The following is a 72,089-nucleotide window of genomic DNA, read 5'->3' on the forward strand; positions in this document are numbered from 1 at the left end:
AGGCCCTGTTCTCCCTCTCTGATGGCTCTAAGGGAGAATCCTTCCTTGTCTCTTTCTAGCTTCTGGTGATTGCTGGCAATTTTGGTGTTCTTGGCTTGTAGACACATCACTGCAATTCTCCCCATGTGTCTTTATATCATCTTCTCTCTGTGTATATGTCTGTGTTTCTTGCCCACTTTTCTTAAGGACATTAATCATTGGATTGGGTTTACCCTGCTCTAGTATAACCTTACCTTGACTTGATTACATCACAAAAGCCCTATTTCCAAATAAGGTTACATTTACAGGTACCAGGTTAAGATTTCAACATATCTTTTTAGGGGGCACAATTTAACCCTCAACAGTAAGAGTATGTTAATTCTCATTCCTGGTTTAGTGTTCACTTTGGAGATGCAGTACAGCTGATGGCTTTTGACAGGAAGCCAGAGTTAGCTCTGTGTAGCCCCAAGTTCAACTCTTTGGGCCCAAAGTGTTATCTAGCTCCTCTAATGCAAGGTTACAGAGCTTGACCTGATCCAAGTCTTTGCGTAGCTGAGCCAGCTGGCACCCTACCTAGGCTGCAGCATCCTTCACCACCTTCCTTATCAAGGAGTCTCCAGGTCCATTGGTATTTCTAGCAGAACTCTCTCTTAGCTGAATTGCAAAGGCCTCATTTCTGCCCTGTCTACCAATTTATCTGTATTTTTTCCTAGCAACCAGTTTTTTTTCCTCCATATTTTTAATATTAAAATATTGCATTTTTGTGTTCTGTGTTCACTGCCCATATTGTTCCAGAAACATTTCTCTGGACATTATAGAAATATGCAGACCTCAAGGCAGCACTTGAAGGATATTCAGAGTAGGGGACCCAGGGGCTACATGCCATATCTCAAATGACTCCTTGGATCCACACCCCATGAAACTGGCTACTTCAGTATCCTTGCTTTTGACATAACTCAGGTTAGTGCCTTGAAAGAAAAACAAGTTAGCTGCACAGATATGTGAGACTTAGAAATAATTTATTGTTGTTCTTTCTTGGTTTATCAGTCTTTGAGGACTATTTGTGTGGCTTTTCTTAGTTTTGGAAACTTGATGGGATGTACTGAGTAGTATAGCTATTGTTGGATAACACATAGCATTTTCTTCCTACTACAGAAATGCACAGTCTTATCATTACATATTCTAGAAGAGTTATGTAGAAATTGAGGTATAATTATATCAAATACATGGAAACATTCCACTACAAAATGAAAACATATGCCTGATGAAAATAGCAGGAAACATGTCAGTGCATTATAATAGAAAATTGTTTCAAATAACTAAAAATGGGCTTTCGCAAATGTAAACAATGCACAAGTTCTGTTAAAATCAATGGCTTACGTTTTTTCTTTTCATGTTCAGTGACAGTTTAACATCAGTTTAAGCTAGCTTTCTCCTTATAACAAAAAGAAGAGGAGTCATTTTATTCCTAAGTATGTATTTTCAGCTTCTTCTTTTTGGCATGAATCATTAATATTAAAGTTGCTGTTGACAAAATAAAAGGCAGAACTAGGAATGGAACACATTAAAGAATGCTACGTTGCACGCATGATGTGGAATACTTAAGTAGATGAAATAAAGCTGCTCTTTTGCAAAAAGCTATTCTTCATGAATCTTAGTGCCAGGAAAAGATCAATGTCCTCTATTTTTAGCTCTCTCCATTTTGTCCCTATAAGGAACAAAGATGCTACACAAGTCCTAATAGAGTGAGACAGTAAATCCAATGTAGTCATTTTAGTTTTCTTTTGCACCTCTCCCAGGCAATTATATTAAAGTGCCCAAATAAAGATGACTGACTTTCATATATTTGGGAGGGCAGATGACCTTTTTATGTCTATCAGTTGGCTATTCTGAGTATTGGAGACCCCAGATGTGCCATTGACCTTTTCAAGGAAGGACAGAGGAAGACAATAAAGGATGCAGTGTGGCTATTCTGCTTCTTCTCAGTAGAAGAAACGTAGCAAACTAGGTTTTGCAGGCATAATGAAATTCATTATGGATTCACTAGCAATTCTATTCCTTTGGAAAAACTGATGATGATGGAGTTAGTTAGGATTAAAGAAGTTCTTTTGAATTCCTAGCTTGAATTCAGCAGCCCGGGACTCTAGTCTAAGCACTAGAATCTGTGATCAATCATCTTTATTCTTCCTCTTCTGGGACTTAAATATTACCTTAGATTTTGTTAAAAGGGACTTGAAAATAACTTTGGAGTTTTGGGATTTAACTTAACTGGGAAATAAGAGGATCTAAGACTTTAAAATCTAAGTGAAACTAAACTTTTTATGAGGCATGACTACATTTGGGATCTTTTCATCTTGATTTTGCTGAAAATTAAGGCACCAAAATTAGGGTTGTCAAAGTAGAAGAGACTGTAGGTGATCCTTTTATCAAAACTCTGATATTACAGATGAAGACAGAGAGGAAAAGCGGCTTTCTAAAAGCCACAACATTTTTTAGTGGATGAGATAAGACAGCATAGAGTTCCTTTGATTCTCACCCAGTAAGGTCTGTGACATGCCTCTCGGATAGAAATCTTAAATTTTTAAAAATCTTTGTTTCCTAATATCCTTGTGTAGTGGATTAGTGGATGCTGTAGTAGGGCACCCAGATCCCCTCTCTTCAGGGCTAAAGCACTAATTTCCCCAATTGCTGGAATATTGGCAGCTGACAGCACTCTGCTGAATCTCTGGGACTTGGTCTTAGCTGAAGAGAGCTGCCTTGGCCACAGTTATCCCCACTCCCTGGCAGAGTGGGGTAGCCCACATCCAAAGGCTGGCCCATGTAGAAGGATAAAGGGCCTGTTTCTCCCCAACACAGGACAACGCCGAAGGACCATTACTGTAGCTCCAAAGCTACTTGTGGGATTAGCTGAAGCCATTCTCAAGATCACTATGATGCCCAATCCTTCTTTCTTCACTCCCCTGCAAGTATTGATTCCGAGAACACACTTTAATAAACCTCCCCCACACAAATCTCCACTTCAGAGTGTTCTTCCTGGAGACCTGACCTGTGCTATCTTAAATTTGAATACTTTCATGCTACATATGGGAAGAATCAATGTACACTTTTCCCAAGTGGAACTTGAGTTGAGCCTATATTAGGATCATCATCTAAAATAGTGTGAAGTTCCTACTTATTAATTTAATACATTATAGAAAGATACCACCATCAGAAATTATTTTTTTGTAGCTTGATGCCTCGAAGCATGACCTTCTCATCACTTTCATAGCATAGTGCTGAAAGGAAAAAAATTATAAAAAGGCCACTAATTAAAAGAAGAACAAAGTAGAGAAAAAGAGCTAAAATGCCTATTTTGAATATAAGACTTCATTTTACCTTTCAACTAACAACAAAAAAATATTCTAATCTCTATTGCCTTATATTTATACAAATCCTGCTGCTAATAGCCTAGTGGCTGGGAACCTCAACACTCAATAAACACTGATAATTTTCTTTTATCTCCACAAAATCTTGATTCTACACATATCTACAGGGCCAAGACAGAAATGATTTGATGTGATATGTATTCACGTTTGCACAGCCAACCTGGTCTGGTGGGGCTGACTGGATAAATCACACTCCACTATGACTTTCTTTGATATTCAGGATAAAATATCACATGGAAACAATGCCAGGGAAGTGGAAAAGAGAGAGATATCAAAACAAAAATTCTCACTCATTCTTCTCCCTACATAACTATGCAAATAAAATGATTATTATGGATTATTATTATAGATTATTATTATTACTGTTTTCACCAAATTCACACTAGCATTGTACAGTGAAGAATTGAGACAATTATTTGCATAATCAGTACAATAGATTACTTTTATCTTTAAAAGACAAATTATTATATCATGATTATCTGGATACTTGTTCTAATTGTCCTGATTACTTTATTGATGGAGATCAGGTCAAACAAATTTCTTTCTTTTATTCTAATTTGCCCGCAGTCAGATAAACAGAATAATGATAATTCCATGACTGTAATTCCTCACAGCACAAGATCATGTCAGGGAAGAGGAGAAACAATTGTTAAAATCTCTAATGTGAACAGGGAACTGGGCCAGTGCATTCATATATTCAACTTGTTTAATTATTAATAGATGGATTTGCTTTTCTCTCCCAGTACACTTCACATTTTGTTTTCAAGGAGGTCCTCCCCACTGGCTTATATACCTGGTAATGACTTTTGAAAGAAAAAACATCCCTAAAAACAAACCTCTCCAAATTCTACTTCTCTGGCCATTCCTTCTCTGCCTCTTTTTAAGTTCAATATATGTTATCTGTGGTGCTTATTATTATTGTCATTCCCAGGTCTTTAAAAATATATATTTTTTGCTATTATGAGGTAAAACTTTTTTTCATTATCAATTGTAGCTACTTATATAGGAATGCTGTTAATATTTGTATATGTATTTTTTTATTTTCTGCACTCGAATGTTTATGGCAGCATATTTATATATGTATTTTATCTGGCCATTTATTGAACTCTTCTATTAATTTTATGATATTTACATTTGATCCTCTTTTTTCCCAGTTTTATGATAATATCACTTGCAAATAGTGATAATTTAGTTTCTCGTGTTTCAATAATTTTACCTCATTTCTATTTCATGCTTTATTTTGTTGGCTAGTATTTTCAGAACAGTGTTAAATAGTAAAGGAGAAAGCATACTTTCTTATTTCATTCATTATTATAATGGGAATGCATCTAGTATTTCACCAATAAGCATGATGTTGGCCATTTGGTTTGGTAGATATTATTAGAATTATGTTGAGAAATTCTTCTCTTTTATTAATTCATCACATATTCCAAACATCTTATGGTGTTATATGCTATTCTGTTAGTGTTTTCAGTCTTTTCTGTTTTTGTTGGCTCTCCATTCTCATACCATATTTAATTTGTTTTCTTTCTTGAATGGATTTGCCAGGGACATACATAGTTTATTGAAAGATCTTAAGTTTGTGTATTAATGCTGTTTTCTGATTTATTTCTTTTTTTCTTTATTCATTTCTATGTTTATTTTGTGTTATTTTTCTCTGTTTTTCTTATTGGATGTTTTACTTATATGCTTTATTTACTTATTTTTATTCTTTCCTTTTTTATAATCAAAGCAAAACATTTATGGTTATATTTGCTTCTAAGTTTTGTCACATACCTGAGGTTTTGATAAAATAATGTACTCATTTTTGAATTATTTGATATTGGGGTTTGTATTTCTTCTTTACTTCAGTATTTGTATGGAGAAGCTAAATTTTTTCCAAATGGTTTTTATTTAAACCTTTATTATTAATTTCTAGCTTTATTATTTTGTATTCAGAGAATGTGTTCAGTTTCTGCTTTTTGTAATTTATTGAATTTGTCTTTTTGGCATAAAATATATTTTTGTATTTGTTTCACTTTCCAAAGGAAATATATATTCTCTGAGAAGGACTGGAGTTTTGACATTTGTCTACAAATTCAGTCTTCTTTTTTTTTTATTTTAGCATATTATGGGGGTACAAAAGTTTAGGTTACGTATATTGCCCTTGCCCCCTGCACCTGCCACCGCCCCGAATCAGAGCTTCAAGCGTGTCCATCCTCTAAATGGTACGCATCGTGCTCATTATGTATGTATACATCCATCCCCTCCCCCGCCAACATCTGCCTGACACCCGAGTAATGTTATTCCTAAATGTGCTCTTAGTTGGTGATCAGTGAAACCAATCTGATGATGAGTACATTGGTGCTTATTTTTCCATTCTTGTGATACTTCACTTAGTAGAATGGGTTCTAGCTCTATGCAGGAAAATATGAGGTGCTCTATCACCATTGTTTCTTATAGCTGAGTAGTTCTCCTTGGTATACATATACCACATTTTATTAATCCACTCATGCATTGATGGGCACTTGGATTGTTTCCACATCTTTGCAATACAAATTCAGTCTTCTTCACTGTAGTTGAACACATGCTTTTCTCTACTTGATCTGCTAGAGGGTGAGAGAGTTGTGTGATTATCTCAGACAATGGTGTTTATTTTGAGTTCTAGTACTTATAACAGCTCATATCTTTTATATCTTTATTGTATTTGTATCTTTTATCAACAAAACCTTCCTTATTACATTTTATACTTTTTGCCTTGAATTTATATAATTTGAAATTAATAATTATTTGTTATATTTCTTGCTAGTTTTCTCCTGAAGTTTTTTACCAAATTTTAATTAATTAATTAATTAATGTTTTTATTTCAGAATATTACAGGGGTACAAATATTTAGGTTACATATGTTGCCGTTGCCCCGCCTGAGTCAGAACTACAAGCATGTCCACAAATTTTATTTTTTATCATCTTAGATTTGTTGTAGGTGATTTTCTTTTAAAGCAGCTCATGTTACATTATTTCATTTTTAACATTTTTTTAATATAATATTTTAAGATATAATTGACATACGGTACAATTCTTGAAAATATTGTGCTAAGTGAAAGAACCCAGTCACAGAAGACCACATAGTGTATGATTCCATTTATATGAAATGTCTGGAGTAGGCAAATTTTATACTTTCTATGCATAATTATAACTTTTTGTAACATAAATGAAATCTTTTTAATAGAAGATTTTATATCTACTTCTTAATTTGTATGTAATTAATTTATAGGCTGGGAATAAAACATGATGGAATAAATAACTTTTCAATACATATACATACAGGTTCAGAATAACATGTTCTAAGTTGCCTGACAATGCATATGGGGTCTTCTGTGGGCTGGATAATGAGAAAACCTGCCAAATTACACACATTGGGTGAAGCAATTTTCTGGACCCATGTTTGCCTTTTCTAGGTGCCACAAAACATTGCATGGTTTGAGGATTCTGAGATTATGTTTTGGGAATTTTCCTGAGTATGTTTTTTATTTATTTAGAAATGTCTTAAATCTTTTAAGAGTATCATGACTGGGAAACTCAGCTGACTTTGCAAAGCCCCACTGAGGAAAACACATAGGATGCTGGTTGCACTGGAAAAGGCAAACACATCAGTACCACTGGCCCGTGCTGCCAACTTGAATGGAAGGGCTAAGTCTGCAGCATCACTGAGAGGACCAGAATTCCTGTAATAGAGAAGATGGAGAATAAAACAGCTAGTGATTATGGCTAGTACCATTTGTGCTTTTCTGAACATTGTCAATAGATCTTTTACTTACAAACTCTTTATGGCACATTTTAAAATGTCAAAAGGATGTACTTTTTCCAACCTGCTGAAACTTGTCTCTTATCTTTTATTTATTTATTAAGAGAAAATTGTGATTTAAGTCATTTTGATTTTCTCACTACTTTGTATGAATCAAGATGAGGGATGAATTGAGAGGTGGGTGTTTTATTGTTGCTGATTAATGCTGGATCTTCTAATGCTGGGCCTCATAGCAGGTGGCTATGGCAAAAACTTCTGGTGGATTGCTAGTTGCAAAGCCTAATTTTTCCCTTTTCCAACAAACAAAACTGTGTGTTTGTGTATGTGCATGCGTGTGTGTATTTGGCAGCTGGCCAAATTAAGGCTAGCCTTCCTTTATGGCTCAGTGAATATATGTAGTTGAGTTGGGACAATGATAGAATGAGCATTAAGCTTTGAATGGGACTTTCAGAACATCTTTAGGAGTTTTCTCAGCTGAGAGGTGTGTCCTCTTTGTCTTTCTTCTCCTCTTCCTTTCTGGTACCTGGAAGGTGTAAGTGAACTCTATTGTTCTAGCAGTTGCCTTTGTCTATGAGATGACCTTGAGGATGGAAGCCATATGTTCAGATAGTAGAACATAGAGATTAAAGATGCTTGGTTTCCTCTTGACCCTGGTAAAGCCATTAATAATCTTGAATGGGATATTCCTGGACTTCTTTTAGCTAAAAGAGATAAACTTACTTTATTTAATCTTAATTTTTTGTTTTTCTTATTACATGTCCTAATCCCAATGGATATAGTAGGATTTGCCTATGATTGTGAAGCACTAAGCACAGGCAGACCAAATTTTGTATTCTGGGTAAGAAGAAGTTGTAGAATATCCAGAGCATATAAAAAACATAGATTGGGTAAACAATAAAAGGGGAATCTGAAGTGAATAGTCATGATGAGAATAAGCAAGTCAGAACTTACAGATCTATAGGTGGAGACTAGAAAGAGATACAAGAGTGCAAAAAGAGAGGGAATGTTTAATGACTCACTCATCTGTAAATGAGCTGGAGAAGCAAGGGAAAACATAATCTGACCTTTTCCACCATTAAAGCAAAGTTTAGGAAAACTTTAACATACCACAGTGTGTTCAAAATTTACATGTCATTTTCCACTGAATTATTCTGATTGTCCAATACTTAGAGTATACCACAGCTGTGTCAGGAATACAAAACCTCTTATATTAGACCTGACATTTCTCTAGAGTCAAATAGCCAGGTCTGAAGGTGAAGGACAGGCTCCCAGTGGGTTGGAAAGAATAGTACTTAGTTAAAAACGGGATACGTGTGCACGAAGGATAATAGTTGGAAATGATCCACAGGGATGGAATGTGTCATCACCTTGAAGGGGCCTAACTAGTGTTCCTCCAGCTTTCAGCATGGACAGGTAGTATTTAGGAGAGTCAGACATGACTCCTCCTCCTCTCTGAATGTCTTCTAGAATTGAGAGCCCATTGGACAATAGAAAGAAATCAATTGTCTTGAGATTTCAGAGTGTTGTGAGAGGTGCAGTACATTATTAATGAATAAACTGGCTAGGGTTGCTATAAGAAAGTGAGCCATTTGAGTGAGTTGCCCTGCTTGAGTTCCATGATTTCTTATTGGGAACTCTTGAAGATGCTCTAGAATTATATATATTTTTTATTTTAGAAAGGAAAATATTGCATATATCAGAGTATGTGGCAAAAAGCTATAATCTAATTTACTAATATGTAGCAAAATGATGAATATTAGCACTTATAGGATTAAAACAACTATACATTGCCTCATATCAGTTGACTTTGCCACCAAGTGATTTATAAAGAAATCTTTCTGTTTTCAGAGTTTCTTGGATTTTGACATTATGGATAAGGGGCCATGGGCCATTACTACCAGGAGATAATTATGTCCATATAATGCTCTCATACATCTCAGAAGGTCTGAGATGAAGTTGTATTTGGGAATAGAGTCTGTCTACTGGAAAGCTTGTCTTCACCAGTAGTTGCTTTGGAAGGACTAACATTCCCTTATAGATGTGAAGTTAATTAGACTATGCACCAATTCTTTTTACTGCCTGTCTACATTTTTGTGCTTTTAATTTTTATTTACCCCTTTTTGGGCTGGACTGTGTCTTCAAGTAATTTTAGATTCCTGACTGTTAGATTTTATGAGACCTGGCATTTCTGAGACTGTCTTTCTGTTTTCTTCATGCATGAATGACAGCTTGACTGAGTAATATAAAATAGTTTTTCTCTTTTCAAATGCTATAGAAAATTCTCCATTGCATAACAGTGTATATTTATTTATTTTATATATTTTGTATATTTATGTTCAGTTAACTTGTTTCTTTGCCTAAATGCTCTTTGGATCCTTTCTTTATTATATTAATAATTTAAAAATTGCCAGGTTGTGTCTGTTTGTTAACTTTACTTGGAGCCTGATGAGATCTTTAGATATGTATACATTTCAGCTAAATAGTTTTTTCCTTGATTTATTGCATCTGTGCCAATTTTTTTGATTTTCTATTACAATCTATAGTCTTTAGTTTGGCATTTCATTCTCCATCCTCTCTATCTATTGGATTATGAAATGTTCTACTTCCTTAAGTACTAAGTTTGACAGTTGACATCTCTGACATTTCACTTTGACACTTCTTGTTTTATTTTTATTGTGAAAGTACATCCTCATTCTTTCAAATGCACAGTTTGGCTTGTGATTTTATCTTTTAAAATTTTTTTAGAGCAATTTTTGTGAAACCATGGATAAGTCAAAAATTCATGTTATTTTCGAATATGAGTTCTGTTGTGGAACCAGTGCTGTGCAGACAGCTAGAAATATCAACGACGTGTTTGGGAAGGATGTGGCTAATGAACACACAGTATGTAGATAGTTTGAGAAGTTCCATTCTGGTGATTTTAATCTTGAAAATGAGCCACGTGGGTGACCTGAGACCAAGGTGGGTAATGATGAGCTGAAAGCTTGTAGTGGAAATGGATCCATCTCAACCTACACATGAATCAGCAACAAGGTTTGATGTTACTATTCCAGCAATATTGGACCATTTGAAAAAAATTGGCAAGGTAAAGAAACTGGATGGTGGGCATGACATGAATTAAGCAAGCATCAGAAGAGAAATCATCTGGAAGCTTGTCTTTCTTTGCTGGCATAACATAAATTCGAACCATTTCTACACTGTATTGTTGTGTGTGATGAAAAATGGATTCTTTTTGACACTAGCTAGCATTTGGCACAATGGTTGGATAAAGATGAAGTGCCAAAACACAGTCCAAAACCTAATATTCATCCAAAAAAAGTACTGGTGTCTGTTTGGTGGTCCAGCGCTGGTATTATCCACTACAGCTTCACGAAACCTGATCAGTCAGTTACAGCAGATGTCTACTGTAACCAACTGGATGAAGTGATAAGGATGCTTGTGATTAAGCAGGTGAGGTGGGTCAATAGAGACAGGCCAACCCTCTTGCAAGATAAGGCTCGGACTACATGTCATACAAACAATGCTGCTCAAACTACAGAGGCTGGACTTGGAAACTCTCTGCCATCCATTGTATTCACCAGACCTTGCATCAACTGATTACCACTTCTTCCAGCCTTTGGACCTCTTCTTGCAAGGAAAAATATTCAATTCTCAACTGTGGAAAATGCCTTTGGTGATTTCATCACTGCTAGCTCTCCAGGCATCTTCACTGCTGTCATAAACAAGCTACTGTTAAGATGGCAAAACTGTATCAATAGTTTAGGTACATGCTTTGATTAATTGTCCTGCTTCTTGTTTGAGATATAATAAACTAAACTTTTGATTCAAAGTCAGACATTTCGTATTTAATGACCTAATAGTATGTCTACATTGTTTCCAAGTATTTATTTCTGTCCTTTGTATCGTGGAAGAACTTTTCAACTTTGTACTTCAAATCACTAATGCATTTTTCTCCAGTGTAAATTCTATTCTAATGTACATTGAACACTCCTTGCTTCATATGTCTATTTTCGTTTTAGTTTTTTTGTTTCTCATTTTTTTCTTTAATCTCATTTGTTTTTTACTTCATCTCAACATATTCATACCTGTGACTTTCAGGTCTTATATCCTATTGTTGAAAGTTTTCTAAATTATTATTTTGGTTTCTGTAGTATACTTTTTTCAGAAGACTATCCTTCCCTTCCATCTTTAAGATAACATTTTTTTTGAAGTTAAAAAAAAAATCTATGCCATGTTGTTTTTATTTTAGTTTCAATCACTGGATGTGTTCCTTGGATCTAGGTGTTGGTCAAAGCCTTTTGTCATATTTATCGCAGGAAGGTAAGTTGAGGTACATAGCTCAGTTCTCACTGTCTATCAGGTGTTTATCTGGGGAAGCTCTGTTGTATGTAACTGTGTTTACCTCCTGTCTCTATGTGTATTTTATGATACTTTGAGACAACAGGGTATGCAAAGACTGCAGCCTTTCCCTTGCACTTCCTGCTTCATTTCACTTGCAAAAGTTTATTTGGAGAAACATAGTATTTTAGAGCCAATGAGTCATTTTTAGGTCTGGATGTTTTCTAGAAGTTCAAACCCTTGGTATGTAGGAATATAGAGTATGACAGTGGATGGAGGTAGAGTGGGTGTTAAGAGTGTGTGGATGGTTTGGTAACACTTTGATGCCTTAAGTCAAGCACTTTTGTCTAGGGATAAGCTGGCTGTTTTGCTGTTTGGTTTATGTGTGATGGTCTCTGAGTAAGGGGTAGACAATGGGGAGGGACAGTATTTCAACTTTCTTTTCAGTAGAAAGAGAGCGATGTTTTATGAAGTGAAAAATGGTATTTGCTGATTGTTTTATTTTTGTCTCAGTGTTTCTCAAACTTCAGTAATGTATGAGCCCCATCTAATGGCCTGATTTCTTTCATATGTCCCTAGCATTGACTGAGGGGCTTTTATGACAATGTTTCTCCAAATGCTTAAGCCTAAAACTAGAGATAAACTTGTATCTCCAATACTACCATAAAACCAACACAAGTTAGCAGATTAAGTGTGCATTCTCCCCACAAAACCAATAAATTAAAGTTAGTTTAATGTAACTTATGATATTCTTTTGTTGGAACTAAATTTTTGCTCAAAAATGAATATGTATTGTCTTCTAAGGTACAGATTCTATTGAGACCAGTGCATGTGCATTCCTACTTACCATATGATGACAATGGACAATATTTTTGAAAAGTTTTTTTATGGTAATCTATTCTTGGGTGTTGGGTTGAAAAAAAATGTAATGGATTTCAGCCTATGAATGAACATTTTTCTTTACAGGTAGACTTTCCCTCCCTGTTTATGAAAAAAGTATAAGGAAATGAAAGTGAATAATAATATTCACTACCTAACAAATTTAGGTAGTGAATATTCTTTGGCTCAAAATAATGAATCAAATGATAATCCAACAATACCTGTACACACAAATAATCTGATTTATTGAACTTATTTCCTTCAGCTAGATAAAGTAGTTGAGTCAGTAGAAGATAGTAGATGCCCTGTCCTCTGCAGGGGTCTTAAGAGTAGGGAGTCTTGAGGTAGGGGAGATAAGTGAGGAGCTAGTCGTGTTCTGATGGAGCAGGGTGTGTGCGTGCACATGCATGAGTTGCGTGCCCTGTTGGCAGCATAGGGCTACTGTTGTTGGCTTTATGTCTATTTGTTAGATGATATCCTATGTCTTTACCTATTAATAGAAAAGATGGGGACCCAAGTTGCCAAACCATGATCCAGGATGGGAGATGAGTCTGGAGCCAGAAAGGTCTCCTATTCTGAGATGCGGAGTGGAGTTTGTAGGATGGGTCAATTTGTGATATTTCTATTTCTTCTTTTTGTCCATATATCCAATATATGGAATCCCTCCCACTTTTATTTTAATTACCCAGTGTGAGACTCCTTAATTAAGTTAAACCATGTGAATGGGCTATCAATAACAGAAATAGTTGCAGAAATACTGATTTTAGCCCACAGAAGTCACTCAGCAGTATATGGCACCAGGAGTGGAGTGCACTATTATACAATCGTCACAGTCTAGGATGAAATGTCATTAGGGCCTCTCTTGATGGTGTGATTATAATTGTAGCTGACTTCCAGATAATTCAAAATTACAGTTTGAGAAATACTGGAGTAGTTCAATCTGATTTAGTACACATTCATTCTGGATTCCAGCATTAGATTTATGTCATTCAATCAATATTTGTCTAGTCTCAACTATAGCTAGGCTAGGAATGGCTTCCAAATGTTGAGGATATAGCAGGCAACCAAAGTACACCTCCCCAGTGGAGATTATAGTCTACATAATACATAAGGAGAAAATACATATAATTTCAGACAGTGACAAGTGCTATGAGGAAAAATAATAAAGAATAACAGGGGTAGTGGTGATTGTGGGTAAGGGAGGTGTTTTTGAAGAAATTGACTGCCAGTATTAGTTTTTGGGAAAAGTATGAAAGTCTAGTGTTTTCAAGGTTTTCGGTAGTCATATGGAAAGAATGGAAAGGTTGTATCTGGACCTGCTAGGCCTTTAAGATGGGAAATACCTGCATTAATTTCATGGCCTACGTTTCCTTCTTTCTCTGTGTGTGCCCTTAAGTTAATAGGTGAAAAATGAACACTGATGATGACTTGATCACATACTGTGGTAGTAACAGTTACAATATTTATTAATAAAATATCATTGTATTAATTATTGTAATTGTTGTAATGTATTGAACTCTTGAGATTCTGAATTTACTGGTGTCTTCTGTTGAACCACACTTTCTGTTTATCCTCTTCATTTTTCTTGTTTTCATTAAGAACATTAAGGAAGTTTGAGTGATTTCTTTTTCAAGTTAGACTATTTCTTCTTTTCTCTTCTTTGATCTTCTCTCTGGACGGCTGCAGAATGGATGTGGGGTAATAAATGTGCCTATAGTCCTAGCTATTCATTCAGGAAGCTGAGCTGGGAGGATTGCTTTGAGCCCAGGAGTTTGAGGTTACACCTTTCAATCAGCTCACACCTTTCAATGTGCTCCCCTGAAAAGTGCCCAGCTAAAAAGAAAGCTTTTCACAGGGTAGGATAGATGCTTTAGTCCTACAGGTAGGAGATGTTTTACTCCTCTCCTTCCAAAAGGGAACTCAGAGTTACAAAGTTAGTTTCAATTTTCAGAAAAATGTCTGTGTGTGGCTCAAATATCTTATGAGCCTTTAGAATACCACCACATAAAATAAATGCTTCGGCAAAATTGCATTTTATAATGAAATAATTTAAGATATGGGATTTTTGAGATTCATGGTTTTGAATTTTTGTACTGTGAAGCACAAGTACATAGATCCAATAGTAGCAGGCAGTTCTCATTTCTCTTCAGAACTCCCCCTTTAAATCTCAGCACTGTCTTCAATTCTTCTGATTACCAGATATCAATCTCTTCTATTACCTTGTAGTTTGGTCAGGACCAATCTCTCATGGTTATGAATTTTCTATTTTCTGGGATTTCTAGAAAATATTTCCCATAGAATAGGCATAGTCTTTTATATCTTCCTTATGCTCCTTTTCCCCCTTAGAGAGAAGAGGCAGAAATTGGGAAGTATAGTGGAATGAGACAACTTTCCTCTCGTCTTATATTCATTTATTTTCAAAAAAGCTTTAAAGGTGTCTTGATTAAGGGGCAATATGATACTTGGTCACAAAGATAAAATGCAAAGGAAATATTCCTAAAGTCTATTAATGGAAATGATGTACCTTGGTATCAGATCCTTTCACAGTGTCATAGCGGGGCCTGGGGTAGAGCAGGTGAGGAGGATAAAACAGTGAGAGCTGGAAATCTGAGTCCAACTTTAGCATATAAATATTTTGTTCAAAATTGAGTCTTAGGTTTCTGCTTCTGGTATTGATGGAGCAGCTTGTATCAGATTAATTCTGCAGTTAACAATTATAAACTGTGAACAAAATGTGAAAAACAACTATTTGAAGACATGGAGGAGCAACCGAATACAGACAGAATCACAGGCAAAATCATAGCCGAGGATTTTAACAACATTCTTTTGGTAACTGATAGACCAACTAGACAAAAAATAAGCAAGCACAAAGAAGATCTGAAAAACACTATTAGCCAACACGATCTAATTGGCATAGGACATTGTACCCAGCAAGGGTGGAATATACATTCTTTTCAAATGTACATGGAACATTCACTAAAATAAACCAGATGTCGGGTCATAAAATAAGTGTCAATAAATTTCAAAAGACTGAAATTTTACAGAGTATATTCTCTGACCACATTGGATTAAATTTGAAACCAGTAACAAGATATCTGAGAAATCCTCCGTTATTTAGAAATCAAATAACACTTCTCTGAGTAACCCATAGATCAAAGAAGACATCATAGGGAGAATTGAAAAATATTTTAAAATTAATTATTAAACTAAATTAAAATTTGTGAGATGAAGCTAAAAAAGTGTTGAGGGGGAAATTTATAGCTTTAAATGCTTATAATAGAAAAAGAAGAAAAGTTTGAAATCCATAAATAAGGTCTATCCAAATCCAAATAAGGTCTATCTTTTCTTTTTTTTTAAAAAAATCATATTGCTGACACTTCTTGCTTAGAATAAAAGGAAAGATCGAATCTCTTTCCTATAATAAATCAGTTGCTGGTAAAATATAAAATAAAGAGCTGAAAGTTCTTCCAGATAGCATATAAATGTCTTTGCAGGAAAGGACCTTCCTATTAAATCAATGTATGCATTTAGGCCAGGTAATTTGCCTTTCTAAGTTGATTTTGTGGCTGAACTTTAATTATATGTTGAAGGTGGTAGATAAGTAAGATAAATGAAGGACAAGTCTGGATAAGGATACTATTTGGCAGCATGTTCAGTTTATGCAATTAGATTTTTTTTCTATTTTGAAGTCTCATTCTTATTTATTCTAACATTCATTTCCTGTCTTAAAATTCTTTATTACAGAACCATTTTTGAAATAGATGTTTTTCTCATACAAGGGCCTTGTGTTTTGGCAGTTTTTCTAACTGTGGTCAGATGTAGATTGTAAATAATTTTTCACAGTAATAATGATGTTTGGTGTCCCAGTTTATCTTTTTATATAACTATAATGGATATATTTGATGCTCATTTTTCCCTTGTTTCCCTCATCCTATGGTATCTTAAACTACTCACTTCTCAGTGAAGCATGAAAGGAATTATCTTCTGAATCACCTGTGTCTCTCAACAGGTCGGTTATGATTTGCTCTAGTAGGGACTGTCCATAGAGCTAACCTGAATATTTTGAGCCAGTAATTCCACTTTGTTCTAAACAGCAACGAGGGACTTATTCTTGACTGAAGTGTGAAGGGAAAGCTCTGAGCCACGGGGAACACAATTGCTGATAGAATGGCGTGATAAAGGCCTGAGTGCACACATCCTGTAGAGTGGGGAGGCGGAGCTCTTTTCAAGTACAGATTTGTAGTCTGACTCAGTTCACATCCAGTCTCTGTCACTTGCCAGTTATATGACTTTGAACAAGTCCCTGCTGAACCTCAATTTCTTTATCTTTAAAATAGACCTTAATGTACCTGCTTTATAGTAACACTATGTTTTTAAATAAGGGTATATGTAAAACACTGAAGTATAAAACATGTGATTAATAATTAAAGACAAAAATAGATATATGGCCTAATATATTCTCATTTCCATACTTTCATTTGATAATGATGAAAATATTAATACTTCAAGGACATTAGGTAAATACTTGAAACTGAGGCCAATTGAGTGATACAGCCTAATAAAAAAAAAAAAGACTGGAAGTGGGGAGAGTAGTATTATACAAGCAGTCAGGGACAACTCTTTCTTACAGTGGATTAATTAATTTAAATATTTTTGATATTCCTTCATAAGCCAGTCATCCATAACTATCATTAGTACTAATTATATATAAGGCATTTATATATCATTAGTACTTAAAAGTTACATTATTAAAGGGAAAATTCAAATTGGAATATTCCAGAGGAAAAAAGTTATTTATGGGTTGATATAAAAGTCATAAAATCTTGTAGTGCATCCGGTTCAATAGTTCTCTTTTTCATAAATCACGGAAAGGGCTTTTCTTCTGATTTGATGGACCATTTCTCTTTCTCCTTCCCCATCTAGTCTGATGTAGCACTTGGTGGTGTTCCATGAATATTCATGAGGACTGATTTCTTCCCAGCAGCAGCACTACATGCAGACTGAGAGGTTCTCACTGATCTTATGATCTATAGATTGGAATTAAAAAGCAGCCTGTTTAATTCACAAACTGAAAAATAATCTGTTTACATAAAACATTGTAATTGGAGTGCCCAGATCTACAAATCATTATTTTTCTTCTTTCAAATATAGCGATCACATTTTAGAAAACGAATTTTCTAAACCGTTAAAGTAGCTCACCGACTTTCCTTAAATGTTGTTTTGGAAGTCAACCTCGTAACTAAAAGGGTTATGCATTTATTCTTTCCTGATTTATGAGTCAGTAAGAATTTTTACATAAATTTTCTTTTAGAACTGTTCACAAATTCAGAAATGTACTTTATATTAAAACTTGGTAGAATCATTGCAGAAGGATTTAGAAGAACTCCATGATGCCAACACCATTAACACAATAGTTAAATCAGCAGCTGATCATATAATCCATCTACTTTTTTGATGTGAGATATCTTTTAAAGTGCAGCTAATGAAAAATTTTCATTTTCCACAATTTAACCAATTACATCTGAATTTATAAACATTGCCTTGGATTCAGAGTGTTTTAGTTGGGGAGAGATGCTTCTCTATTGTGGTATGACTCAGGCCCAGGCACACTGAACTTGAAGGTAAGTAAAAGGAGGGGAAGGTGAAGGGATGGAAGTGGAGAGACTATTTGAGCAGCAAATAGTGAAAAGTGGTGAAAGCTACCAAAATCAGTGTGCACTGGTGAGGTGAAGTGCAAATGTCTAAAGAGTTTCAGGTTACTCAGTGAACGATGCTGTTGCAATATAAAGCAAAGATGTGTGAAGTCTGTTGGTACTAACATGCATGAACATTTATAGTTATTTTAAAAGCTTTCAAAATGCCGTAGTACCTACTGTGGTTTTAAAAATTTTATTATTTATTTATTTTTATTGTACGTGTGTGTGTGTGGGCTGGGGCTGGGTGGAAAGTGGGGAGCCTTTGTCAAATAAATTCCTAGTTCTCTAATTATAAACAGAACCATGCCAGAGGAACATGTTTTAATTAGAACCTGGGGCCATGGAGGATTACCTCAGGAATACATTTATTTTCAGCTCTGTGGAGCTCATAGGAAGAACTTATTGTGGAAAACAGTGAAAGAAAGAAAGGTTGTGACAGAAGTAGATATTTTAAGTAAGAAGGTTTGGAGAAACTTCTCCAAATTGACACTTGATTATTGTTTGCAAAATATATCTTTAAGACAAATCTTGTTAATATTGGGTTTGGATATTTCATAACATTTCTCAGATAATAGGCTGAAAGAAAATATATTACCAGACTCTGATTGACATAGCATAGCTGGTAATTATTTTTATTTCTTACCAGTAACTTGCTCTTACAAGTTACAAGAGGAAAGAGAACCTACTGATTTAGGTCTGATTTTGTGTCAATAAAATTATGAAATATTTTAAACAATACAGAGAATAATATAACACCCATGTTTTTGCACATAAATTTAACACCATGACTGATTTGCTTTCAGGTAGTTTTAATCATATTTAAAGAAGTGAATACTCTTAGCCCTCCTTTGTGTCCTTCACTACTATGGTCTGAAGGTGTCCCCCAAAATTCATGTATTAGAAACTTATTGCCCAATGCAATAGTCCTGGGAAGTGGGTCCTTTTGGGACGTGTTTTGGTCATGGGGATTCCATGCTCATGAATGTATTAATTCCATTATAAACAGGCTTATGGGGGGAATTTGTCCCTTTTTTGATCTTTTGCCTTCTGCCACATGAGGACAGAGTTTCTCCTTTCAGAGAATGCAGCATTCCAGGTGCCATCTTGGGAGCAGAGTGCTACCCTCATCACATGCTGGCACCTTAATCTTGTACTCCCCAGCCTCCAGAGTTATGAGGAATGAATTTCTGCTTTTTATAAATTAATCAGTCTGTGTTATTCTGTTACAGCAACACAAATGGACTAAAACATTCACCAACCTGAAGTTGCTTTGTATCATTTATCTATCCATGCTTTTATATGTACCTATTATGAGCAGATACTATTTTGTGTGTGTATGTGTTATAAAGTTTTATATTAGTGGTATCATATTATATGGAACATTCTTGCTATTATATGGAACAACTTGCTATTTTCACTCTTCTCTATGTTTTCAGGCTTTATGTATGTTGGTGCATGTGGCTTCAATTTGTTTTAAGTGCTGTATAATATCCCATTTATGGATATACCAAATTTATTTGTGCATTCCTTTGTTGATAGTTGTTTTCCATGTTTTTGCTATTACAAACAATGCTATAATATTGTAGCATACATCTCCTCTTCTATTACTTATGCTAAAGTTCTTTAGAGTATATTCCTAGAAGTGTAATAGTTGTGTTCTAGGGCAGGTACATTTCCATCTTTAGTAGATATTGTCCACTTACATTTGAAAGAAGTAATGCCGATTTACACTCCCACCAGTAGCATTTGGTAGGTTCTTTAATAGATATATGTACACTCATGTTCATAGCAGCATTTTTCACAGTAGCCAAAAGGTGGAAGCAACTTAAGCATCATATGATGGATGAAACAAAATGTAGTATACAAATACAATGAAATATTATTTAGCCTTGAAGATGTAGGAAATTATGACACATGCTATAACATGAATAAACCCTGAGGACATTTATGCTTAGCAAAAACATCAAACACTAAAGGACAAATACCATATGATTCCACTCATATGAGGTATTTAGAGTAGTCAAATTCATAGAGACAGAAAATAGAATGGGATTGCCAGGGGCTAGGGGGAGGGAGGAATAGGAGGACACTGTTCAATGGATACAGAGTTTTGGCATTGCAAGATGAAAACGATTCCATGGATGGATAGTGATAATGGTTGTCCAACAATGTGAATGTACTTATGCCACTGAACTTTATACTCAAAAATAGTTAAAATGATAAACTTTATGTTGCTTATATTTTATCATAATTAAAAATAAGGGTTTTTATAAAGTACAAGGTTGCTTTGAAAATAGTATGCATTATTATCTTTTATCTCTCTTTGATTTTCTTTTTCCTTTATACTAACTCATCACCCACATTTTCTTAAACCACTGGACATTCAGTACTATTGCATATGAGGAAGGAGTAACTCCTAGAAAATTCCAGGTTTCTCTCCAAAATTTTATTTTATATAAAGTCAAAATAAAATTGAAAGTCCTTTAGAAAACCTGAATGGAAATCTTTATATTTTTTTAGCATCTATACTAAAATTACCCTCTACTTGACACCAGCAACTCATGGACTTTCAAAAGAAATAAATTTTGCAGGTTTAAAAAGTTAAAAGTATCAATGCTCTAACAACAATTTTTTTTTCTATTTTAAATATTTTTAGGCCATAATTTTGATAGCTTGAAGTAATTTACTGATTTTTTTCCCCATAAGAAGTGTGGCTTTGTTTTCTAGTTTATATGTTCTTTGGTAACATAAATTCCATATTTTCTTTTTCCAGAAAAATCAACTTCAGGTCCTAAGTTTTCCTGGAAATTTCCTTTATCTCATGTAGCCTTTGATTTCATTCTTGGTTCTTAATCTAGTTGGTCAATTATATACTCAGGCAACTTTGAGATTTGGATTCCTCTTATAAAATGTCCTGAAAAGGCCAGATATTTGGTATGCAGCTCAGGGAAGTTCTAAAAAGTTTTTAAAGTAACATGAAAAGGTTGTATAGTTACAAGGATTCTCTGTTTTAAGCAAATTTCTGTCCAATCTCCAACTTGAGTAAGCACAAATTATCATCTCTCATGCTCCTTTAAAATATACTCACTGGAAGTGAGTATAATTCACCTGGATGAAACCTGGGCAGACCTCAGGACTTTTCTGGTCATTTTTAGGTAATAGAAAGTCCCAGGGTCACTTTAAGCTACAGGTAGTCTCAACTCAGAAAATGCAATGTCTGATATTCAACAATGATCAAAACTCTCAATGTTACTTAATGTTAAATATTTTCTCTTTCCTGGGGAAGGACCTAAGGCTGCTGAGGATTGGGGGCTTTTGTTTCTCCTCTACATCCTTTTCCATTTGCTAGTGTGGCGTGTGGGAGGAAGGAGGGGAAAGGAGGATCCAGATGTTCCCCTTTGATCGATCAGGCAGTGGCACAGGATGGTGTTGCGCTCTTTGGGCCTGGCAGACATTGATAGCTGCCCTTACCCTGTGCACACTTGTGTGGACTCTTTGAACCTCCCAGAGGCTCCTCTAGTTCTGGGATGCTGGCAGGTCCACCTCTTTAGCCTGCATTCTCACGCTGCCCCTCCCTTCAAGGACTCTGTTAGAGTCTTGCTCCTCCTTTCAGGGTAGGATTTTCTTGGGTAAAATTTCAAACAGCTTCAGACTGTTTTCCAGAATGGTCCGCATTTGGTCCACAGAAAATCCTCCCACATTCTTGGACCCACTGTGAGAATAAAGAGCTGTTTCTTTCTAGATGAAGTAGCAGCTTTTCACTTTACAGTAGCCAACGTGGCTGACCAGCTTGTCACTCCTGCCCTCCAGACTTTTCTGGCAGGAGTGCCATTGTGTTTCCCAACAAAACAACAAAGTGAAATTATTGTGTTACAGGCAATGAAGACTGACGAGACCATGGACCACTTATGTATAATTCATGTAATGAACTCAGTAAAGATGTGGAAATAACTTTAAGATAATTTTTATAATGAGATTTTACCTTAATTATAAATATCTAGGACTTACTCTTTGGTTGGTATGGGTTGGTGAATTATGTTAAATAGATTAACTATAGATCAGATGATCACTGCAAAACTGACAATGTTAAGCTGCTACCCCACTTTGGTTTTAGGTGTGTCCAGGATGTCAATTCTCTCATTCCTTAGGGTAGCCATGAGGGAACAAATAAAAATATTATCATCTTCTATGTGTAATTAATGTTGGGAGCCCTGTACTATGTTTCATGTTAAATAAGAGAGACATTAACATAAGGATTAAAAATAAATTTCAAAAAATTGAACTTAGCGAAATTTCATTATGGGCTCTGGTTATGCAAATTGCTATTAGTAATTGCTATGATAAGTGATATCTGGTGTCAGCTCTATATAAATGTCAGCAATTAACAGCACCTATTATGTGTTTTTGTCATCTCCAAAGCTGACTGGTTCCTACTTGTTTTGAAAATATGTCACTCTTTGAAGAATATTCAGGAAAGAACCTATAATTTGTCAGCATCAATCATTTTCAGACTTGGGTATGCAGGATTCTATGAGATGGATTTTGCAGTGCTAGCCAAAGTTTAAAGTCTCTTATTTGGCGCCACGTAAATTAGTCACATAGCTGATTAGCAATGATCATTTATCTTTGCTAATTCTTTGGGTTTACCAAGCATTTTTCATCCAAATTATCTCATCTGATTATATTTGTGTCTTAAATATGGGTCCAGTTAAATTAAAATTTATTCCTATTTCATGGAAGTAAAATCTTCATTTTGTTCATGATGGTATATATAAAAGATATTTCTTCCCTTGACATTTTGTTTGTGCAGAGAGATGAAAAAAGTAATGACTGAGTGTAATCAAAGTGTATCTTCTAGTAGATCAAGCATAGGAACAATTTTTATTTTTTAATGTACTGTGTTATTAAAAAATAACTCTACAGTTCTTTTACCATGGAGACCACTGAATTACCCTGCTGGAACCTAGGCTTGATTCTGCTAAAAATATTCAATCAGGACTGTAAAATTAAAAATATATTTTCCTATCTGCTTTTTATCTTGTAAAGAGATTGAAGGAGTGTTGAAGTGACAACCCCTAAAATTTTAGAGAGAGAATAAAGTTCCAGAGTCAGTGATTTGGTTCTCATTAAGAATTTTAAAAAGTCATGAAAGATGAAGAGTCCACTAAGCTTGGTTTGTTCATCTTCCTTTCTGGTTCAGAATTACTTCCTGATGAAACCTGGTTGAATAGATTGACGGGTATAGCAAACTCAGTCAGGCAGAATGCTTTGAAAGTAAAAGTAAGCATGCTTTCCATTTTCTTCATGTTCTTAAGACACAGAGTTTTGATACGCAAAGTAGGCTCCAATGGTGTCTGTTGAATGAATGAACTAAAGTGAATCCTAAGTATGCTGCCTTTAAATGACACACAAATAATGAAGTATCCTCTTCAGTAGTCCCACAATATTAAATATTTCCCAAGTTGTGCCACTGAACTTAAAGAAATGTGTTGATGCTTCTTTAATGTACTTAAAGAAGTATAGTTTATGTTTATGCCTGATATAGATTACGATCAATGAAATAAATGGCATTCAGTAAACAATCCTTTAAATTATTTGTTTAGAATGCAGTAACAATGATCTGCTCCCATCAATTTTAACACTTATTCAATGTGTAAAGTTACATAGTCCGAATAACTTAGCTTAGAAAATATACAGGCAGCTCCAGTGGCCCAAAAAGATACCATGAAAAAGATACCACAAACCTCATTCCTATTCATCAGCAATTATATTTTCACACTGTCCTTATAAAGCACAGAAGAAAATTTAGGACTTGGGTGTCTCCTTAACATGTGTATATGAGTCATTAGAGGAAAAAAATCAAGAGATTTAATGAGAGCTAACCTTTGTCATGAAAGCATAACAATAATTACCATTTTCCTCACATAGTTATTAGGTTCTTAATGGCACAAAATGCAGACCTGGTTTTCCAGTATGGTTTCATACTTGAGAGCCCTTATCAAAATGGATATATGTCCTTTGGACCATCCTCAACTCTTTGAAAACTGAAGTGTTAGAGCTAACTGTATTTGCAAGAGGAATAGATGACACAGGTGAGTTTTTCAAGGAATGTGACCCTGAGATGGCCATTTTACATGCAGGAAGTTTACTGGAGAGTGATCTAAAGATTACCACCTGTAAGGGAGTGAAGGAGGCAGGATTTGGTAGAGGGAGAAGTTGAACTCCAATGTAGTTGCAACAGAAACCTCAGCCAATCCCCCAGAGAGCTCTGGAGCAGGGACTGTCTTTTAGAATTGGCCCCAATTAAGGCATAAAAGCTGGACCTTTATACTCTTGGGGAGAAGGTATGATTTTGGTTGAGGTGGTTCTCTTTAGCTGAGGACAAGTCCAGGAAGGGACTTAGATGAAAATGATGGACCACCAATACTCAACACTCCTGTGGCTGTGGGAATGTGTGCTTCAGGCTTGAAGTGGGGATCTGGGCATTGCACTGTAGCATCCACTACAGCAGGTGACCATTTAAAGAGTCAGTGATTCACAAAACCTCAACACACCTTGCAATCCTGTTGGAATTTAAACTTGGGATTTCTAGAGATAAAAACCCTTTCCCAATGGTTATCTTGTACTTTTTGATCACTTACTCTGTGTTAGGCATTATGCAATATGGGTATACCGCGATAAATAAGACCTAAGACTTGCGCTAGGATGTTAACAATAAATTAACGGAAATTAAAATTTTAATGATGAAATATCAAGTATTTTGGTAGACTAGGGGTATGGGATAGACTTATTTCCATTTTGGGAGTGTTGGTTTTCAGTCCTGTCATGTCATTTTCCATGTCTTTTAAGTGGTTAACCCATTCTTTCTGTTCTTAAAGTTATATCTCTGACATGTTCACAGAAATCAAATATGTCTGCTTTGAACACTCTGAACTAGCAGATAGTAATAATAACTAGTATTTCTCTAGCATTTTGCCATTTATAAAGAGCAGCATCCCTTTGTCATTATTTGCAAATGAGAAAACAGTCTCAAGGAGGGTACATGATTTGCTCAAGTTTCACCAGAAAAAAAATGATAGAACCAACATTCAAATACCATTTTGTTTCTCTATATGACTCTGGTCACCTTGTGGAACTGCAAAGGACCCAAAAGAGGTTACTTGCTGAGCCTACCTCTTCCAACCAGGTAAATTCTCTTTGTCTAAGATAGATGTAGTTTTCATAGCACTGTTCAAATATTTAGTCCTATCATGAGAGAGATTATTAGAAAGTTTTCCTTACCTTTCTTTCTTAAATTCAAGTGCATTTCCTTTGGATTTATTTTTTAGGTGCAATTTTTATTCATACCTACTCTACTTTCTAATTTTTCTCTTATTTTCTTTTCACAAAGTCCTATTTTCTAATACTGTTGCTCTTACCATATCCTGTCTTTCTCTTAAAGCATGAAGATCAAATTAGAGACCAGAAGTTTTCCCCCTCCCCATAACCTCACAAAGGAAAAGCCATTCTCAAATATACTAGAAAGATTCCTGTTTTAAAAACTTTTTATTTTGAAGTAATTACAGGTTCACATGCATTTATAGGAAATAGTATGGAGAAGTCTTGTGTACTCTTCCCTGAGTCTTCCCCAGGGGTAAGATCCTATACACCTATATAGTTGTCCCTTGGTATCTGTGGGGGATTGCTTCCAGTATTCTCCATGGATAAAAAAATTTGAGGATGCTCAAGTCCCTTATAAAAATGGCATGGTTTTTCCATGTAATTTACACACATCCTCCTGTACACTTTGTTTTTACCTATTTTTAATGATCTTTTCCCTATTTTTAGATAACATGTAATAATCATACATGTCTATGGAATACAGAGTTATATTTTGATACATGCATACAATGTGTAATGGTCAAATCAGGGTACTTACCATATCTATCACCTCAAATATACATCATTTCTTTGTGCTGTGAACATTCAAAATCCTCTCTTCTAGCTTTTTGAAAATACACAATAAATTATTGTTAACCATACTTGCCCTATAGTGCTATAGAACACTAGAACTTTTTCCTACTATAGACCTATACTTTTGTATCAGTTAATCAATCCCTTCATATCCTTTCTTCCTCCTACGCCTCCCAGCCTCTAATAACCACAATTATACTCTTTACTTCTATAGGCTCAACAATTTTAGCTCCCACATATGACTGAGAAAATATGGTATTTGTCTTTCATGCCTGGCTTATTTCACTTAACATAATGTCCTGCAGGCTCTTCCATGTTGCTGTGAATGATAGGATTTCCTTCTTTTCGATGACTGAATAGTGTTCCACTGTGTTTATATGTGTGTGTGTGTGTATGTGTGTGTATATATATATATATATATACACATATATATATACACATATATATATATATATCTACCTCCATATCTACCTCTATCTATATATATATCACATTTTATTTATCCATTCATCCACTGGTGGATAATTAGATTGATTCCACATATTGGCTATTGTGAATAATGCTGCAATAAACATGGTGGTGCTGGATAGCGACATACTGATTTCCCTTCCTTTGGATAAATACCTACTAGTGGGATTGCTGGATCATGTGGTAGTTCTATTAATAAATGTAAAGCCCCTTTGTAAATTATACAGACCTATGAAAATTATAGATTTTATGGTATAGTTTGTTGTGCATTGTGTTCAACAGAGTGTTTGGGGGCCACGTTGATATCATTTTTTACCTGTGGTTTTAACAGACAAATATAAAATTCTTCACATAATTTCTTTCAAAGCCATGCTGATTATTAACCATTAACTTTTGCTTTCTTTAAAAACATAAACAAATTATATAAAAAATGGAGAAAGTAAGAGTTACTGTGTTACTTAGATTTTCATTATTAATAATTAAGATAATTATTTTGCCATTTCCTTCCTGAGCTGCCCATTTCTCCTCTTTTTAGATGAATAAGACATTTTTCTTTTTAAATAGCTAGGTAATCCTCCTCATCTATACAGTAGTATTAAGTGATATATTTGGCCATTGATCTAGATATTTATCACTTTAAATGGTGTCCTTCATGTTAAGACCATGTGATAACTATCTTTCATTTCTCTCTCAATGTGTTTATAATGTTCTTAGGTAACTGGTTTGTTTCTACTAAATGGATACTAAATTTAATAATACAGCATGATTTTACTCTCTGAATTGCCGCTTAGATGGTTCAGAAACATATATGTAACTCTTAATTGGAATTTTGCAAGGCAATGCAACTTCTTGGCATGCAATTTTTTTTGTACTAACATTATTCCTAGCACCAATTTACTTTCCTACCCACATTTTCCTTTTATCTTTATTTCTTCCTTTCTTGCTTTATCTTGTATTTTTAAAGCCCCCTTAAATCCTTTATGGGGCAAGGTAGGGTCTACATAAATAAATAATATCAGAGTCCTAACTTCAGCCCATAAAAATGTGCAGACTATTCCCTGTAACTATGGATATACATTAGGTACTTCCTGTGCAGCAAGAATTTAGTAATTGCTCAAACATGCTGTCCTCAGAGAGTTTACAATTCATGTACCTAAAATTAAATTGTTGTCCTAAAAATTCTCTCAAAAGAAAAATATGTTTTAAACAGCAGTTATAAATAAGATAACTAATTAGTTTTCAAATATGTTGGCCATAATATTATGAAAGGTAAATGATTATGTTAATGTATTGTAATGTAATTTCACAATATGAGGGGCTCAGTGCTGTAGTAGCAAATATTAAAACTTAAAGGTATAAAGCATGCACTGAGACATTTGTCGATTTTACATGTTTGTACAATCAAGTTTGCCACTCACTATTGCCATAGCAACCAAGCTGTCTATATGAAGTAAGCACTAAATTTCATTGCTTCTTGGTATAAAAATAGCAGCTATTAATAATTCTTCTCTGTGTTGAAGTACATGATAAAAAAAACCCTATAACTCCACACACCTTTATGCCAATCTCAAGTCAAAGTCAATTGTCAGCAAGGGTGACAACCTTTCCAGTTTGGTTGGGACTGAGGGGTTTCCAAGCCCATGGGACTTTTGATGCTAAAACCAGGATAGTCTTGGGAAAGCTGGGATGGTTGATCACCCTACCAATGCTCCTCAGTAATTATTAATACAATCACATTTTATGTTGCTTACAGGCACACCTCTTGAGGAATAGAACAAATTTTGAGCAGGGAAATGATATGAAAAAATGGTGTTTGGGAATATCATGTAGGAGAGTCTGGAGGCAGAGAGGCTACTGCAGAAGTCCAAGTATGAGGTGATATGGAGCTGAGATGAAACCTTACTTAAATAAATAAGCCAGGTCACAGACTAGTGTGTGATTGTAAAACACCTTTCTTTCCTTTCTCCACCTAAAATTAGGATGAAATAAGGCCCTATTAGCTCAATTTGGTGTCCCCAATAGTGTACCTAACAATTATCACACCAGCTGCCATACATCATCTGTTTGTGTTGCTCTGGTATTCCTTTGTCCACCCTTACTAGCTACAAAACTGCTTTTGTTATTGGCAATCACAAGATGCCAATGTTCATGCCAAGGGTGATATGTTTGGGTGCTCCTTGATTATTGGAGTGGTGAGCACTGCTGCATGGAATGGCCTCCTCTCCAACTCTGGGCCATACTTTGACCCCAATATATCCTTGCTTGTGCTAGAGACCCACAAAGTCTCTATCCTTCTCCAAAGGGCTGAAAGCTAACTCAATAGATCAGGTGAAGGCCAGATGCCATTCTATCCCCTCTGGGCTCTCACCTTTCTTCCAGCCCCTCTACCACAAAACTCTTCTCTCTTCTCCCTTTATAAAGCCAAAGCTCCCAAGCACACCAGTGAAGATAAACAGGTTGGAGTGTGTGGATGGAAAAGGGAGAAATGAGATGTTTAAAGCTTCTGAGCAATAGCTCAGGCTGCCAGGAGTGCCCTGTTATGCCGACAGCATTAAGATAGAGTGGCATTCTGGGCTGCTGCTCCTCAGGGCCACAGCATAGATACTGCAGGGTAGCTTAGGAACATATTGCTGTAGCATCTTATTTTTAAGAAATACACTCTAACCCCTAGTCCACTCCCACTAAATACAAGCTCTGGTGTGGCTTAAGTATCCAAAGACACCAAGAAAGAAAAGGCTTTCTTTTTTTAGGAGAAGAGATTAGAACTAAAAGTAGTTTGGGGTGGACTAACTTTTCTCTCTTGGCCCGCTTTGGATCTTTGCTTTTCTTTTTTGCATCATGCTTTTCTCTTGAAATTTGTCTATTATGTCTCTGGTATATTTAAGCAGCCTAATGGCTCCTCCTCCTCCTCTCCACCTGTGCTTCTTTCTCCCCTCCCACTGAACCTGGAGCAGGAGGTGGCATAGGGCCCGCTGCCTAAGTCTTCAGGTCCGGCTAAGACCCTCAATCCGGACTTTCTATTTATGCATCCTAGTTTTTCACTCTCTGTTCTTCAATTTCTTTCTCTTTAAAGCAGGGATTAAAAAATAGCAATTAATTAATAGGGCCAAGTAAGAACTAAATAAATTACTATGTGTAGAGCAATTAGAAAGGTGTCTGGACATGGTGAGCACTATGCATTTGCTATGACTATTGAGTTAAAGTTTTGAAAGGAGCCATGAAGTTCCCATGTGGCAGAGGCGTTCACCACCATAAAGCACTGTGCAGATGTTGAGATGACACTCAAGCTAGCAAACAAATGTCTTCTTTTGAGTTGAATTGTTGGGGTCTTGACAGGGACCACTACAGCTGAGAGTATGCAGGAGTGATTCTAGTTACACCTTTTCTCACCTCCTTTAGATTAGAAACACAAATGATGAACAAGAACCTCTCCCTTCTTCATTTAAGACTACCATGCTTTAATATGGAATAAATTGAATTAAAATGTTCCGATTATATAAATCAAATAAAGTAAAAATTTTCAGTCCTCCAAATTAAAATTTTAGTGTGAAACCCAAACTTCCCAAGGCTTCACCTGTCCATGGGTACAAATAAAATTCACATCAATGGTAATAACTTACATGGTGGTGTAGCCCTCCTGCTGGGCAGTCCAATTAAATCTATGCAAGATGTCTTTTTCGCAAGTATTTCTAGGAGAGTGCACACAGGGTACCTCTCATAGATTTATGAACAAGTCTCCTCATGTTTTGCCACTCATTGACATTTGCTGCTCTGAAGGCATTTAAAGCAATGTCCCTGCCCTAATGTTCTTCCTAAGAAAAGTAATATCCATGTCATGAGTTTTATTTTTTAGTATACCCCAAAACTAAAATCCTTGAGATTTGAGAATAATGATGTATTTCATTCAGCTTTTGTTGGGTGGGAGCCATGCCATGGTCAAAGCAGAATGGGTTAGAAGCACGTCTGTCCACGGAGGTGAGGCTGCTTTCTGGGCTGGGATAGGGAGCGAGTACTCCATGTTCACTCGAGGCTGTCATAAGGAATTGCATGCTGTTTTCTGCCAGCTGTATTCGATTTTCCCCCTTTCCTATGAATATTAAGCTCGCTCAAAGAGAGGATGAAGCAAAAACTGTAAAGATCCAAGAATGAGCACCCAGGCTGTTCCTGTGCTTGTGTCTAATTTAAAGCTATTACATATTCTCAGTGTTAAAGTCATTACTAGTTCTTGAGTAAGTCCATTTCATGTCTGAATTCATCCCAAAGGGGAGATGATGAGGTTATGGAGACAGTTTTTCTTTTTCCTGATAGCCAATCTGCATTGAATTTTTCTTAATTTCTTCTCATTCTCTCTATTTAAAGTCTTTCTGGTGTTTACAGTTCACACTGACTATGTGTAAGCTGTTCTTTCCTTAGGCAAGCTAAACGTGTGAAATGATGTTATTTTTCACACAAACATCAATTCTCTTTTCCAAATTACTTTTCATGTTCTTGGAGCTTTAGGCAGTTAGTGTATATTGAGGTATACCTCAATTTACAAAATAGCCGTGTGTATTGCTGAAGATTCTGTTCAAAATTTTCAAATTGAATCCTACTGTTCCATTGACTGAGTTATAAAATTGGAATTGTATTTCCCTGGGGGCAGAGGGAAATCCCATAATGATCTTAATTAAAACTTTTGTTAGAGAAAGGGTAAACATTGAGATGAGCTTCATGGTGTTGTACTGCAATGTTTCCTGAGATTATTAGTCTCAGTGGTAGTTCATTTTGGGGTTTCACAGTAAAATTAGGTTGACTCTAAAAATTCCCAATGGCCATTTGGCATGGCAGAAAGGTTCTGACTGCCTTTTAAAGCTATTTTTAGTACTGCTGAGCCAGGGGCGAATTGCAATGGCACCGTTGACCCAAGTGAAATGGTACCATGGACCCAGGCTTTTTAAATTCATGCAATTAGGGACTACACAGTTTAAACTTTTGAGGATAACTGGATCTTTAATATCTTGTTCTGTTGCCTCCATAAGACTTCTCATGCTTTCCAGATCACATGTTCTGAAATTGAGTTTTGAGAGATGCTAATACTCTAAATGGAATAAGATACCACCAAGAAATGAATTATATTTATTCATCAGTCGAGGGAATGTAGATATGATTTTCCCTAACTTCACTAATGTAGTTTTAGTAAATTTTACATCTGGTTTATTCATTTTTGTTAGTAAGAGAATGTTTACTCTCTTGTATATGTGTGAAAAGAAATAACTATACACTCACACATAGGAGGAAGGCTGACAGGAATTGAACATAACAACTGATAGGAATGAGAGGAAATATTGAATTTAGAGAACATTCTTGCTGGAAATGCTAGATGAAAATGAGAAAAAAAAGAGCAGCTATTATTTTTATATAAATAACTTTTCTAATCATATTTCTTTTCTCCTTGTCTTTTACTGTTCCACATTATATTATTTTCTTGCTATTCACGATATTTTTCAGCTTTTCTACATATCTAATTTTCCTCAACGAATAGACTTTCTGAGGGCTTGTTTGGGGTAAGTTGGGGATCTTGCACTTTCTTTTATGTTGCAGGAAGATTTAGGAGTCTTAACTGCATATTCCTGAGTATAGTTAGTGAAGCATCTTAGAACCTTGTTCTAGGAAGAAAATAGTGATCACTGAAGGAAAATAAAAATGAGAAGAATGAGTGATGAAGGGATAATTTGGAGTGGACAGCAGAAACTGGAGGATAAAAATGAGGGAATAAACAAGAAATGTTAGATGTTTGAGTTAGTCAAAAGTGACAGTGAGTCTGACTCTGAATGGAAATAAAGAAGGCTCAAAATTATCCCCCTCACTCAATTGCCATGGACTTGAAATTCCACCTAGACAGGCTGATCCCTTGGGTTCACTCCATGGGCATTCTAATTTAAAGTTCAGACATTCTTACAGGGGCTGGCCCTTGCCAGGAAGGCATCCGTCCTAAGACACATTTTAGCATGAAATAACGTATTACAGTTATCCTTCTTGGGTGGTCAGCTAGGATCTGGGCACTGAAGGATATGAAGATTTGCGTAAAGTGAGCTCACCTAGCCCCATGGCTTTAAATACCATTTGTGTACTGATGGCCCCCATTTTATATCTCCATTCCCAACCCTGAGCTCTACACTGCTTCCTAGACATCTACATTTGGGTGTTTATTAGCACGTCAAAACTCTACATAGGTGTAAGTTTGAGTCCTCGGAGCAGCAGATACCAAGATGAGACTAGAGGTTCAATCCCATTTGTTGAGGGAAATGCTCGTTTGGAAAAATAAGGAGGGATCTGGAGAAGAGTAGGGAGAATGGAGGAGTTGTCACATTCGGAGGTAGGACCACCCAATGTTCGGGACAGTGGGAAGGAAGTTTGGATAGGAAGTTGTAGGCTTTGGTACAGTTCTAAGAAAGTTTCAGCAAAGTTGATGTGGAGTCCTTGAGCCAAAGTTGCCATCAGAGGTGTCCCGTATCTCGTGATAGGCATGGCTTAGTATCCCTAGGGGTCTTCGGCTGGGAGCATCCTGGAGAAAGCCAGGGCTGGGTGAGAACCAGTGTAGCTGCTGGGCCATGGGTCAACACACTCACTGCAGTTGCAGATCTAAGAGCTGTGTTTTCATGGCTGCCACACGTGCCTAGATGAACTTTTGATTTTTCCTTCCATCTAGTACTCTACAATTTGTCCTCTCCTAGTTTCCCCATTTCAATCAATGTCGGGTCAACTCCAGTGCCTTATGCTCAGCTCCACTACTACCACCTAGTTTAACATCTTGTTTTTGCCATCCCTAAAGTCTATTCTCCAACCCTGCCTAACTCTCCACTCTAATTCAAAATTAAGTCCAAATTCTCTACCAGGACCTTTAAGCCTCTGCATGATCTTCTGCCTGGCTAGCTCTCTCCTAGAATCCTCTACCATTCTCTCTCCTTTTCCTAGAATACAAGCCCATTCTTGCCTCAGGGCTTTTGCACTTCCTATTCTTTCTGCTTTTAATGCTCTCCTCTCAGATTTCTCCAGGGCTCACTTTTTCACCTTTTTCAAACACTTCCTGGTCAAAGCATCCTTCTCTGCCAAACTTACATTATTCCATTTTCTCTGTAATACTCAACATTATACATATTTATTACTTCTGTTTATTGTCTCTTTCTTATAATTAGAATGTAAGCTCTATGAAGGCACAGCCCAATTTATCTGTTTATTTATAACTGTTTTCCTAGGGCCTGCCATTAAATAAGGTTTCAATAAACATTTGTTGAATAAGTAAATCAATACAATTTAAAAACGTACAAAATTTGGACTATATTGAACATACATTCTGTTTTACAGCATTATATTTTATAATCTACTTTTGCATAAAATATTATGAACATTTACCAACACTTTAAACATTCTTTTACAGCATAGTATCCATTTATGGCTGCAACTTATTCTATTTTATGGATGTGCTGTAGTTTTTCTATTCAACCCCCATTAGTTCCAATTTTTTGGCTATTATGTGAATGATATTATAATGACCATCATTACCCTTAAACTCAATAGGGACAGAGACCAAGTATATCTTGCTCATCATTCTATCCCAAGTGCCTAGAAAATATATACATATAAAATATTAGGACTTATTTTCATTTCTAAAGGCTAGAAGTTGAATTGTTAGTTTTATATATTTATTTTGTTAAACCAATTCACATTGTAAAATCATGTTCTAGAAAGTGGTCACTTTGAGCTTCTACTGGCAGGATATTAGTGTCTATTACTTTCTCAAAAAATATTCAACAAAATAAAATGTCTCCAATTTGATCAATGACAATTATTATCTCATTTTAATTTACATTCTTTCTTTACCAGAAAAATTACATTTTTATCATAGATTCATTGGCCATTTATATTACTTCTTTAATGAATCACCTGTTCTTGTCTCCTGATAATATTTCAGACATGGGTGAAAGTGTAGTTATGAAGGCTGGTTCTGCCATTCACTAACTGTCTTGCTTTTATCAGTTACTTAGCTGCTTTGAACTTCAATTTCCTCCGTGTAGTGGGAATAATAATGGTGCTTTACTGCTTGGGGTTGCCTGTGGGAAGCTGGCAGGGAATAGCGGCTGGCGCCAGCCTTGTGCTAAGGGTGCTGTCCTTGCCATTAGTGTGGCCCAGGAGAGTTGGGCTGTGGGAAGGAGTAAATGAGAAAAGGCAAATAAAGTACTCAGCACAGTGCCTGGTACAGAGGCATGCTAATCATGGGAGCTGCTATCATTGTTGTTACTATATCTCTGTGAATCTGCTTTTTCTACTACACTGTACTGTTTTGGGGGTGGCATTTCACAAATCCTTGGAATCCTGGAGCCTCCCGGAGTGCCTGGGATACATGGTAATAGTGCTTAGCTACTCAATCAATGTTGTAAGATAAAAAATTGTATAAACCATTGGTAACAATTGGGACTCTCTTGTCTTAGCTAATGTCTCTGTGTACTGGTTCAGTTCCCTGTTCGTCTGGCCATGGAGTATCTGCCTCAATCTTCCAAGCTTATTTGCTCCTCCAAACCTTGACCCCAGGTCAGTCAAGTAACCTGACAACATTTTCAGACCTGACTCTTTAAAGAGTTTAAGGAGTTAGGTGCTGCTGTTGCCTATGCTCTGTCTAAATGGAAAGCTATTGAACCTATTTTTTTCTGTCCCATACATTTTTCCTTACACATGGTCTCTCTATATCTAAAAATATCCTCACTATATTTTATTTAATCAGATGGGAGGAGAAGGCAGCATTGCATTTATCCATAAATATCCAGGAGAGGGCCTTATTTAAAAGTGCACTAAGGGGACTGATAACAAATGGCATTTTCTTTGCCCCTCCAGATGTTGTTTGGAGAGATACCCTAGAGAGAGGTATAATGCAGTGTAAATAAAATGAAAAAAAAAAACCAACCCAAAAAACAGATACAAAACGTTTCTTGGAAAATGTGTCAGAGATGAGTGGGGCAAAGGCAATATATTAGGTAACCTAAACATTTATACCCATGTAATATGCTGAAATAAAAAACAAAACAAAAAACAAACAAACAAACAAAAAGAAAATGTGTGAGAGAACCTATATTCATGAAATGTAACATTCAGTTAAAATATTTTTCTGTCCCTATTGTTGTTACCCATTTAATTTTACAGTGGGCCGGTCTGTTGGGGTTTCTAGAGGTCTCAGTTTTAATTTGAGACTTTGATATAGAATCAACTAACCAAAAAAAAAAAAAAAAAAAAAAAAACAGAGAGAGAGAGAGAGAGAGAGAGAAAGAAAAGGAAAAAGCCCAGTACAATGACTGCACTAATTATATTTATTGAGAATGTGTTAAGCTGGTGGTCAAGCGTCCTTTTGGGAAATGCTTACTTGATGGAGATTTAACATTTTATAGTTGACATTCCTGAATTAACATAACTATGGCTGGAATCATTTTTCTTTTTTATCATTCTTTGCCATGGCTTACTTAGTCACTAAGTGCTGTCTGCTCTGAGCCACCTTGATAGATGAGGCAACACACTTGTAAATAACAGATATATTTGTAGTGCATGCCAAATAAGAAAAAAAGTGTATCTTTGCCACTGCAATGTAACTGGAACAGATGTCTGAATATTTTAAAATATGGTGGATGCTGTAAATTAAGATTTTGGTCCTTACAACACATTAAAATTTCTACCTAATCATTTTGGAATGTGGTAGAAAACATTGTTGTTCACATGGTGGCCCTCTTGACAAGTCACCAACCATCTGGAGAAAAAACAAACATCCCTCTCAAGTAATTATTTAAATTTTTTTTTAAATGTAATGTAGAAATATTTTATCTCCACAAAGAAAAATTAAATAAATTAAGCAATCTAGCAACATTTGACTCTGACATAGAAAATATAAAGTTATTGTACAATAGTACAGAAAATAATAACACAAAAATGTTGTCAAGTTGTTTGTTTCACTAATTGGCTGATTTACATATAATGTGACTGGCTTCAAAAGAGGCTTACCATGATATAATCAAACACCAAGATAACATAGCTTTTTAAGAATGAGGAAAGAGTGGTAAAGGGGGGAAAGAGAATGCCTGAAAGTAGAATAAAACTCCAGGCAAGAGTCACACATGAAAGCCATGTTGTGAGGCTTTTTTTGTTTTGTTTTGTCAGAGGTGCGTCACAGATTGAGTGCTAAACTTTCTAGCAGCCAACAAGTTGAGGGAAACACTAGTTACACAATATACAACATTCACAAAATTCAAATCAAACATTGCCTAGGGGCAGTGTAACTATTCCTGAAATTAAGACCAGAGAGAATTTCCCCCAGTTGACCCACAGGAGAGGACACTGCATAATTAGGGAATGATATTTTGCCTTCGAGAATATTATTATGTTAAATACAGGGAATGGATTCATAGAACAGTTGCTTTAGTTATATTTATTTAGTTATAAATATTGGCCAAAGGCATTATGCTAATATACAAGTGTCAGACTTGCACAGACCATGGGTGGTTGTGATGAGGGATGTACCAGTGGGGCCCAGGGTGCCGGGGGTACCAGTTGTTGGGGTGTGCAGTGGGAAGAGATTCAAATCTGCTTGTTAGGTGTGGTCATACAGCATTTGGAAATGTAGCATTCATGTAAGAGGGGATGACACCGAGTACCAAGAGGACTGCCGGAGCACCCCAGGTAGATAACCTGGTATGCTATCTCATAACAAATTTAAATGATGAAGTACTAATTTTGCTTTAGTTTTCTTTCATTTCAGGTAAAAATTTCTTTCAAAGTTACATTTATTCTTCTCTTTTCAAATTTAAAAAGTAATACATGGTTATTTTAGAGCATTTAAAAAGATAAAAATATAATGAAAATTAAAACTACCCAGAAATAAAAATGGTTACTATATTTACATTTTCTTCTAGTTTTTGTTTGTACGTTTTATATATATATATATATATATATATATATATATATTTCAAAACTGAGATCATAATATATATAAAATTTTGCATTCTTTTTAATGTAACATTGTGTCATTTTTTCCAAGTCATTGAACAATTTTTGAAAACTTTAGTTGCATGTTGTGAACTCTTATAATCATTTAAGTTGTTTTCATTTTTTTCTAAATAGATAGAAGTGTGCTACAGCAAATATTCTTATGTATAATTTTTTGGATAACTTCTGATTATCGGATTTTCTAGATGTATAACTACTGAGTTAAAGAATATAAATATTTTCAAATTATTTGATAACTATTGTCAAATTTAAAATGTTTCCACTTTAATTTACATAAAACTTTGTGCTTATATATGTATATATGTTTACTTATTTATATTTATGTATTTGGGAGTTTATTTTATTCTCATAATAATCAACTGTATTAGTTAGTAAAGCCAGACATTTCTGTAGAAGAAACAAACCTACATAGAAAGAAGCCAGATGATTTGCTCAAAGTCACACAAAGCGTATGTGTGTTTTTGCCTGAATTGAGTCATGCTTTGTTTTTTTCCTTCATTTGGCATGAATAGATACTACAACGGTATTTCAAAAAGTATATTCTTATATGAAAATCATGAAATGGCTTGCTGATTTTTTTTGGTGTTCCTTTTTATTATTAATATCTTGTCTTCTAAATATTAAAGTTATAGATGAATTATAATGCACTCCTTGTGGGAATAGAATGGCTTAATAGAAATATGAGTTTGCACAATAATATTATCAATGTGATCCAGCAAAACAACATCTCTGCCAAGACTCTTGCCTGTATTGAAAGGATCCTAGTATGTTTCAAGCAAATTATTGAGTGGCAGTAATGATCCCCATTAAGAGAAGTAAGGCAAATAGTTGAATGATGAAAGCAAAATAAACATTTTCACCTCAAACATTACATTATCACAGCAAAAGCTATTCCCTTGCATTAATGTATTTCATCATAATTCCACAAATTTTATTTTAGTCTTTATGTAAAGGTACATATTGAAAGAAACACTTTGCTCCTAGGATATAATCAAAACTTGTGAAATAACAATGTCCTGAAGTTGGTCTATAATGTTTTCTTTGGTTCTTGCCAGAGATGGCTTCATAAGGGAGGCCACTTCAGCTGAGGTCCTCTTGGTTCTCCTGGACTTGAATGGTTTCACCTGAGACTTCTGCCCAGGAGTAGAGTGGTAAATAGTAAATTTTACTCCTGCTGCTGTTGATCACAAAAAGCTTTGAAAATGGGGATATTAAATATTTTTTGTAGAAAATAAGGCTGTGGGTGAGGACTCAGATCTTCAATATGAAAATATGAATCAAAAAGAGTCTTGATCCATTAGAAATTTATCACCATGGAATAAACATATTGCCACCCATAGAATTTGGAATACAATTATTTTCAATTTTAGAATTCCTTCAGGGTATGATTTTTCTCTTAGTCCTCTATACAAATTTGTTCCAATCAGATAAGGGGGAGGACCTATTATCTGCACAAACTTAATTGTAATAATATATTATAGATAGCTTTTTAACACTTAATAAAACTATAGGAATATAAGAAGATAAAATCCATCTGGAATCTCTTTAATCATGCATAAATGACATTAAAATCGATATTTCTCTAAATGTAAACTTACTGGAGAGCTTCCCAAAGGGAATACGCAGCCCAGTGGTTTTAGTGCATGAACTCACTAGAGTATGGCTCATTACCATGTGGCTGAAAATCCAGCTACAAGATGTTCCTGCCCCAAGTCTATTATGAATAATTTGATCTGACTTGTCATTGCAACAGGGCTTGTTTCTGAACCTGGTGATTCAACTGAGTGAATTGCTGGTCTGTTACTGTGCCGCCAGAGAGTCGTGGGTTGGAATGGTATGAAGTCACCTTGTCATGCTCCACGTCTGCTTGGCAGTTAATATTGATGTGTGCCTGTTGATGTTTTACCTAGTTCCTAAGAAGTGTACATTGTCCTCTCTCAGTAAGTTTCTTTTTTTTCCAGTAAAGCCTGGAATTTAATATCTCAGCAGATCCACACATACACTTTAATTTTGTTCTAGATACACATTGATCCTCTCTTGTGGGAGTCAAGCCACTGTTTTATTTGGAAGAGGAAGCATTTATTTGAAAAAATAGATCCTCTGTTTTTAAGAAGGCATAAGCAAGATTTTGTTGTTTTACAATAATTTTAAATCTTTTAACATGGTTTTCTACTTTCTGCTTTGGTGCATCTTTGTTATTTTGTATTCATTGCTGCTGTAGTGAAAAGTCATATCAAATTAATGTAAGACTTCTAATTATGTACAGTGTCTCCAGTACTCTGCTAGGCATTAAAAGGCAGGTTGCTTCCCTTGGGGAGCTAGTTATCTAATGGCAACAGAAAAGGACAATATATGCATATCTGTAATAATAAATGGAAAAATCATCTATAATCAAGCATCAGATTATGTGTACACTATAAGAATTGCAAGAATTTAAAGATTGTATAATGGGTAGAACAGATTGGAGAGAATATAGTGTGTGTAGTGAAGAAACCAGTTAATTGGGGTGGGGTAAGAATGGCAGGGTATACACTGGGTCATGGTGGGAAATACATGTAAAGTTGATGAGGCCTTTAGGACAGGGTCAAAGAGTTTGATTTTGATTAAAAAAGTACTAGGAATATTTTGTGGTTTCTGAATTAGGAAGATGGCATAATGCTTTAAGAAATATATATATGATAGTGATGTGTAGAGGTAATTTATAGACGGAGAATGAAGAGGCAGAGGAAAATTTAAAAAATTATTATTCATCTATTTAATGGGTTTCCTAAAGTGTCCTAATATGCCATTTGGCTTATATATGTTTAACTTTAAGGTACAGATGTTAATCAGACTTCAATATTTCAGAATATGATGATCTGGGCCAGGGGTGGGGAAACTGTGGCCTTAAGGCTGCATATGGCCTTCTAGGTCACTACATGTGGCCTTTTGACTGACCAAATTTTACAGAACAAATCCTTTTATTTTTATGAATACACTTTTGTTCATCTTTTATATTTTTATTTTTAAAGTGAATGTATTTAAAATAAAATAAAATAAGTTTCAGTGAAATAATCCTAACAGATTGATGAGCACAGTGAGAACATTAGTAAGCCATAAAGGCTAAATTGATGGCTGCTACGCTCATGATTTAGTTCTAACTTCCCCTGCCTGACTGGCACCACAATCACACAAGGCTGGTTGGCGAGAGTTTATGGAAGTTGAGTGCACCAGTCTATTATTAGCTTTTGATGATGGTGCATTGTGTTTCTGTTTGAAGTGGAATTTGTGAATAGTTGTACTGCTCGACAGTAGTTTAAAATTCTGTCTGCTTAACAGCCCATCATGTTAAAAAAGACCAAGAGAACGCTGAGGGAAGAAAACAGATTTCTTAAAATGAGGATTGGGAATTGCAATATTATCTTGTTTCTGCTAAAGATAAGATGATTTGCTTGATTTGTGATACTGCAATATCAACATTAAAGAAATTCAATGCTCATCAGCATTATAACACTCATAAGGACCACAGATATTTTAAATTGGAGAGGTGAGAAAGGTTGTATTGCAGAAATTAGAAGATGTAAAGCAAAAGCAGAGGCAATTCTTTCAAGCAGCAAAAGACCTGAAAATAATGCCACTGAAGCAACTTATAAAGTGGTTTATACACTTGGGAAAAAAAGGAAGTCATTCAGTGATGTAGAAATTGTGAAAGAATGCATTGTTGTAGGATGCTTAGACCCCGATAACATTTCAAAGTACAAACAACTGCCTCTTTCAAGGAGAATCATAACTGATTGGCAGCATGAATTAGGCTTCAACTTAATAGAACAACTTCTTGCAATACTTCAAAAGGAAAATGCATATTATTCAGTCGCTTTGGATGAATCAACTGGTACTACTGAATTGGTGCAGGTTTTATACTTCATTTGGGTCATAATAGAAGATTTTCTTTGCTATGGAGAGTTACTCGCTTTGGGCACTCTTGTGAACAGAACACGGGAAATAGATATCTTCAACTTTCAAGATAAATGTCATGAAGTTGGACTGAATTTGGTAAATTTAGTGAGTGTATATGCAGATGGTGCACCTTCCATGACAGGAAAACATGATGGGTTTATTACACAGATAAAAAAAGATTAACAGATCCAGATGTTCTCATTTCATTGTATCTTGCCTTAGCAAAATCTCTGTGCTAAAGCTACTATTTTAAGTGACACTTTGCAATAAGTTATAAGTATTGTTGCGTCTTCAGTTTCATGACATGCTAAAGTTGAATGATGAGGTATTCAGTGTGGATTTGCTGTATCATTCTAAAGTGCATTGCCTATTGCAGTGACAGGTGTTAGCCAAAATTTTATCTATGCAAGAACAGATAGTTAAATTTTAAATTTTATGAAGAACAGAATCAGCAATGTGAATTATTAAAAGAAGATTTTTTTATAGGAATGCAGCATTTCTGTCTGACATGTCAAATCAAGATGACTTGAATATTTCTTTGCAAGGTAAAACTAAGTCTATATATATGATATGTGGCAAAAATCCATGCATTTTGAAAAAATCTATCTTTTTTCAAAACACTTCTTCAAAAGGAAATTTTGGATGAACATTTTTTTCCCAGTTAGCAAAGGTCATTGATGAGCAGTATGATATATACAAATTATTTGAAGAATACACAGCTGTTATAGAGCTGTTATTAATTGGAGAATTCAATGAAAATTCACTGACTTTGAGAATCATGATATCACACTCAAATTAGCATTTCAGCCTCACCTAGTTGATATCACCAAAGCACTTAAAGAACTGCAGATGGAATTGATTGAGCTCTCAGTAGATGACATTTTAAAGTCATTGTTTGATGCTAAGGAAAATCCAGCTGAAAGATGGAAAAATGCAGTAGAATACCCATGTCTTCAGCAACATGCTCGAAAAATGCTTTCTTGCTTTTCAACCATTTACTACTGTGAATCTACATTCTCCTACCTATCCTAAATCAAGACATCATTAAGGTAACAAATGACTGATACACATCAAGAGGATCAAATGAAACTGAAGACCTCCATGCTGCAACCAAATATTCAAATGCTTTCTGGCAAAAAGCAGAAACAACAAAGTCGTTAAAAGGTCAGTTAACTTTACTCCATATTCTTTTTTTTTTTTTTTGAGACAGAGTCTCACTCTGTTGCCCGGGCTAGAGTGCCATGGCATCAGGCTAGCTCACAGCAACCTCAAACTCCTGGGCTCAAGCAATCCTCCTGCCTCAGCCTCCCGAGTAGCTGGGGCTACAGGCATGCGCCACCATGCCCGGCTAATTTTTTATATATATATTTTTAGTTGTCCATATAATTTCTTTCTATTTTTAGTAGAGACAGGGTCTCGCTCTTGCTCAGGCTGGTCTCAAACTCTTGAGCTCAAACAATCCACCCGCCTCAGCTTCCCAGAGTGCTAAGATTACAGGCATGAGCCACCGGGCCCCGCCAGGTTAGTTAACTTTAAAATTAACAAATAGTTTTCATTTTTTGAAATTATTAAATACATAGTAGTTAGATTTTTACAAAACAGTTTATATTTTTAAGTATATCTAATTGAAGTTTCTTGAATGCAGCTTTATTTGATCACAGCTAAATTAATGCAGCCTTTCAACATGAAAAGGTTCCCCACCACTGATCTGGACTTACTGCTTGACCTATTGCTTGAGATTGTCTATAATAATTGCCAAAGTTAATCTGCAACACTCTGCACTTAGCATTTTAGCACCATATTTATAGTTTTACTGTTATTTTTTTATTTTTATTTTTTTTGAGACAGAGTCTCGCTGTGTTGCCCGGGCTAGAGTGAGTGCTGTGGCGTCAGCCTAGCTCACAGCAACCTCAAACTCCTGGGCTTAAGCGATCCTACTGCCTCAGCCTCCCGAGTAGCTGGGACTATAGGCATGCGCCACCATGCCTGGCTAATTTTTTTTTAAACATATATATATATATTTTTAGTTGGCCAGATAATTTGTTTCTATTTTTAGTAGAGACGGGGTCTCACTCTTGCTCAGGCTGGTCTCGAACTCCTGACCTCGAGTGATCCGCCCGCCTCGGCCTCCCAGGGTGCTAGGATTACAGGCGTGAGCCACCGCGCCTGGTCTAGTTTTACTGTTATTAATCATGTTGAAGAATCTTAAATAGATGAATTACACTTGCTTTGAGAGTGAACTTCAAAACTGTCTGGAACAATTAAGAGACTGTATTAAGTCAGGAAAGACTAAGTTTGCTGAAGTAACAAATAACTGCTACCTCTCATTGCTTTACCACTGTAAAGTTTATTTCTGGTAAATATTTGCACTAAGATCTATTGTGAGTCATTGCAGTGATTCATTGGAGCCACCTGGAGCCTTTATGTCACTACATGCTTCCACTTAAGGCAGGAAAAAAGGAACTTGGTGAATTACATATCATGTCTTAAAGCTTCTACCCAGAGAAATGTATATAATTTTTAGTCACATTTTGTTGGCCAAAAGACATCACCTGGCTATGCCTAACTTCAAAGTGGCAGGGAAATACTATGCCATCGTATACCCAAAATAAGGGAAAACAGGACATGTGTGAAACAGCTCTAATGACTGCCAAAGGGACATAGCCCCCTTTCAAAGTTTTGATAAGCATAGGGCTAGCAAAAATAGTATCTTTCAAATAATTTCTTTTTTTTACCAAAAAGTATTGCATCCACTGCTTAGGTCTATAGGCTTATAGGCCTGGAAAAAATTAGAATTTTAGTATAAATGAACAAGGTGACCCCTAACATGATTAGAATGTGATTCTCTACTGTGAATTGGTAAGTGTGAAGAGAGTTTATAAAAACTTCTTGTCATAGAAATTTAGTATTAAATTCACACTTGTGTTCTGCACATTTTAGTACAGAAAAGCCAATATTTTTTATGTGAACTTTTGGTGGTGAGACAATTAGTGTAGTGTATAAATAATCATAAATATAGATTATATAAACACATACTGTTCATGCTTGTATACATAGATCTTATTACTTAGCTAACAAAGGGGGGGATGAGTGATAAATAGTGGTGACCCATGGTTACTAAGGGTCTATTTAGCATATATCCTTGATGACCTTTGAGGGCACAATATGTGAGTTTTTCAAGTTTTAAATGAGAGAATTAGAGTATTAGACTAGGAAACACACTTGAATGTATTCCATAATTTTTCAATCATAGGCAACATAAGCTTTACCATTTCTGTATAAAGCTTGGATTTTATCTACTGTACCTTGAAATTTCAAATTCCATGAAAAATCATTTGATTTGATGAAATTAAATGGATCGCTAGTTGGTGTCATGTACTTTAATTTTCCATGTCCTTAAAGGGGCAACTTCCAAGCAGAGTCCTTGAAAACTACTGTGAACACACATAGTATTCAAGTTTGAGTCTCTGCTAGTGGGTGTGAAGAAATATAAAATTGTAATTCAGCAATTTTTTACATATGCCTGTATATTTGTATTGCAAAATATGACCTTTTTTGTTCCTTTTTTTTTTAGTGAGACTTGGGAAGGCTTAAGATATATACTTAGATTTTAGATTTCAGGTGTTGAGATGAAAGATGCTAAGAACTGTTTTTTTGTAGTGGAAAGGAAAACATAGCCCTGTAAGATGGTGTATCAAGGTAGCAATTGTGTTATTCTTGTTCTAGGTCTGTACATCAATATTAATACTAATTTCAGTATGAATCATTCTATTTTGTTAAGAGCAATTATATTGGTGATACTTGTAATAGCCATAAATTATAGATGGTGATTGCATGGACTATTGTATGATAATAACAAACATTAAAAGATAATTTTATGTCAAGTTTCAGAAAGAAACTGAAATATAAAATTATGAGTAAGTAGCTGTTAAGGATGTAAAATAAAGGGTGTTTTAATGGGTAATGTACCTGACTTCAACTTCCCTATTTAACCTGACTGAAAAATAATTTTCAGAGTGTTGAATAATCAGTTTACATAAAGCTGCTCTAAAGTTCTTGAAAATTGCAAAACATCTGTGGCACCAAAGAGCATGCAATGTTGTGTGCCTTCAGTGTTTGCATTTGAGCTGATCAACACAGTATGCACTGTTACTTATAAAACTTTATGGGTTCTTTATAAAGGACTCATGAAAATGATATTTTTTCAAAATTATTCCATAAACTTACAATCAAGTATGTTCTGTATACCTTCCACAGAACTGATCACTGAGTTAGTGACTACCAAATCATATATATTTCTGTATGTGTGTGTATATACACAAGCAGGCACACATAAGAATGAAATTTTCGATCAATTTATGTTAAAATATCAAAATCGGTTTTCTACTTCAGATTTCGCACTGCAAAATATATTAGTTTTTTGTTTTAATTTATTTTTAATTGACAATAATTATATATATTTATGGGGTACAATGTGATGTTTCAATACATGTATATACTGTGGAATGTTCAAATAAGGCTAATTAACATATCAATTACCTAAATATTTATTATTTTTTTGTGATGAGAACATTTAAGATCCTCTCTTCTAGTTATTTTGAAAAACACAATATATTATTAACTATAGTCATATTCCTGTACAATAGGACATCAGAACTTATTCCTACTATTTAACTGTAACTTTGTATCTATTGACTAATGTCTCCCTATTCTCCATCCATGCCCCCCACCAGCCTCTGGTAACCACAATTCTTCTCTCTACTTTTATGAGTTTGGTTTTTTTAGATTCCACATATAAGTGAGATCATATGGTAATTATGTCTCTGTGCCTGGATTATTTCACTTAGCATAGTATCTTCAGGTTCATCTATGTTCTTGTAAATGACAGAAGTTCCTGTTTTTTTTTTAAAGCTGAATAGCATTTCATTTTGTGTGTATATATATATATATACATATATATATATATGTACACATATATATAGTACATTTTAAAAATTCATTTATCCATGGATGGACTCTTTGGGTTTTTTTGATCTTGGTTATTGTGACTAATGCTGCAATGAAATGGGAGCACAGACATTTCTTTCGCATGCTGATTTCAATTTCTTTGGGTATATACCCACCAGTGGGATTGCTAAATCATATGATAATTATGTTTTAGTTTTTGAGTAAACTCCATACTGTTTCCCAAAACTTCTGTACTAATTTACAATACACCAACAATGTATAAGGGTTTCCTTTTTTCCACATCCTCACCAACACTTGCTATCTTTCGTCTTTTTGATAATAGCTAATCTAACAGGTGTGAACTGATACCTCATTGTTGTTTTAATTTGTATTTCTCTGATAATTAGAGATGTTGAGCATTTTTTAATTTATCAGTTGGCCTTTTGTATGTTTCTTTTGAGAAATATCTATTCAAGTCCTTTGGCCACTTTTTTTTTTTTTGAGACAGAGTCTCACTCTGTTGCCTGGGCTAGAGTGAGTGCCGTGGCGTTAGCCTAGCTCACAGCAACCTCAAACTCCTGGGTTTAAGAGATCCTACTGCCTCAGCCTCCCGAGTAGCTGGGACTACAGGCATGCACCACCATGCTCGGCTAATTTTTTCAATATATATTTTTAGTTGGCCAGATAATTTCTTTCTATTTTTAGTAGAGACAGAGTCTCGCTCTTGCTCAGGCTGGTCTCGAACTCCTGACCTCAAGTGATCCACCCGCCTCGGCCTCCCAGAGTGCTAGGATTACAGGCGTGAGCCACCATGCCCGGCCTCCTTTGGCCACTTTTTAATGGGATTATTTATTTTCTTGTTATTGAGTAGTTTGAGTCCCCTATATTTTTTGGATATTATCTCCTTATCCAGTGTATGATTTGCAAATATTTTCTCCCAATCCATGAGTTATCTTTTTACTTTATTAATTGCTTCCTTTGCTGTGCAGAAACTTTTTAGTTTAATGCAATCAATTTGTCTATTTTTGCTTTTGCTGCCTGTGCTTTTGGGTTATATCCAAGAAATTTCTGCCCAGACCAACGTCATGGAAATTATCTCCTATGTTTTCTTCTAGTAGTTTCATAGTTTCAGGTCTTATGTTTAAATTTTTAATCTGTTTTGAGTTGGTTCTTATATAAGAGGTGAGATAAGGGTCCATTTTCATTCTTCTGTATGTGGATATCCAGTTTTCCCAACACTATTTATTGAAGAGACTATCCTTTCCTCATTGTGTGTTCTTGGCACCTTTGTTGAAAATCAATTGACCATAGATGTGTGGGTTTATTTCTGGGCTATCTGTCCTATTCCATTGGTTGATGAGACTGTTTTTATGCCATTACCATGCTATTCTGATTACTATAGCTTTGTTGTATTAATATGTTTTGAAGTCAGGTAGTGTGATGCCTTCAGCTTTGTTCTTTTTAGTCAAGACTGCTTTAGCTATTTGAGTTCTTTTGTGTTTCCACACAAATTTTAGGATTGTTTTTTCTATTTCTGTGAAGAATAATATCGAAATTGTGATAGGATTGTATTGAATCTGTAGATTGCTTTGAGTAGGATGGATATCTTAACAATATTAATTCTTCTAATCCATAAATATGGGATATCTTTTTATTTATTTGTGTCATTTTCAATTTCTTTAATCAATGTTTCATAGTTTTCAGTATCTAGATCTTTCACTGTCTTGGTCAAATTTACTCCTAAGCATTTTATTCTTTTTGGTGCTATTATAAGTGGTATTGTTTTCTTTTTCTTTTAAAATTGTTTTTTTAATTTCAGCATATTATGGGGCTACAAATGTTTAGGTTATGTACATTGCCTTTGCCCCACCCGAGTCAGAGCTTCAAGCGTGTCCATCCCCCAGATGGTGCAGACTGAACCCGTTAGATGTATATATACCCATCCCCTCTTACCGCCTCCCATCTGCCTGACACACAATGAATGTTATTACTATTTGTGCACTTAAGTGTTGATCAGTTAATATCAATTTGATGGTGAGTGCATGTGGTGCTTGTTTTTCCATTCTTGTAATACTTCACTTAGAAGAATGGGTTTCAGCTCTAACCAGGATACAAGAGGTGCTATATCACCATTGTTTTTTGAGGCTGAGTAGAACTCCATGTTTTCTTAACTTCCTTTTCGGATAGTTTGTTTTTAGTTTATAGAAACATTACTGATTTTTGTTGATTTTGTATCCTGCAACTTTACTAAATTTATTCATCAATTCTAACAGTTTTTTTGGTGGAGTCTGCAGGATTTTCTCTATATAAGATCATGTCATCAGCAGAAAGAGACAATTACACTTCATCATTTCCAATTTAGATGCCTTTTATTTCTTTCTCTTGACTAATTGCTTGATTAATTGTTAGAACTTCCAATGCTTTGCTGAGCAGGAGTGGTAAGTGGGCATTTGGAGGAAAAGCCTTCAACTTTTCCCTGTTGAGGATGATGTTAGCCATGGGCTTGTCACACGTGGCCTTTATTGAATTGGGGAACATTCTTTCCATTCAATTTAATTTGTTGTGTGTTTTTACCATGAAAGGATTTTTGAATTTTGTTAAATGCTTTTTCTGTATCTATTGAGATGATCTTAGGGTTTTTGTGCTTCATTCTGTTAATATGATGAATCACATTTATTGATTTGTGTATCTTGAACCAACCTTGCATCCCAGGGATAAATTTCACTTGATCATGATGAATGATCCTTTTAATGTACTGTTGAATACAGTTTGCTAGTATTTTGTTGAGAATTTTTATGTCTATGTTCATTACGGATATTAGATGGTAGTTTTCTTATAGTGCTTTTGTCTGGCTTTGGTATGAGGGTGATGCTGGGCTTGTTAAATGAGTTTGGAAGTGTTCTGTCCTCTTCAATATTTTGAGAGAGTTAGGGAAGTATTGGTATTAGATCTTTAAATATTTGATAGAATTCAACCATGAAGCCATCGGGTCCTGGGCTTTTTTTTGATGGGAGACTTTTAATTACTGATTTAATCTCCTTACTTTTATTGGTCTGTTCAGATTCCCAATTTTTTCATAGTTCAGTTTTAGTAGGTTGTATATTTCTAGAAATTTACCCATTTACTCTACATTGTTCAATTTGTTGGTGTATAATTGTTCATAGTACTCTCTTATGATTTTTTTGTATTTCTGTGTAATCAGTTGTAATGTCTCCCTTTTCATTTATGATTTTATTTATTTGAGTCTTCCCTCCTTTCCTTAGTCTAGCTAAAGGTTTGCCAATTTTGTTTAATTTTTCAAAAAACCAACTGCTCGTTTTATTAATCTTTTATCTTGTTCTTCTAGTTGCTATTTCATCTATTTCTGCTTCATATCAATTTGTTATGGTAACTTTCAGGCAGGCTACATAGAATGATCTTCTGTGACTTCTGTCGTTTCTAGGTTACCATATAGGGTGCACATCTCAAGGGTCTCCCAGCTATAATTTCAGCCCTTGTTCTCTCTCTACTCCTCCTCTCTTGTCTTCTTCCTCCCTCCTACAATATAAGGTTTGCTGGAAAATTACTTTATTTTCAATTCACTGTTGGTACTTATGTTAAAGTAATTAACTGGGAGGCCATTAGAATAAAGCAGTTCCAGTGTCTTGGGTTCCTAGGTAAACAAACCAAAACCTAATTCAGTGTAAGCAGTCATATTCTAAGCCAGTCAGAAAAAGCCAACTAACTTCTCACTGGAGACTTTCCACTGGGATGAATTCTTTGCCTTGCTTCCGTGTTCACCCTGTGAAAGCCTTCCCAGAACTGCTTGTAGTCTGGCACTGCCTGATTCATGAATCACTGTCATGAAAATAAGCTCTTTATTTAATATTTTAATGTGCCTAAGTTTGTCTTTTAATACTTATATAACTGCAATTCAGTGTACTTTGATGTTGCAGACAAGCTGAGGTGGTACACAAAGCATACATAGCAGGCTATCTTAGGTATATCTTAGTGCTCAGCATAGGGTTCCTATTCTAGCCCTTACCATACGCACAAATTCAGATGGGATAAGTGGAGAAAACAGGTAAGGAATTGGAAGCATTGTAGGTGGAGTTAGGGTAACCAAGGACTTGGGAGTGAAATCAAGAGGGTCCAGAATGTGTATACACTAGATTTCACTTATTTTTCTCCTACTGCCAACTAAGGAAATGTGTCATCTTACTGTATCATACATATGAAGGCTGAGTTTACCTATGTACATTGAAACAGAGTATTGAGGCACGTAGGCAGGGTAGTTTAAACCACACACAAAAAAATCCTCCCTGTTTGCTTGAATTGTCTGAATATTGCAACCAAATATGTATTTTAGGTCATGAATTACACAGATAATTTCTTCAATTCATCATTTTACTTTTTCCACAAGCTTTTCACAAATACAACGTTGATGAAATATAAAGGAAGAGATATTTGTGTCAGAGATTAAAATTTCTCTTAGATTTATGTGTTGTTATTCAGGCTGCCACCTAATTTCCTATGGGGATATCATGATTTTGTATATACTCTGAATACATAGCAATTTTTTTATTTTCATTGGCACTGTCCAATATTTACTGAACACTTTGAAAAACCCCTTTCATATTTAGGAAGATTACCAGTCATCTACAAGAGATAATATTTATATTCTTTGACATTTTTAATCCCCCCTTTAAACTTTTTCTTTTACTGCAGTATCCCCCAGTGATAGAGGCACAATGCCATGAAAGCCTAGACCAGTCTCCATTAGCCATGGAAATTAAGGAAAGTTATTGTAGGTAATATAAAGAAAACATGCTCAGCTGAATCTGCATTTTGTGTTTTGTGTTATTAGCTATTTGGGGATTTATAGTGTTTCTAATCATAAAATCACATTATGGAACTCAGAAGAACATGGAAAATCATCTCATTTTCCAATGTTTTTACCTTTAACTTTGCAACTCCTCCTCCACAATGTGGAGAACATTGGCTTTATTCTACTTAACCTGAGCTCTATCTTTGCCCTTGATTCACTGATTGTTTAGTATATGTATGGTTTGGGATGAGCAAGATGGAAGTTAGTATTTTGATTTTAAAGATTTTTCTTGGTGGCTGGATCTGGCTAGGCACAGAAAAAGCAGATTTCTCAAGCTGGTTTGCCCTTCCATCTCCATGTAAGTGGTACATGTTCAACAAATGAAAAGCCAGTGAGTACTTCTGGTACTTTCATATAAACTGAATCCTCCTCCAGGAAATAATTAAGGTTTGAGTCTAATAAAGATTAAGTCATTCCTGCTGAAGACTTATAAAAACACAAGAGGGACTATAAATGTGAACACTACTTGTTCAGTAACATCTTTATTGTATATTTTGATAAAGGTTCAGTTATCTCCTGATATCTGGTGCTAGTTTTGCTGGTTGCCACTTGATGAGACAGATAAGCTGGAGGAGGAAGGTGCCAGGAAAGACCTAGTCAGTAGTACTTGCTAGAAGTGAGTAGAGACAATATCATTAAAAATAGCATCAGACCTTTGAAAAAAAAGTCAAAGTCAGACACCAGGGAATGAAACGACTGATATCAGAAGGGTATAGTGAACGTGGAGTAAGGTTTAGGCTGAGACTGTCAATGCTCCCAATTACCTTTGGATCAAGAAGACACTGATTAATATCTCTTACAAGCTCCTCCTTGTTCTGGCTTCTGACTACATCTCCAGCTTTTTTCTTTCTAGTTCCAAGTCCACTTCTGCCCTAGGCCAGTGAACCTCATTTATGTGCTCATAGAGTCTTGCTCTCTTTTACCACTAAACCTTCATCTATACCATCTCTGTGCTTGACAACCTCTCCCTTCTGTCCCATCTTTGTCTGGCTACCTGCTGTAGTTCAGAAAAGAAGACCTTTATTTACAGGGAGAGTCCAATGTGCTGAGGAGAAATGTAGAAGATGCTTTAGCATTCAACTGAGGTTTTCTGGTTAATACCATTAGGAAAATTTAGAGGACATTAAAACCCAGAGAGCCTTTAAGGAGCAGTGGTAACTACTTGCAACATTGTTGTGTAGGAATGCATGTGTATAATTTTTCTTACTTTTAATCAACCACATAGTCTTTTTAGGTTCCTGACAGAAACATTAACCTTGAGTTCTCTGTTGCTCAACTCTTTCCTAAAGCTCATGTAGGGGAATAATATTCATGGAGGAACAGGCAATCTATCTGTTTCTCTTGATAAATGTTGCCCCTGGATCAAGTTGCATTATCAGAGAGCAGTGAATGGCTTTGAGTGAATTATACTGTGATGTGCTGCTCTTTATTCACCATGTGAAATTCCACCCTTTATGAAGTACTTATCTGTAAGCGGCCATATTTATTAAGGGGATGTTGTTAAATATGATCCATACTTGATGACCCAGCAATTTCACTCTTACATAAACAAGTGAAACTCTTGTACATTTAAACAGAAGGCATGTACACAATAGTCACAGTACCACTAATCACAATAGCAAAAACCCTCAAATAACCCAAACATCCTCCAATGAAAGAGTAAATGAATGAACCATGTTACAGTCACATGATGGAAGGTTATAAAGCCATCCAAACAAATGATTTATAGCAAGATACAATAATATGGATGAATCTTTGCAATACAATATTAAGTGAGAAAATAAATCCTAAAAGTTACATACGAAATGATAAAGTTGAAAACAACTAAAATAAGAGAAAGTAAAATTTTAGAAGTATATATAAATGTTATACACTTATATAAAAAGGAAACCAAGGTAATGAGGAGCAGATGATTCAGGATGATGGTTAGTTTTGGTGGAAGGGGTCTGTGGATTGGGCTGGGCTGGGACTATAGAGGTGGTTTAGGTTAATGTCCAGGTCCTAGCTCTGGTCATTGGTGGTAGATTCTCAGATGCTTATTACCTTATTAAAACTCACTCATTTCACTCACTAGAAATGGAAAGAAAACAACAAAGTCCAGCATCACTCACAGAATCCCCTTAATGAGGGCGCTTGGGAAAGTTTTTTTTAAAAAATCAGATCTGAGAAGTTGAAGCTTCTCCTGAAAAATTGCAGTTTTCTATTACATTACTTCTAAGAATTTTCTTTTTGCTTTGGCTACTCAGAGGCTAGGTCAAATTTGCAGGCCACCTTCAGTAATTATGTAGTAACTATGGTATACATTTCTGTGTCTAACTTGAATCCTGATTTCATCTTATTATCCTACCCTACTTTCTCTTAGTTTTGATTTCTTAAATCTACTCTTTAAAAATCTCATTTTATTGTAGATGTTTCTATGAACATATGTAAGTTCCCTTTAACTAGGCAGAAGTTATAAATGAATGAAAACAGATATACTTGATATTAGATAGTATCCAGCATCTATTGTTCGAGAATAAGGGTGACATTTGGCAATGGGTTGGGATGTTATTCCACAAGTATTGTGCTTGTTGTGTTTTGTAGTTTGTAGGAAGGGAAGTGAGCATACATATTTGTTAGGATTAGTCTGGGGGAAATGTGCTGGGTGGGTTCTACTCAAATGCATATTTTTATAATAATTTTAAGTAGTTCTCTAGAATTTCCATTATACTAAGGAAGTCATCTCTTAGTAGTACCTAGTTCTATAGGTTATAAATCAAACAGAATAAATTAAACTCTAATCTCAGAAAATGGTGTGAAACATTAGAGACAAGAAACTGGCAGAGATTGAGAAGTGAAATTATCTCTTCCCTGAGCAGGCATACGCTTATCCACAAAACCCAGATCTAAGTTGGAACTAACGTTTCCTTGGGTCTGGATTGCTGGTTCATTGACAATAGATTTGACTATCTCCAATAGATAATTCCCCACTTTGGAGGCAAAATCTAATCAGAAAATGTATTGTCTGGGATTGGTTTGGCTTTCGTGGTTTTCGCAAAAAGATATTTAACTGCTTAGACTCAGAGCCACTTGGTACAAAATTAAGAAAAGTAACACATCATTATACTATGTTTAAAAAGTATTTTGGATTAAAGATTCTGATAAGGAATATTGTACTCTAATTCTTTGAGAAATCTATAAATTTCTGAAAAAAATTTGTAACAATTTTTTATAATCAGTTACAATCTAGTCACTAAATCTGATATCTCCAAAATAACTAGTTAATAAAACTTCTCTTTGTCATATCCTTATATTTTTGTTTACATTTGGAATCAAAGAATTTAGCTGTTTCTTGAGTTTTTCAGTAATCTGGCATATAAACAAATTCATTAAACGTAACAGTACTTCTCAAAAACAAGTGGAAGCAAAATTTTATTTTTAAATAAGCCAAAAAGTTTCAGAAGATAATTTTCTCAAAGGTCATTTTATTTAGGAAAAATTGAAAGTTTAGATGTCTGTTCTTCATCACTAAGACATATCAGCAACTCAATGCAGAGGGAAAAAAGTTTTTCTCTAAACTCTAACTTGTGAAGCAAATTCCCAGCATTTCAAGACACAGTTGACACAGATTGGTTAGTTAAGTTGTGAACATGATGCTAACTACAGTGAAATCCATTTAAAAAATATTTAGTTTTGTTTCTTCACACTACCATAGATAACAACACACTTAACGATTGTTTTAAGTGAGGAAACATTTATTAAACACTTTTTATATGTAAAGCAATGTGGCAGGTAGAGTAAATATAAAAATGAATAAAATATAATTCCTGCCCTTAAGGAGAGTATGACTCATTAATAGGGATATGACAAATAGATGGGTGTATTACAAGGATGCAATGGCATAAAAAAAGTTAAGGTAGAAGGACTTATATTCACTTTTGCTCTTCAAACAAGGCCTGTATGGATCAGATATCTCCTGGTTTGTGTGGGATAGTTACAGTTTTCATCTGTTGTCCTGGGATTACTATTAGTAGGCCTTCCTCCATTCTCAAAAGCATTCCAGTTTTTTAGAAGATACCAAGAAACTACAAAGAAAAAAAACAGCATTCCAATTTAGAAGGCAAATCATATGGCTACCCTATTAATATTTAGGGAGAAAATAGTATTTAATATTGGCTTTGAAGATTGAACAGAATTTCAACAAATGGAGTTCCATATTATGGGGAAACTAAAGATAGAGCGATCAATTCATATCTGGAGGTGGGTAGACACCAGAGAAAGTCTTACTTGGGTTGCATTACAGATGGTTAGTTATTCATGTGTGGACACTGAGAAAGAAGCAACATCAGCAAAAGCACAGGGGTGTGAGATGCATGTCACACTTGGAGAAGTGCAAGTGATGGGTACTAACTTAGTAAGTGGAGAGAAATGAGCCCAAGGGAGTAGTCAAAGACCCTGCAAGCCTTGAAAGGTTTGCATACATGCAATGAAACTGACTTTTATCTTGTAAGCAAAGAGGATAGTAGTGGTAAGGGTGTCACTGAAACACTTTAGAAAGTGTTTTATTGGGGTTTGTATTTAAAAATATGGTGGCAGCACGAAAGATAGATTGAAAAGGTATGATCTTCAAGACATTAGGACCAGTTGAAAGATCAATCACAATAGTCATAATTAGAAAAAATATCCAGAACTGAACTAAATAGTAATGATAGGAATAAAACTACATATCAAAGGATGAGACAAAAAAATGGCTTTCAAAAAGAATTTCCACTCAGTGGAAGACAACGAGGGGGAGGGTGATGAAGAGGGAAGGGAATAAACCTACCTAATCGGTACTATGAACACTGATTGGATGACGGGCACACCTATAGCCAGGACTCAGGTATTACAAAAATGATCCATGTAACCTAAAACATTTGTACCCCCTTAATATTTTGAAATAGAAAAGAATTTCCCTTAGCTTTTGACCTGCTTATAATTCTGCTTTTAAACATAATTTTGATTTAAATAAAGCTTCAAGAATTATACAAACTTAGCTTGATTTTAAGGAGCTTAGAAAAATTAACCTCATTTCTATTGACTAGAATAGAATTCATCTTGTCAGGTCAATGACTTAAGGAAACTTTGTCATTCAATTCCTTGTTCTTCATTACCAAGCTTGGGAAAGAGAATTTATTATAATCTAAATGAAGCCCTTAGTTAATATAATTCTGTCTCTACATGTAAAGTGAAATGTAATACAGAATTGTGATAGTATATGTATAATTTAGCTTGAAAAGCACTTAGACATTTTGAATGAAAACAGAAGTTTTAGATTTAAACTGGTTGGAGAGTAGTCTCAGTTTTCCAGTTTATTCTATGTACAGCCATCACCTAAGGGTACAGGCTAATAAAGGGAAATGGACCTTTGAACAAAACAGACTTTGATGGAAAAGACCCTGGGAGCATATGTACTTCTTCTGCTTCCCACCTGATGAATAGCATGGTGCCTGGGCAGAAGGAAAGAGTGAGACAGTATTTCCTTAACTATGTAGAAGACATAAAGTTGGGATATGTTCTTCAGGTTGCTCCTAAAGCCTTAATACCCTTAGAGCCTGGATGACTCATAAAAGTGTGCTATAATCTTAGATTTGTGCTCTCCTGATCTGCCTTTAACCAAATGGCTTGATTGCTTTTTGAATTGCTTTTTCATGACGACAGTACAACTAAGTAGTCATTTTCTTCTTTGTAGAATCTCAAAGAAATAGGATGCATCTATATATGCAACATATGAACTTAGGGAATTGAAGCAATTACTGAATAACTGAAGATAATAAACAATCTTCCTGAAATGTCTGGATATTTGAGGAAAACGAGGCCCTTTTCTGTTGACCTGAGTTATCTTAACAATTCTTGTTGACCTTTCACTTTGCTTGGTGTTCACAGACACAGCTAAAATCTTCACTCAATGGCTTGCTTTAATCTTGCTTTCAAATCTCATTCAGTGTTTTGCAACCATCTTTATTTCCTTATGGGATGTAGATCCTTGTAAATAGAAGATACTGTGATTTTTTTCCCACCAGTCTTAGACTCTACCTAACAATGTTGGATTCTTCCTCAACCTATACCTCACTTTAGTTATTCAGATATCCCAGAAATTAACTCAATATTTCATACTCATCTAATTTAAGCAATAAATACAATCAATTGGAAAAAAAAAGCACAGAAAGTAGGATAACAAAATGCTTTATAGAGCACCTGTCATGTACAGGCTTTTTACATGGATTATCCAAAGTAATCTTTAGAATGACCCTATAAAATAGGTATCATGATCACCATTTGATACTGAGAGAGCACAGACCCTCAGAATAGGGACTGGACCTATGACTAGTTTGTTTTGACATGCTGCCCTCTGAAATGCTAGGCTTATACCCCAAGCAGACTTTTGAACATATGAGAGGTAATGGAGCTGATTTGAACATGTAGATTATGAAGTGGGTCTTATATAATCATTTTCTTGAGAGCTTTCCATTCTGTTATCATTCACTTTATTCCAACACACCCCCAACAGAGGCAGAATAACCCCTCAGTTTTATAGTGGCAAATGTGGAAAAATTGGCATTTTGATACTCTCAAACACCACACATAGAATTTATTTGATTTTGTGGGATGGCACTTGAAAAATGTTTGTCTAGCAGGATGGCTATGCAAAGGAACGTGGCTTTTGTTATTCCAAAGATGAAAATAAATAGAAATCACCTCAGGTCTCTCTGATATTCCTTTTTCTCTTCATGAAACAGGGTATCTTTTGTATCGGATTGTCACTAGGAGTTTAGTAGCTGTTCACTTAGATATTGTCCTATCAATAACCAACATGCTATTGTGCTCTTTGGGATAATTTAAAAAAGCAAATCAAGTTAGAAGCCCACTAATATATTAACATTTTTTCTCTCTTGTGTCTCAGAATCAGATTAATTATCAATTTGGCACTGAAAAAGACATCAGGACATTGCCTAAATAAATATTCTGGCCTTGTTTACTTGATGGTAGATACATGAATGTTTTGGAAGAGGCCTCACTGATACACAGGCCCATGAGTATTAGTTTTTAAATGGAAAAGTTAGCACCAATCCTGAAAAATATGACCAGTCTTGGCTTTTAAACATATTGATTTTGGTCAGATTGAAGAGAGTTGATTATCCCATAACTGGTTGTCAGACTCATATATCAGGTTTGCACTGAGCCTTATTTTTAATATTTAAGAAGTGGATTAACATTATAGAGGAGAGAAAAACTGGAGTATAAATAACACAGTGGAGTATGGAAGGTGCTTATCTCGGTGCACGCATACATTATGCAGCCTTAGTATTTAGATATTGTCCTGAAACTAGATATTTCTTGGGTCCATCTCAAATATTAGTTACTTTGACCTGGGTCCTTCCCTACAAAATAAATGTAAGTCAAATTAGTTCATTCCTGCTGGTAGTCTCTCCAGATGTAGTAGTTCTTTTTTTTTTTTTTTTTTTTTTTGAGACAGAGTCTCACTCTATTGCCAGGGCTAGAGTGCAGTGGCGTCTGCCCAGCTCACAGCAACCTCAAACTCCTGGGCTCAAGCAATCCTACTGCTTCAGCCTCCCGAGTAGCTGGGATTACAGGCATGTGCCACCATGCCCGTTAATTATATATATATATATATATATATATATATATATATATATATATATATATCTAGTTGTCCATGTAATTTCTTTCTATTTTTAGTAGAAACAGGGGTCTCGCTCTTGCTCAGGCTGGTCTGGAACTCCTGAGCTCAGACAATCCGCCCGCCTCGGCCTCCCAGAGTGCTAGGATTATAGGCATGAGCCACCACGCCCGGCCAGTAGTTCTTGATTTACCATAATTTTGAAAGTTAAATATCATTTTTATACCCCATGTTAGCAAAACTCACTCATTTTCTAGCACAATTCCATAGGATAGAGTTCTAAATCAATTGGATGAATTTAGACCTGAAAGTCTTTGTGACTTGTATATTAAGCATAATAGAGGCAAAGATCTAATGATATCTGAAGATTGTGATAGAAAATGAGGAGAGCAGAGGTATGAGTTATTGAAGAGGAAGCTGTCATTCCCATGGCCAGGAGCACAAGCTTAATGCCATGGAGAGCCAACAGAGTCACTTTCAATCCTTACCCTATATGTTTTACATCGAGGCTTTTCAAGTTTAAGAGGAGGCATCAGAGAATGATAGTACTAGCAGATATTCACTACACGCTATGTGCCAAACACCTTTCTAAGCCCTTTACCAATAGTACTTAGGAAATAGGAACCATTATTATCCCCACTTCACAAAGATATTGAGACATAGATAGGTTAAATAAATTACCAAAGATCACACAAATTAGTAGATCCACGATTAGAATTTAGGCTATTGACTCAACATCTTGTGTTACTAACCTCTAAACTTCATGAAGAACAAGAATTTTCATGTTAGTTTCTCTTCTCAGCACTCCCTATGTGAAGGTGGCCCTCTTAACAGATCCTTGTGGTTTCTGTTTCAAATCTTAACTTTTGTTTTTACTGTCACGTCCTTTTCTGCTTGCTTACGAGCTCACTTCCTTTTTCTTATTTGCCAACCATCAGAGAGAAGGTGTGAGCTTTCTTGGTCCTGTGAGGGAGTATGATCTGACACCATCAGACTTCATGTAACATTGTGGTAACATATTCCCTGGCAAGTTCACAGGCTTTCCCCCTCATGAATGGTAATGTTATCATCTCATCTGAATCAAAGATGGATATGTGATCCTAGATAATCTTGTTTCTTTAGCTTTGTTCCCTATTTGGATTATCAAACTTTAAATTTTATAATGGGAGTGCAGTAAATAAAACTTGCAAAATCTTTGGAATGGAATTATAAAATTTCTGATAATAAAAATAAAATATGCCTAAGAGTGACTTCTTTAGTACAACTGATAATCAAGACAGATGCTGATTCTTTCCAAGGGCATAGGCTTCCTTCTGAATACACTTCTCATCAAAACCTAAAACATTTCACATAGCCCACCCATGCTCTGTGGAATGCAGACCAACTACTCAACATTTAGATGCTGGGAAAAAGAAAATAACACTCTGAAGCCTCTAATGAGAGTGAGTACAGTGATCCATCTGTAAATATGGCTTGTGTACAGTGTAATCGTTTGGATTTGGAAGAAAAAGAAGGATTATTTACAGGCCTTTTTTGCAGATGGTGCATGGTCGGCATGGGGATATATTTGCATGCTACGCAGGCTACAACTTCTTTGGGCCCACATTTTCATGACAGCATTGAGCCATCTGAAGGCTCTGATTAAAACAGTAACAAATTCATTTAGCAAACAGAAAGTGTACTGTCACATTCACTTGATAATTTTCTTTATTTTGAGAATTATCAGAGGTAAAGATCAATCAATGAGCCAGGAGACATGCTCATTTTATTACCTACTTCCCTCCCTTTTCAGAACTTTTTAAGTGACGATTGTGTTCTGTATTTGCAGCATTTCAGCAGTTTGAAATGAGAGATAGATGCCTCATGTCTCTGCAGCGTGGACAGAGCTGTAACTCTCTGAAGCGGGTGAGGGTGCTGAAGCCAAGGGATGGCTTTTGAAAGATGGGGAGTTGGGACAGGAGAGGGTCCTTTAATTTTAAATGGAAAGGATCTCTGTATGGAAACTACATCCCAGATGGAAGTTGAAGAAAAGGAGAAACCCTTAGTGGTGGAAAGACCTCTGGGTTGGCAGTCCAGGTTCTGGGGTTCTGTTGTAATTAGTTGTGAGAAAGTAAGTCAGTTACCCTCTGTGAGCCCTATTAAAAAAAAGGTGATAATTATCTGCCTATTTCAGAGGTTTGATGTGAGAACCAGATAGAATGGTGTTCTATGAAGCAAGTATTGAAATATGTTCTCATTAAAGTCAGTGTGCTAAGCTCTTCAGGGGATGAAATATAAATAATACTTGGGCTCTCACCTCAAGCTCATCAGGCAGATAAAACAAGCACCTTAAATAAATAGAATTAGTAAATCGCAATACCAGTAAGTTGTTTCATGTAAGTTACGGATTTTCACGATTTAAGATAGGATGTCTCTAGAGCAGTGGCTCTCAAATCTGGCCAGGCCCTGGAATTACCTGGGAGCTTTAGAAACATAACAGTACCCAGGCCCCAGCCCTAGAGATTTTGATTTAATTAGTCTTATATGCCCTGCCTTCCCTTTCTCGCCACATTACCATTTTTAAAAAAGTTCCCTAGGTGTTTTAACTTTGTGTCAGAATCACCTGGAGGGCTTATTAAACCTCAGATTTCTGAACCCTACCCCCATATAATATTCTGATTCACTAGGTCTGGCAGTGGGAGAAGAATGAATGGTTCTCACAAATTCTCAGGTGATGCTCATTGTCCGCAGATCATACTTCAGAGCCAGTACATTCATTTTATTTTACTATTAATGCTGTGTATGCAATCCACATTTTTTTTTTCAGGTGGAGGGAAGCAGGTGGACATAAAAGTCCATCCTTTGGTCAGATAGGTACAGTTTTACAGTTGGGAGAGTCAACACTGTGTGGCCAAATGAACACAACTACACTTGATCAAAGAGATAAGCTGATAGAAAAAAAATGTCTTCATACAGAGGATGGTTGCCTCCAAATGTGCTAGTTTGAAATTATCTTCTGGGAAGAGATATTTAGGGGACACCTGGGAAGCAATAATGTGTTCAACAAAGCAGATTTTGAAAGAAAGTTTTAGATTTGGAAGGGAACTGAGATTCCTTTTCTTTGGAAATATCTCTCTAAGCAACAGAATGAATGATTCACCTTTCCAAATCCTTGGGTATCAGAATAGCTAAGGCAACATAGCGTAATGTTAGAACCCTATTAAACTTTCACAGTCCATGTAAGATGCCAGTGAGAAAATGTGCAAAATTGATCATCACATCTTTATTACTTATAGAGGCATAAAAGGGCACTCAAGGTTGATTTGAGTGTTAAAAGGTATGAATTGTCTATTTCCTGAAGAGCATAAATCCTAAATGTCCATGAACATCAGTTATAGAAGATTCTAAGGCTTCAGTCACCTTGAAATTAGGAAAATGAGAAATGTGTCTGTTGATTCCTTTGTAGGGCTGGATAGTTGCTGAGGCTTTGCAGATGTGTGGATGGAATAACATCAGTGACTGGGAAGAGCTCAAAGTTTTCTATTTTATCACCTTTTTGCATCATAAATATATTTTATGATGAAAGACAGGCAGCTCTTTGCCAGGGCATCCTTTATCTTTTCATGCTCTGCCAATCACAGATTGACTAGGAAAAAGGAGGTTTTTAAATATCTATTTTAATAGATAATAGATAAAGTCAAAGGAAAATTTCAATAGCAAAAAGTTTATATCTGATAAACTTAGTCTTATACATGAAAAATAAAAGCAGTAATGTATGAACCTGCCCTTGTATTGCAGTGGAATAGATAAAAAACTAAGTAAGCTTTTATAGACTTTTGTTTCTCCATTTAGAGTTGGACGGGGGGAATATCCATAGTCTTTCTCGACTGAATCAAGTTCAGGGTGATACTGTTTAAGCAAAGAACATTATTATTATTAATAATAATTATTTATATATAAATATTTTATTTCAGCATATTACAGGGGTGCAAATGTTTAGGTTACATGTATTTTAAGGCAAGAATATTATTAAAGACTAGAGATAGCTTGATAGGATAGAAATGGAGATCTTATTATATTATAAAACAGGCATTGTATAATAATATAGATTATATTGTTATATTGATTATATTATATAGCTTATAATGTTCAAAAAGACTTTTTTAGGATACACTTAAAACAACAGAGAATTATACAAATTATAAAACAAATACTAATGGCACCACAGGTACAGTGGAATTTTATCTCTTTATCAAGTTTGTAATGAAAAAGAGCTTACTGCAACAAAGTTCTGTTTTTAAATAGGGACTTAAAATACTTGTACACATTTTTCTCAGAGCTGGGTGGACCTTTATGCTGAGTCACACAAGTTGACCTCATGGTAGTACGTGTGAAGTTTGGTGCTTCCTAATGGGCCTTTGTTCTTGAGACTTGGAGGGCATCATTCTCTTCTGCATCTCCTCCCAGGTCCTCTTGCTTTTGTCCAGCATACAGGGTCCTCTTCCTCCATGGCATCATTGCCTTTCCTCTGTGTTCACACTCTCCTTCAGTTGTTCCCACATAACCTCAATGGTGACTTTGGTGTTGATAATTCCTGAACTTTATATTACACACCTGGATCAGTTTCTCAAACCCACATGTACAATGGCTGCCTGGTTAGTGCCTGATTAGCTCTGTTTTGTGGGCACCTGAATTCAATGTCTCAACTCCCAAAACTTATTACATCCATGTTTTGATTAATGGTGGCATGATTCTTGCTGTTCAAGCCAAAGCTCCATAATTTTCTTAAAAGTACTGCCCTTCCTTCACCTTCCTCAGGTGGCCATTATCTTCTGTTAGATTCTACTCAACTATCTCTTGGAGTTGTTACCATTACTCATTCTTTAAAAATGTTAATTTTGTTAAATTTGAAAAATACAGGAAAGTACAAAGAAGAAAAATAACAATCATTCATCCTATCTTATTCCTATTGTTACCACCTCCACCACTACCACTGAGGTCACATCATCCTTCACCTGGATTGTTCCAGTAGCCCCCTCCTTCTCTGTGTTTCTACCCTTGCTTCCTTATGGTCTGGTCTCCATACAGTAGCCAGATTGATTATTTAAAAATATAAGTTAGGCCAAATCATTTCTTGCTCAAAATCCTCTCATAGCTTCTTGCCTCATTCAGAGTGAAAACCAAACTGTTTACAATGGCCTACAGGGCCTTTTCCAATTGTCCCACTCCCTCTACCCTTACTGCAAACCCCTCTTGCCTTACCTCCTACCTCAATCCCTATGGGACTACTTTCTGGTCTTGAAAGATGCCAAACATGTCCTGCCTTAAAGTCCTTGCCCTGGCTGTTCTGTCTGACTGGAATGGTCCTTCCCTTAGCTCCATGGCTTGCTCTCTACCTTCCTTCAAGTCTCTGCTCAAATGCTACCTTATCATGAGATCTTCTCTGGCCACCCTCTCTGACTCCCACCCCAGAGAAGTTCCCTTTCTATTACCTGGAGTGAACATACAATTTTCCATCAAAACAGGACACTTTTTTGTGTCCCAATCAGATAGGAAGTTGGGACAAAGAGTAATAAATGGGACTAGCCCTGGAAAACTGGGACATATGGTCATCCTGCTCTTAGTCAGATTTTTTTCTTCGTAGCTTATCTTATCACTGTCTGATGTAGTACATGTTTACTTTCTATATGTGTTTTGTCTGTTCTCCTCACAAGCTCCTTGAAGGTGCTTTGTTTTCTTTGCAGTTATATATTCAGTACCTTGGACAGTATTTATTACATAATGGATTCTCAATAAATATTTTTAAATAAATGAAAGAATAAATCCACACTCCCAACATCCAGAATTAGCCATTGCTAACATCATGGCATATTAGTTTTAATTTTTGTAAAAATGATAAACATGAATTGTCAAAATCAATACTGGAAAAAATCACATCTTCCAGAAATTCCCATTTATAAGAGTAAACACCATTCTAGGTATGTTCCATATGGATTGATGGAAGAATAGATGATAGAAAAATAGAAGTATTTTTATAAAAATGAGTCTATATCATTGATGATACTTCCAAATGAAGGGTATTTTGTTAATTCTGCTTGAATTTAAAGGTAGAAAAATAAATGAGTAAAATATGTCTTTAACACAAGCAATTTTATTTCTTAGATCCCCTATAAGGATGGAAAAAGAGAACTTGAAAAGCACTAAGAGGTTATTGTCATTTTTAACGAACTGTATGTTTTGATTTCCTGCTTTCAAAGATGAAAAAATTAGGTCTCAAATAATTTCTACTACTCTGTTCCTCTCCCCCCTGAATTTTGTTATATAGTTGTTTTTGCATTGAACAGAGATAATTACAGTTGTTTAGGATTGATTTTATATTTAAGTTGATTCAAGCTCACTACCATCTCTTTATTAGAATTTCTTTATTCTGAAGATATTTATATCTATGCATTTTCTGATTAGCTGGATTTCATTGTTAGGCAAACTTTTAAAGAAATGCTGGCTGGGCGTGGTGGCTCACGCCTGTAATCCTAGCACTCTGGGAGGCCGAGGCGGGTGGATTGCTCGAGGTCAGGAGTTCGAGACCAGCCTGAGCAAGAGCGAGACCCCATCTCTACTAAAAATAGAAAGAAATTATCTGGCCAACTAAAATATATATAGAAAAAATTAGCTGGGCATGGTGGCACATGCCTGTAGTCCCAGCTACTCGGGAGGCTGAGGCAGTAGGATCGCTTAAGCCCAGGAGTTTGAGGTTGCTGTGAGCTAGGCTGATGCCACGGCACTCACTCTAGCCAGGGCAACAAAGCGACACTCTGTCTCAAAAAAAAAAAAAAAAGAAATGCTGATGGCTACTGTATTACTTGAGTTATAGTTTTGGATTATACTTTCTTGCTGAATTTATACACGGTACTTTTTTATCTTCTGATATTTAATGTTTCAGGAGCAACTGGATTTTTTTTTTTCTGTGAAGACGATCCACTCCTGCCACCGCACACTTTATTTGCCTGATGTCTGAAGGGTTTTTCTTTTTTCTTTTTTCTTTTGTTACTGTTTTTGCCTGCCCTGTGTCTACTCCCCTTATGTGGTTCTGACTGTCCATTTTTTCTACAGACATTGACCCTCCTCTCTTCTCAGTCCCTGTGTGTCAGGTGGGCTGATTTCACACCTGTAGCTTTTCAGGGGAGGGAGTGAGCACATTTTATTTGCCCCTCCTGATTAATAAATGTATTCCATCTCCTTGGATCAGTTATTTGCAGATAGGTACAAGATTCATAATGAGCCCAAACCAGGATTTTTTTCTCTTTCTCTTGGAAGCCACTGGAAAAAGAAAAACAACCTTTTGCTGAGTTGCAAAAATGGAATATGATATGACTGGAACAGCTAGTGACCATGTTGCCACTAAGAGTGAGAACCTGACTGCAAATAAAATTTAAAAAACTAAAAACTGAAATAAAAAAAAGGCAGATACCAGAACCTCCTTAGAAATAAAGACACAGTGATTTCTTTAGTAGTTCAGGTCCCTTTTACTTAATGTTTGGTAATTCAGGCATGTGTGGCTTGTTTGATTGACAGCTGTCAACTTGCACTGAGCCATAAAAAAGTAAGGGAAACATTTGACTTCATGCTACTTTACCGTAGGAATAAACTCTTAGTTTGAAGAGTTTTAACACAAAGGTGGCTGTAGTTCCATTGAAGTTTGTTGAGTTATCATTTCCTTGTCTTTTCCCCCTTATTTTCTAAAGATGAACCTCATTATGACCTCTTTAAATGGAAAATGATAAAACTTCAATCTGAATTGCCTTAACAAATAATTAGATTTTATTAACCTGTGTAACTGAAAAGCCCAGTAATAGGCATGGCTGAGTCTGGGTGTTTAGGGTATGTTGTCAGACATCTTACCTCTGTCTGAAGGGTTTTTATTTTGAGGTTCAAAACTTAAATGAATTTGTCTTCGAGTTGACTGTTTTGTTTTGAAATTTCCTGAAACAAAATATGCTCTTTTTAATCTGAAGACTCAGTTGTTTCTTCATTTTTGAGAAATTTTCTTTATTATATCTTTGGGTGTATCTTCTGTTTCATTTGCTAAATTTCATTATAATACATTATCCTTGGGTTGGATCATTTATGCATTTCATTTCTATTGGCTTTTGCTTAGTATCTTTAATCTTTTTTTATTAGAAGTCACTGTGATGTCTTACGTCTTTTTCTACGTTAACTAGTATGATTTTTAGCAGTGTCTATTCTGTTCCTCATTTAAAATTTAATCTCAATTCATTTGTTAGCTGGTCTTTGGGTTCCTGTTTTATTTGAGTTGATATTCTTAAGTTGTTCTATGGTATGAAGCAATTAATTGTACTGTTTTATTTCTATTCTTTGAGTTATATTTTTCTTATAGCTTAGTTTCTTTTTCTGGCTTTTGCATGCATCCTTTTTTCTGTAATATGTTTGCATAATGTCCATATTGTTTCTTTTTACCTTGCTTAAGCTTGGGTGGCTCTGTCTATAGCCTATTTACTCTAGGTGACTTGATTCTCTTTACAGAATATCCTGAAAGGAATGACTTTTTTTTTCTCCAACGTATAGTGAAAGGGATAAGATTTCATTCTTTCCACGTTCTTGTCATTTGAGAGAATAACAAGGAAGGGGTGTAAGGAAGGAGCCAACTCAGCATTCTTAGAATACTTGGTCTCTGTTCTTTCTCCAAAAAGAGTGTTAAATACCACAAACCTCAGTTTCTCTCCCTTTTCTGGTAGAGAGTGTCCCATAATAGAGGTTTTGGGTCACTTTTGCAATTTAGTGAATAGCCCTGGAGAGTTCACTTCTGAAAGAATGTTCCTTTTCCAGTTGTACTTGTTTCTCCTCAGCAGTGATTTCCATTATATTTCAGTAGAAAAATGAACTGTATAGGGATATCTATTCTGCTGTCTTTAAATTTACTGTTGCAGTGAGGGCATGCCACTCCCTGACATGTCCTTTTTGCTCCAGTCAACCCAGATACCAATGTTCTTGCAAGAAGCTGCTGCCATGTTTTCTTCTTATCTCTGTGCCTCCACAAATTTCATTCACTCTGCCTGGAATTTTCTTTCTCTTCCTCTGTCTTTCCTCTCCTTTGCCATTCCCTTCCTGCCCAGGGAACTTTTACTTCTGTTTAAAGACACAGTGATTGAAATTTAAGGACTTTTTTTGGGTTCCCATAAAATCAATATGGATTTTATCACATTACTATGATTATGATTATTTATTTGCATATTCTTTATTGTACTAAACTCTGTTCTCTCTCACTATTGAAAATGCACTTCATAATTACTTGTGGAATAGGTAAATGAATATATAGTGGGACATCTAGCAGAATGGAAGATTTTCTGGGTTCTTAGGTATTGAAATACACATTTCAAAAACCAACTGCAAAAGCAAAGTATCTTAGTTTATTGGGTATGATTCTCAGTCTCCATCTTCAAATCACAACTACCTTGAATACATATTTATTGTATATGTCTGGGTGTTGTAGACCAAAATTTCTAAAAATAAAGAGGTTAATGGATAAAAATATATTTTTCATTATTTCTTCCTTGTCTTTTAGAATGACTGTCATTTTCTCAAGAGGTATTTTCAGGTTTCCTAAAGTATCACTTTATGCCAGAATCTTTAGAGCAACTATCTGTGATTAGCTTGGCTTGGGCACAGTGTTTACTCTCTCATAGCTGTGAGAAAATGCTAGCGAATGGATGAGCCCTGCGTCTCATCTACAAAAGCTGCCTCACCATGTGAGAAAATTTATACTTCCATTGTTTTCTTCTCCTATGAACAACATAATTAAATATTTCTCTTCTTTATTTTCCAAAATTACTCATTGGGATTTTTCTCAAGCAACAATAGCCAAAAAGAATATACAAGAAACAATGACTGAAATTATTTCCTACAGTACCTTTTGGCTATCAGAGAAGAATGTAAATTTAAAAAATATAGTTAAATAGATCTTCAGTAAGTGGAATGACGTAATGCTCAAATTAATGTACAATAATGTCAGACCATGAAAGACACTAATCACCTAAAGTTTATCACAAATGGATAATTAGGATAAAGACTTATTTCTTTCAATTTAAAAGTTCTTGCAGTTCTGATGACACTATTTAGTGTTTGTCTATCAAATGGTAAAAGTGAGGTTCATTTAAAACATCTCACCTGAATCAATGCCAGCAGACATTATTGTATGATGCAATTAGATATAAAATTAGATATGAACTAAATTTTTAGAAAGGGTTCACAGAACATTGATAAAAGTATGACTCTTTTGTATTATTTATATTAAAAGGCTAAGTCAAGAACACATATCAGGATAAAATTGTGTTTCCCAAAGCAAAATGAATTAGAACTGTATTTTTATCTTTATATGATGAATATAATAAAAACTAGCCTAGGAGTTTGAGTTATAAATTTTGATTGCTGTGGGAATTAATCTAGTAATTCACAAACTTGATCCTAATTCTCATATATTTTGGGTTATGGAGACATAGTCTCAGATCAAAGGGGATAAATATTCTGATTAAGCAGTTACTTTTATGATATCTGGAGCAATTTTCCCCAAGTAGTATAAAACAATACTAGAGACTCTACTATTTTCTGATAATGTAATGTCTTAAGTGACCCACCCAACATTATAACTCAGGAGCACTTCTTTTAAACATCACTTTGAGCTACGTTTAGGGTAAAACTAGGCAAGACTGATGCAACTTCATTTCTTTGTTGTGTTTTGACTTTTGACTGTGAAATAATGTGCTGCTTGGTACTCAGCCTATTCTTTATATTTCAATCTTCAGGATCCATAAAACTCAACAATGGCTGTCATTTCTCTAGGACTTTCTCATGCTAGTCCTAGAAAATTATTTACAACAGTAGTTTCTGCTGGCTAATAACTCTGCTGTTGTTAACAGGTATCATGAAGATGACTTGCAAGTCTTTAGGGAGCCTATGTTGATTGTGTAGGAAAATGCCACTTGGTGTCATTCAAGTGAATTTCCGTTTGGAGATTTGCTTTTTAAACATTTTATTCATTCGTCTTACTAGTACAGTGCTATTTCTGCCTTTTGTCAAAAGGGTCCCTTGCTCTTTTATGTTGTGGTGCTCAATTTATTAAATAGTTTTTGGCTTGTAATTTAACCATTTTTAGAAATAAAAAAGAATGATATCTGTAGAAACAATATGGAACTAAGGACAGTCCCCAGCACTGTGCTTCCATATGGATGTCATATTACTCATCCCAAATGTGTCATTTGCTGCTCGAGTCTGATTTATATATTTGTGGAAGTTGAGCATGTTCCTGTTGCTGCTGTGAAAAATAAAAGTTTTGAAAATTTAGCCAATAGCATCAAGCTGTTTGGTTATATAAGCAGGGATAAAAGGAGACTTTGAAACAAATAAGCTTTTTAATTATCATATTAAATATGTGTATCATAACATAAAATATCTTGAGGTTTTACAGTGTATGTACACATGGCCCTGAAGATGTTCCCTTATAGTACAAAACCTCATAAACTGTTCATCTAACCAAAGAATATCCATCTTCCTTTTGTTGTCTGGGGAGAAAACTGAGTGTAAGGTGGTCTACAATGCAAACAGTTCTTTCCTTAAGGCATTGTTCACCCAAATGGCTACGCTGATTTATGTAGTTGCTGGACTTTCTTTGATGGATCATGACACTGGGGGATACTCTAAGACAGATGAGGACATAGTGGCAGAGTAGTTTAACAAATGTAGAAACTTCCTCCTCATCACAGAATTGGTGCTGGATTCAGGCTGTCTCCATGTTCGGACCTATCTGCATGTTTTGATTGACTTGTTCGGGGAAACTACTAATAGAAATTCACCCCCATCCCAACACATTAAAAACAAAAAAACCTGCCCCTTTAAAAGGGTTAAGTCCAGAAAAATTGCTTTCCCTGTGTTTTGAGACAGAGCCTTGGCTTACCAAAGTTATCAGACACTGTTCTCATTTCCTTACAGCAATCTACGCATAAGGATGTCTTATAGATATTTTACTTTGTAGATCAGGTACAATTTGTTTCAACAACTGTTTGATAATGCTACTTTTAATTAGGCTTTAATTAAGGATTTTAGTCATAGTTAATGGGAATAGGTAAAAATTGTTATTAATTGATTTGTGTCACAATGTCACCTGCTACCACTCATTGCAATTGAAATCACATGAAACAGGACAATATTTATCTGTCTGATTTTGCTAAACTGTAAGAAGAGGGTTAAGAAGAATACAAGCCATCAGTTTCTCCTGAAAGCTGGGCTAATTTTTCTCTGATCCTGTGTTGAGTCTAATTCTATGATCATTCATAGATGGGAGTAAAGCAAGAATATAAAGCTGGAAAGAGAAAAAGATAATACTGGGTCACATCTACAAGAAAACATTCAAAAGAAAAATGTTTATCTATTGATTCTTTTCCAAGTAATATCTGATAACCAACATGACTGATTAATTACCCCTTTTATACACGTATACATTTATCAATAACAGACAGTATTGTTTTGCCTGTGCTTTGAATGTATGAAAAGGGTATGCATATTTACTTTTTTCATCAATACTATATTAAGACATCCTTGTTGTTGTATATTACTTTTACTGTTTCTTAAAGAAAGAGTTAAAAAGAAGAGTTAGTGCTGCTTTGCTGGAAATTGAGGTGCCAAAATTCCTATCTCACTCTAACAGTAGCTTTCTCACTGTCTATGTAATAAAACAACTGCTCTGTTCAGTCAATTCACTGGGGAAAAACAGCCGGTCGGTTGGAAGAAGCAGATAGGAACCTGAAGCCGGCCTTGGCATTCTGTATGCAGGGCAAATCTGAGCCCCTCCTGCCACTCCTACTTCTCCAGGATCCTGAGTTATCTTGTTCTTTTCACCTCCCATTTGCGCTCCATCACTCACCATCTGTTATCCTCTAGTCTGTTCCTGGCCCTTCTTTGACCAACAGTTTGGTTTAGACCTGCTTTACAAGCTCATCACCATGGCAAGAGCTCTTTGTCCCATTTTGTGGCCTAATCTGGTACTTGGGAAGCTCAGCAACTCCTGGGCTTTGCCTGCCCCCTTTTTAATTCTTACCCCAATGCATAAGGATCAGTGACAGTTTGCAGTAATTGCTGGCAGGGTTGT

Source organism: Lemur catta, chromosome 1 (assembly GCF_020740605.2).
Source record: "Lemur catta isolate mLemCat1 chromosome 1, mLemCat1.pri, whole genome shotgun sequence".
Lineage (NCBI taxonomy): Eukaryota > Metazoa > Chordata > Mammalia > Primates > Lemuridae > Lemur > Lemur catta.